Genomic DNA, 72,089 nt, shown 5'->3' on the forward strand with positions numbered 1-72,089 from the left:
AATTTTTGTTCGATAAGTGCTTAGAATGAATGCATACACTCAGTAATCAATCTTTACTGGAAATGCAAATATGTGGTACTAACACATCTTGGTAACCTTAACCGTTGGTGTTTGAGGGCAAGTCAGCTTGTCTCCAGTTTTAAGGTACAATCAAAAATTAGTTCAAGCACAAAAATGGAATATGGTCTTAGTGATCAGGATCCATTTGCTAAAATTAGCACACCCCTTGCCCATCTGATCCTGCTGATGCCAGTTCACTGCATACTGAGTCCTATGACTTAAGAGCTATAAAGGGTCTGGCAGGAGCTTTTCCCTGCTTTATATCATGGCTGGAATTAGGTGATAACCCAATCCTGGGCTTTGGTTTGGCTCTAAGTACTATTAAATTAAGTCATATTACTGCTAGAAGATATGCCGCATTTTTTTTTTTTTCAGTTTTTCTCAGTCTCTGGAAATCACATGATCAGGCAGAATATCATTGAGGCAAATGTTTTATTTGAGTTAAAAGAAAGAACATCTACATGAGTCAAAACCTACAAAAACTGTCCAAACTTGAGCTGAGCTAATTGTTTAAAGTTAACATTACAAAGTAAGTAAAGTGACTTTGACACATGTTTAATGATACACATTATTGTGCTACATGGTAATTAGGCATAAATGGTAAGCAATTAATATATATGGCTGAAATTACTAGATGTTTTGCATAGCCAAGTTCAAATCGATCTTTTTTCTTCTTTGTTAATTTCCTATTTTCTATAAACGTGATTGACAGCTTCTCTTGACACCTTGCCTTAGGAACCTTAGAATATAATAGTGCCGTTTTCAAAATGCAATGTAAATCAATCATCCATCAAGAGTTTGCACTGCTCAACCAACATACACAGAGTGGCATAGATGCCAATGATAAAATTTTAAAGAGGTGCTGAAGAGCATCGCCTCTGCATTTATGCTCCATCCTCTGCGGCTCTGTGGCCTGGGTGGCTGAAGTGTGTGTATGCCAATAAATTAGGCCCTTCACTCTGACTTTTGCTCAAGCATAAGAGGGAGTGCTGGAGAGTGGGGGGCTTTGGATCTCTCAAGGCCCCAGTCCCATGGATTTCAAAGATTTCAGATCTGTCCAGCTGCTTCTTCACAAGCAACTTTTCTGTCTCCAAATTCCGATAACTCCTCGTTCTCCACTGCCTCTGCAAGCCTAAGGCTTGTGCAGGCCCTGCTCTCACACTGGTGTACCACACTGCCCATCGTTTCCTTCCACCCAGTTCATAAAAGGGACAACATGCTGTTCTCAAACTTTCCTAATTTGAATGTGCTGTTTCCTGTTTGGACTCTGACTGATTCAAAAGGTAGGATTTTACCTGTAAGCATTAATTTTGTCGTGCCTAACACAAAACAAGATTCTCATAACAGCCCAGTATTTGACTTAACTTCTGTTGTATTTTATCAGTCTTGGCATGTGGAATATAGTAGGTACTGAATATCTACTTGTTGATGGATTAAATGAATCTATGTAATGTAGACTATTTCCTAAATTACAGTTTCTAACCTCAGTATTATTCCATTAAGACAATTAATGATCAAACTGAATACTGTATACAGAGTCATGTAATGAAAAATTATTTTGCCATGGTTGCTGAAAGAGCAAAGAACAAGCAACAAGCTCTAGTTAGCAGTCATCTTTGTGAATTTAGAAACAATGCATACATTGTACTAAAACCTTGTTTTCTAAGTTGAGGTTCTTATACTTTTTAAATTGACAAAGTTTTCCCTTTTCCCTTACAGCCTTAGATTGATGTAATTGTTTGGATCACCGAGGTAACTTTTTCCTTGGACAAAACATATGCTTAGTGAATTCTGTTAAACAACTGATTATTGGGTGCCCAGCATAAGATCATTTGAGGAGTTGTGTGGAGAACAGATTGGACAGGGGAGATTGGAGGCAAGAAGATTAGTTAGGAATCTATTGCGGTAGTCTAAGACAAGCTAAATATTTACTGAGCTTTGTTATGGCTTTGCTTTGGCCATTTCAGTCCTGCTTAGTTTTGGGGTGGGGCTTATGGAGCAAAGCTGGTATTTGAGTTGTTCTGGCAAATTCCTCTGAGTTACAGTGTTTACTTTTCTTTTTTTGTATTACCTTTCCTTTTCTTTCCTTGGTCAACCAATTGAAAAAGACAAAGCTACCTTCCAGAAACTTCAAGTTCCTTACAACCTAGTTGGGAAACAAAACATTAGCCCAGGAAAAGTAAGAATACAATTATTAAAGCAGCAGAAGAGCTCTCAGAGTGTGGCTTGGAATTAATATCCAAATGAATGGAACAACAACAAATGCCAGAACTTCATGAAACTAAGAGGTGACTGTGGGCTGGGTATCTTGGGAAATTTTCATGAAGATTTTGGCCTTGACTGATAGGCAGAGAGCTAGAAAGAGAAAGGAAGATATTCACAAAAAGAGAAATTCTAAAAAAAGGCAGAGTTGCAAGAAAAGTCTTACTTTTCTTATTTTTTTATCCCTCTCCTCTTCAAAGTACAGATCTGTCTGAGTTATGAGTAGCATGGGGAAGTACTATCTCTGAATGGGGGAGGCTTTCCACTTCCTTTTTTCCCATTCCTCAAGGCTTAGCCAGGCCTGAAATGCTTGTTCAACATGTTGAGTTACTACAGGTTTTCAAGTCTGGCCTAAGTTCATGCTAAAGACCACTTAAACTTCTAACAAGAACTAAAACATATTTTAATTCTAAACCTCATAGGGATGCTATTTCTTTCTGGAATGTTGTATAAATGGGAGAGATCTCAATATTCTTTAAATTAGTCTAAAATCACGAGGAAAAATGAAAATGCCTCACACTGAAGGAGAGTTGAAGAAGTTATCCTTTATTGAGTGCATATCAGTTACAAGTATGGGTTTGAAAGGTTTAAACATATGAGTAGATTCATTTATTCCTTGTGATAACTTTATGAGGTAGTACTACAAAATCATCCCAATTCTGTAGACAGACAACTATGGCAAAGAGAGCTAAAGTAACGTGTTTCATGCCCCACAACTGGAAAATGCTGGAACTAGTAATCAAACTGAAGTCATCTGACTCCCCAGCTTTTGCCACGAAATGCCTTGAAAAGTTATGTAACTGAGCTGGTTCTTTGTCTATAAAATCTGAGAGGCTGAATTAGATAATCTTGACATTTGCCTTCATGTTAAAAATTAAGTATTGGATTCACATCCTCAATTCCTACTCTTCTCACATGACTCAAGTTTGAAACTCTCTGTCCTCACTTCCAAAGGAATTAATTCTCCCTTCATAGAAATTGTGACATTAATTGTTCTGAATGACTTAAAGATCAGATTCCATGTCAATGATGAGCAACTCCTAATTCAGTTTTATAATCTTCCTGACTTTTCCATGTAATAGAGGACCTATTTTCAAGATGCAGTTAGAAAATTGTCCTGTGTTATGAAAAATCTCAACATGTTAAGTAATTAAGAAGTGGCTCCAGTTTTTTTCTACTGACATTAAATAGGTAATCTAAGTGGAGTGAGTATACTTCTCACAAAAGACCAAATGAAGCTATACTGAATGTTGAATTTTTTTAAATGGCTTATAAATTTTTCCTGAATTGCTCTAAATGAAAAAGAAAATCATTCTCCCTTGAGAAACTCATGACCAATGCTTGTAGGACACATGCATATTCCACATGTTCCCAGCTGCTTTTGTATCTGAAGGACACTGGGCACCATGACAAGAAAAGAAGAGAGGGAAGCCATGATTTAGCAGCAGAAGGAGACCCTGCTTATTCACCAGGAGTTCTTGGTCTCAATTTTGACTAGAAGAATATCAAACCACCTCTAAGTCCCATTATTATCTACAACCTCCTGGAAAAGAGTGTGCTGCAGCTGCCATTGGAGCAGCCTCTTGACTATCCCCAGTGCAAAAAAAAGAGCATGGTGATGAGCACAAAATTCCTACCACTTCCTCCATCACAAATTTAATGAAGTTTACTTTCAGAGCCTGTCTCTTAAGAAAAACATAGTATTAATAACCGAAATGTCACAGGGACAAAGCTTTACATTCCCGGGTCAGAAGGATGTGTTTAATTGCAAACCCCCTGAAGAAAGTAGCACAGGGATAGTAGCACAGCTCACAGAAAAGTATAAAGGAGAGAGGGAGGGACAGAAAGTTTTTTAGTTGAGATCCCAGAAGAGGATAGAATTGAGGATGAGATCTAAAGACAAATTTTGTGTACTTAGTTGTTTTTGTTTACTGAACTAAAAAGATTCAATGCATTTAGTATTTTCAGTCTTAAATAACAAAAGGAACCACTGATTAAATCTGCAAGAAGCCTAGGGATTATTCTTCACTGCATTGTCCAAGTTCCCCACAATAAATATGAAGCATCTAAATTTAGAAAAAGGTCCCAATATGCTGTCTCTTATGATACACAATAAATCATAGGAAAATAGTCTATCGGAAAGAAAACTTGAGATGGGGGTGAGTATTTGGGGGATAGGAGGTCTAATTCCGGGATTCAGCCCCTCATTTCGTCCTAGCAACCATGTTGACAACATAATCTGGCAACACAAGCAAGCAACCTACAAAAATTCTAAACTATTTCCATCACCTTTATACTTCTACGTGTATGGCTTAGCCTTTAGTATTTAAAGGCAGTTCTTTTACATTGTATTAGTTGTATTAGTTTTACATTGTATTAGTTCTGAAACACATATTTTTGCCCTCCTCCCCCACCTCCAGTTTAGTTAAATATCAGTCTGGGCATAAGCTCTTTAACACCGGATGATGCCTGTGGTCCTGCAGGGAGAAATGCTGCTTGCAGTTGTATTTTGGAAAATGGCAGGGTATTTCTGCCAGTGTGAAAAACTGAGTCATTCAATAGTTTGTGCGGGAGGCTTCTAGGTGGTGCACGAGCATTTGGCAACAAGTTTTGACTTTGCTAAAAGGCCAAGAAGCAAGGTACGAATACATTGGTGAAATGTAAATTCGTGCTAAATGTTCACACAAGGATAGTAGTCACTTTTTTAATTTTTTTTTTCTTTTTTTTTTGAGAGAGAGACGGAGCATGTGAGCATGAGCGGGGGGAGGGGCAGAGAGGGAGACACAGGATCTGAAGCAGTCTCCAGGCTCTGAACTGTCAGCACAGGGCCTGATGCAGGGCTCAAACCCACGTACTATAAGATCATGACCTGAGCTGAAGTCGGACACTTAACTGCACCCAGGCACCCCAATCACATCTTTAATAAAGAAACGGGAAAGGAGCAAAGAAACACGTAAGTTGATTTTATTAAATGTAGGCACTGGAGGAGAGAATTCAAGTTCCAAAACAATTCATTAAAGAGGCTGGATTTAGTTCTCATTTATTTGTGTTCTAAGTATTTTAAATTGCAGCCAGAAGAACAGCAACCTTTAAGGAGTTAAATCCAAAATAAAAATATATCTGCGCCCATCATGCACATTTGGTCTTTTAGCTAATGTTACATGATGACTATCTTCCTGTTCATGCATTAGCATACACTACGATTCCACTGTGGTCTTTTCTCCAGAAGTTTACTTTCTAGGGATAAATATAAATAGATGTCATATTTGCTTATTTGGCATTTTGTGTTCTCTTTCCAAAGACATGACATGTATTTCTAGTTTTCTAAATTGCTAATAGTTTCATCTTGGCTAAATTTCTGCATTTTAATCCCAAATCAGACCCAAATGGATAATTGAAGAAGAATTTCCAGTTCAGTGGTAGCAACTTGTTTGGAGTAAATCACTGGAAAGTCCATTATGTTTCCTCAGCTAAGATTGGAAAGAGTCAGAATCTAACATACCACTTGTCTCAGTAGGAACACAAAGAAATTCAGTTAAGCGTCCCATGGATTCAGACAAATACATGTCAAAGGAGTCTAAGGGCAATTCCAGATTGTTCTACAGAGAAGATAGGTCTACCCTAATCTTGAAGTTAGTTTTAGTCAATGTACATGATGTGGGACTGACATGAATCAACCTTTTCTAAATCTTGAATGATGAGGAAAATGAACAAGTTGGGTAGAGCGCAAACAGAAAATGAACAGAAAATACAAAGCATGTACAAGCATGTTTTAGACTGGTATCAGTTAATAAATATGAGCTTTAAGGGATGAGGGGACATATTTGCAGACAATCTGTGAACCAAGTGGAACAAGAGGTATGTTATAAGCGTACAATAAGCTGCACAGAATTAGCATTTTTGTGTTAACAGAAAAAAAAAGCAGAATTGCTTGATTTCCTGCGACTTTTCAGTTCTCTCTCATCTCTAGAGTGATTATCTATCCACCCCAGAATTCTGTATACTAAGGGTGTAGTGTGGGCTTTCTGCTCTGCAGAGTCCCGTACTGGGCTTTCTTCTTGACATGATATTTTGACTCACTATGTGAATTCTGACTAATTGCTAGTACCTCCAGGCCACTGGTTTCCCCCAGCAGCATCATAAAAGCTTACTTGCAAAAATGTTCATGTATGAAAATTTGTGTGAAAGACCCACTGAAAGATAGTTCTAAAGTGTAAGAATTCTCTATGTTAAGAAATGCATTTAGAGGTTTCAGTTTTCACATGGACTTAAAGTGTCTTCGTGCCCGGGCCCGCCCCCCCCTCTTCCAGCCTTTGTTCCCTCCTCTTCTTCCTGGGGGTTAAATTTATGATAATTATATGTAGCGTTGCATTCAGAATTTGAATAGATTTCTGCAGACTCTCCACTGGTTCCTACAGGATCAGCTCACTCTCACATTAACACTATGATGTTTTCACTGATCTGTTTGGTGATTCCAGATTTATTACCCTAATTATGAGCTAATGAGCGCTGAATTTTACAAGGAAATTTGCATTTACTTGCTTAAGTAGGACAAATTATCAGCTTATCCAAGATAAAACATCTCTTGTATTTTGAGACCCTTTAACTCACCAAAAGAGATGCTTATCCTCTAGCCAAGTTAAATCAGTTTCAGAGAAAGGCACTGACTGCTATCTTGAAAACAATTAACTCTACTGCAATTTTAAGGTTTGCTTGGCAAGGCCCAAAAGTCTTTGGAATCCTTTTCAATTAGTGTTCTTTTTTAGTCACTTCTTTTTCTTTTCTTTTTTTTTTTTTTTTTTTTTTTAACGCTTATTTATTTTTGAGAGACAGAGAGACAGAGCACAAACAGGGGAGGGGCCGGGAGAGAAAGGGAGACAGAATCTGAAGCAGGCTCCAGGCTCTGAGCTGTCAGCACAGAGCCTGATGCGGGGCTCAAACTCACAAACCAGGACATCATGAGCTGAGCTGAAGTCCACTGAGCCACCCAGGCGCCCTCTCTTTTAGTCACCTCTACACCTGCACCCACTATTTCCAAAACAGAAGAAAGCAAAGGAAGCTATTGACAAGTCTCCTTCCAACCAAAACAGGAGTCTGGGAATGGTTTAACATAAAGAGAAGACAGCACAAATGCAGACCTTTCACATTAGATAAGATGCTTTCTTCTCTTAACAGAGTACAAATTACCACATTTCAATTAGTTCTTTTGGAGCCAGAAAAGGTACAGGTGCACATTTTACTTTCATTTCTCTGTCCTGTGTATTCTCTCCAACAGAAAAGCAACTTCGGGAATTCTTTTGGAGTTAGAGGATTATCACATTAATAAGGAACTTAAAGGCCTTATTTTAACATTTACTTCTTTTTTTTCAAGGGTAACCTTTCTAATATTAATCATCATGTTGAGGATTCTGTGAGAAATGATACAAAATATAATAGAAGAGGACCATCATGGTGTTCCTTAGAGATTAACTAGAAAAGGTGAGTAAGCAAATTAGTCAACTAAATTAACTAGTTGTTTTAGAAGACATGAGATCTTTAGTGCCATCGCGTTGTGCCTCATTAGATCCATTAGTTGCTTGACATTGTCATTATTCTACCCACTTCTTTCTGTGCAGTTTCACCGTGTCAGCTTTGATTTCCCCTGTACTTTTTTTTTTTTTTTCCAGCTCAAAGCTATTATATCACCTTCCAGGAGCATTGATTTTTAGTCAGGTGTCACAAATTTCCCACTCATCATTTCCTCACAAGCGTAAAACTGACTGTTGCTGTTCCTGCTGCACCCTTTCATTATTTCAGAATTATCACTTATTCTTATTGGCCAGTTCTGGCATCTTCCTTTCCTCTGAAACTCAATGTTTAATTTTTAAATGTTTTAATTGACAAACACTGAAATAATTTCCCATCAGAGTGCTTTGGCAAAATAAACCATTTAAGAAGACAAGGACGAGGTAAATGATACAAGCATGTGTTTTTAAAACAGTCAGACATTGGTAGAACATCTATTATTTTGTCTGGTATTGTAATAAATGATATTGGAGGACTGACGAAAATATAAGGTATCACACTACCCCTTACACTTCAAGTACTTAAAATCTTGCTGTGGATAATAATTTTGAAAGGTGGTTTAGAACTCAACTGTAAGGTTCACTGTCTTTATGCTTAGCTTAGTTTTAACTCACCTGGGTTACTTTAAAAATTGAGGAAAATTCAGTAACTCAGTAACTGGTTAAGGGGGGTTTGTTTGTTTAACATCTTAAGTAACAATAATTTTTTGATCTTAAACAATGAATTGATGCTTTAGTAACAGAAATAACAAGTTTTGCCATTGAAATTTTACTATAACTCTCACTAGGGGGGCTTATATACCTATATGCAAAATATAGCATATCTCTTAAAAATTGGTAAGATACACTATGCCTCACCAGTTTTTTTAAGGTTTATTTATTTATTTTTAGTCATCTCACTCAACATGGGGCTCAAACTCATGGCCCCAACATCAAGAGTCACATGCTCTTCCCACTGAGCCAGCCAGGGGACTCAGCCTCACCAATTTTTGAGGTTAAAACATATATATATATTTTTTAATGAACAAGCCATTTTTTTTCCTCTACAGAAATAAAGACTGAGAGGAGCTATAGCAAAAATTCCTACGAAAGAACTCTTTTACAATAGCATCCATCTTAACTGGCATAATGATCATTGCTTTATAAAAGATAGTATAAAATCACAGGACACAGCCATTTAGAAGTTGTGGCATACACAGGCAATATTTCTAAGGACAGAGGAGATATTACAAATATAGCCACCTTATTTTGTCAAATGCTATACACCTCCAGATTGGAAGTGATAAAAATGGTGATTTTAGGGAAGAAGAGCAGGGTAGGAGTCAGGAGCAATTTGTATTATAATCCATTGCAATTCAAATTATTTTAAAGCTTCTTTTTGATATAGTATGGTAAAGAATACTTTTGAAAGCAGATAATATGTACAAAAATACCATAAGAGAAAATGTTATTTCTCCAAAACATCAGTGAGGGGTTAGATTACAAATGCTGGCCAAACCAACCCAAAGGATTATGAAACTGCACTATCTTCACTTGCCAAGCCACCTATCTCTCTTTTTAAGATAATTTCTTCTTTTCAGGGTCATCTCCAACTTTTGGTTGAAGTCCATCCTGCTTCTACTTCTGAAAGGCAGCAAGTTTTCCTGGAAAGAACATCAAGGTGATAGGGTTGTAGTCTGAATACAAATTCTATATTACTCTCCTTGGGCGGGTAGTAAGCTCATTTTCTACAGTAAAATGTGAATAATGCTAAAGGCCAAATTACCCATATTCTAGGAATGTTGTTAAAATAAAACAGGGTAATGGATTTGAAAGTACACTGAGGGAAAACATTTCATCTAAATGCCAAGTGATATTCTATTCTCTCCATAATTTGTGAACTTCTGCTTCTCTGCATTTCTAAATCGTGAATTATATGCTTACATATGGTATATTTAAGCTCAATTAAACTTGAAAGCACTATGAGAAATATCACTGAAAAGATAATAAGATGCATTATAGTAAGGAAAAACTTAAAGGACTTTCCATCCAACTGCTAAGCATTAATAATGCTTGATCAGGTTTTTCAGAAATTTTCTACAGAGCCATTTTCCTGTTTCAGATGCCATTTGTAGTTTTGAGTATTCTCAGTTTAGGGTTTTATTTTTGACAGAATTATATTGGTTGCATAAATATGCCTTGAGATTCTCAACACAATATATCATTTGATGTTACTAGAAATATAATAACTACAGAGTTTCCTTACATTTTTTCCCACTGATTCTAACACAGAATGTAGAATACTTTGGTAAACACCTATTCCTCTGCAGCCTTCCTTTCAGGGAATTTCCTGCTTACACACTCATTACCGTAGTATTTATTCTGTTATAAAAAAAATGGGCAATATATAAAAACTGCTCCACAAAGAGTAAAACACCATCACATACTTAATTTTTTCTCTTTTCCTTTTTTTTGTAACTTTACTTAGCAATCTAAGAAATTCTAATTCAGTTTATTACTGAAGACAAAATAAAATGTAATATTAGGTAGAAATTGATTTTTTTTCAGGTGCAATACCTGACAATGTTGGGCTCACGTTTAATTTGAAAAACAGCAAACATTTCTTACTCACTTAACACAACTTGAAATTGCTGTCTTATCTAATCGCAGGTGCTCCATAAACAGACCCCACAAAAAGGGCTAAAAAAGAGTGGAATTAACACACTAGCATTTCTCATCTGCGGTAACTATCTTCAATCTTAATGCAAAAACATCTCAGAGAAAATGCATTTTCGCGTTTTCAACTTGAGGCACCTTTGGGAATGTGCATAGTGACCTACACACCTATGCACTTAATATTTGTGGACTGAAAATTCCTTTATAATTAGTGAGTCTTCCAATCAAGATGTCTTAAGATAAAGACCTAGCTTTTCCAGTTATTACAGAAATATGGGTCTTGCTTAAGATTATCTTGCATCTATACTAATATTGCTCAAGATTCCTAATCGTCTACAAAACTTGCTCATCACCCCATGGAAATAGGATTAGATTAAAATTGCAGTAATGTTTCAGAACTGTAGCAAATGATTCAAAATCCTAGCTTTTCAGGAATTTATCCAAGGGATACAGGAGTACTGATGCATAGGGGCACTTGTACCCCAATGTTTATAGCAGCACTCTCAACAATCGCCAAATTATGGAAAGAGCCTAAATGTCCATCAACTGATGAATGGATAAAGAAATTGTGGTTTATATACACAATGGAATACTACGTGGCAATGAGAAAGAATGAAATATGGCCTTTTGTAGCAACGTGGATGGAACTGGAGAGTGTGATGCTAAGTGAAATAAGCCATACAGAGAAAGACAGATACCATATGGTTTCACTCTTATGTGGATCCTGAGAAACGTAACAGAAACCCATGGGGGAGGGGAAGGGAAAAAAAAAAAAAAAAGAGGTTAGAGTGGGAGAGAGCCAAAGCATAAGAGACTGTTAAAAACTGAGAACAAACTGAGGGTTGATGGGGGGGTGGGAGGGAGGGCAGGGTGGGTGATGGGTATTGAGGAGGGCACCTTTTGGGATGAGCACTGGGTGTTGTAAGGAAACCAATTTGACAGTAAATTTCATATATTAAAATAAATAAATAAATAAATAAATAAATAAATAAATTTAAAAAAAAAAAAAAATCCTAGCTTTTCTGTCCGAATCTTTCTTCTAAAATCTAACCATGTATGTCTGGAACTTTCTAGTTATAACAGTATAAGATTCTTCCTTTGCTAGATCCTTTTTTTTCTTTTTTGTTGTAAAATCACTATCTAGATATCCACCTATATAGCTTAGTGTTAAACTTGTCCAAAAAAAAACCCCAAATTCCTAATTTTTTCTTAAAACTGCCATTCCCATGCAGCCGCCATTTCACACTGGGTTTTGTCCTGAATCATTCCTTCCTTCAATAAGTGGATGAATATTATATATAATACGCAGTATTTCTTTAAAAAAAAAAGAAGATATAAACTGGAATATCTACACGGAATTAAATATACAGGAAGACATATATAAAGCCCCTTGCATGGTTCCCAACACTGAAGATGCTGTATAATTGTTAATCATTCTTCTGCACTCTCCCTGCTCATCCCTATTAACATTTTTAATAATAATAGACATTTCAAGAAATTGAAGTTCTTCTGGCATCAGAAAAAAATAGGACATATTCCATATAATTATTTTGCATGTCATATTTTACTTATTTAAAATCAGAATAAAATCCATTTCCAAATATGTAGGGGAGAAAAGGAAAAAGAGGGGAAGAACACTTCATTTAGTTAACTGTAGACAAAGCCAGCCTTTGACCCTTAGCAGCTGTCTTTCCTAGTCCTAGAATATTCAGAGATGTCAGGCTCCAGCAAATTCCATTCCCTAATAATGTCAGAGTTATTGTATTTACCCTATTTTGTTATTTTATGCTGATTGTGGTTTTAGTTACTGTTTATTGGTTCACCATTAATATTCAAGATCCTCTTCTCTGGAGGTATGTTCATCTCAATGCTACTTACTGGTTTCCATTGCCAGAATCATATAATTCTTCTCTGAAAATCCCTCAAGTGCCTGAATTGGGTTTTTGAGGTCATCTATGAATATTCCCATTGTCATACTTAGCTATTGTTCCATTTCTCCCTGTTTTTCCTACTTGCTTCTCCATGACTTGGCTATAAACCTTTAACCATGTTCTCATCTACATGCATTTCTAAACTTTCTTCAATACTCAGATAAAAATCTACTTTATTCATAGAGCCTTTCTCATTTTAGTAAAGGCAAATGGATCCCTCGGGCCATTTTCAAAGATAACATTGTACATTTGGTTCCAACTTAACCAATGCACTCTTTTCCCTAGCTTAAAAGGAGTTGAGATATGTTACATACAAACGTGTGAATATGACCATGTTTTGAGTTTTATCAGACTATCTCAGACTTCCCTATAACACATACCGTAGGCTTCTCCCCATAGCTCAAATGCATGAATATGAGCAACATTTCAACCTATTTTATGTGAGTCATAAATATAACCTATGTTGACCTATGACCAGGTGCATAGGTCCACAGTTGAGATGGCCAACACTAACCTTCTATTTGTCGCAGCTCTCTCGTCACCACCTCCACTAATTTGGTCTCCTATCTTTCTAACAGAGGGGTACAGATTACCAAATGTATAGGAATAGGATACTCGGCATTATTGTATGTACTCTATTTTGTTATCCTGTGTTGTTTTAGGTGCATTTCTCTTCTGGGTTCTGATTATCTTTGGCAAGTAGGGCAGTGAAAATACAATCTTTGGGAGAATTGTGTTTTACGTTTTTTGTTTTTTGTTTTTTTGTATCCTTTTAGCCTCTTAGTTGTTATTTCTGTACTAGGCAGTAGCGTTATATCTTGTAGTGTTTGGTTTGCTTTTTTCATAGCCTTCTTAATCTTCAGTAATAAAATCAGATCTGCTTGATCACCAGTTTATTAGTTTAGCCAAAGGCATCTTGGCACCAGAGCCCAACTTAGGATAAAATCACACGTCTAAAGTCTTATTAGAAGATATCACTTGATTCACAGAGAGTCATGCTAGTCACGAGCTACTAATAGAGATGACATCTTGTTACCAGTTTGTCTTTGCACTCAAGGCACTTTCTCTATATCCTTGCACACCACAAGATGAGTGCTTTGAATTCCCAGTTAATTTGTTGAGGTGAGAACTTGAAATACAGTGACTTCACGTGTTTAAATAAACCAACCAAGATGGCTGTAGAATTGTGAAACAGAATGCCAAAATGGAGTAACTTAAAATGGCATGAAGTCCCTGGATAAGATCAAAGAAAGTTCCCTTTTCAGTTGATACCACTTCTGGGATGGGAAATGGCACCTTGCTGTGGTCAGTATTTATTGTCTGTGCAAGCTCAAGACAATTCTTATCTCTGGTTCCACAGTGTGAAAGGCTTTGAAACAGACTTGGGTTACTCAAGAGAGTGCTGGAACAGAGCAGATGGCAGAGAACAGTGGCATCTCTGGCAGTTGGATAGCTCCATTTAGGGGTATTTCAAGATTATGTAGAGATGGCATTACTCTATAGTAAGAAAGGTGGTTGCAGTTCATGCTTCAGAATTGGAAAATTATTTCTAATATTCTCTAATTATAAACTCAGAGAAAGATTATTCTTTGATGTAAAACCGGGATCCAAGGAGTTAGCAGAAGTCAAAAGTCTCCTCACCAAATACAGTTCAGAGCTTCATGTTCACAAACTCATTCATTCATCCAATTGCAGTTGCTAAAAATGTAATTCTCTTACTTTGGAGATTTTATATACAATGCCCTAACTAAAAAACCCATCCATCCTCCTCCTTGTCTCCACCATAGGTCCATTTTGTGCTTTGCAAAATTTCCATATAACTCACTCCATAATTTTCTTTCCTATTCTCATGTCTTTATTCCTTAAAAATAGACACTGAGCAAACAAATACACACTGAAGGCAAGTAAGTACCTTTCACCCGTGAAGATAAAGAGCTATATGCAAGAAATAGGAGACACAGAGCTTGAATATTCACAGAGAGGAGGTAATGGCCTCCTTAAAAGACATTCACTGTGATGTTCATCAAAAATCCACAGAACAGTATCAACAACAGATATGGGTGATGGCTATGTCATGGGCTTAGCTTTCATAAAAACCCAGTGTCCCTTAGATTTCAGAGCTAGAAGGGACCTTGGATATCAAGTAGACCCATTTCTTCACTTTCCAAATCAGAGAACTGAGGCTCAGAAATGCCCCAGGATTGCCCCTAGGCTACGCAGCTAGTGAGTTCTGCCTCTTCATCCTGCTCTTTAGTTTTCTTTCTAAACAATCATGATGTCTTACACAGAAGAGGGAAAGAATGCAAAGAAATAGTTGTGCTGCAAAGGTATACATAGAAGCTGGTTATTTAGGAATGAAAAAGGACAAAAAATGGTAAGATAAAAATTTAGAGGATATAGATCGGTTTGATAATTTGACCTACATTCTAGTTACCCCAATCATATCACCTTTTAAAAGATCATTGTAGACTGTTTAAATATATATATATATATATATATATATATATATATATATTTTTTTTTTTAATAGACCCATTGTTCTGATTGACCACAATCACATACAATCAGTTAAAAACCCCTAGGAATGCATTAGAAATTAGAAACTAGACAGTTTTCCAGTATACACTTTTTTTTCCACATAGGATTGTTCCCAAATGATCATTTTTCAGTGCTCATAATCTAATTTTAGGCCATTTGAAATTTAGGGCTTCATTCTTTTCTTTGTAAACACAATTCCAATGTAATCTGTTTTGGGAATCAAGATAGGATACTTAGGAAACGGATGTGCCTCACAGAAACCTTTTTCATGGGATCTGATAAGGTGGCCACCAATCACAATCTTATGGTGTGATATCACCTGGAATCTCTCAACATCACTTAACAAGTGACATATAACCAGGGTAAGGAACACTGCTGCATTCCTTATTAACCAATCAGGGCCATTTGGTAATTTGGATATCATCTGGAAGGGATTGGCATCCAGGATGCCTGAAATGGAAAGTACACTCAGGCTTGCTTGTCTGAACAAATCCCCAGTAGAAGAAAATGTGTAGTGCAGCTAGTTGGATGCCATGTAAGAAATTATTAGCCAGCTGAGCAGAGTGAGTGACACTTGGTTGAGGCGTGGTATGGGCACAGTACCCCGGGCAATCTGGCTTTCATCTCCTCTAGTATTTATCTGATAAATTCAGCCATCGTTCCTCACTACTCCCTCTCATATCTGAAGCAGTCATCTTGGGGTAAGATGATTTATTATAAATTTCACATAGTATTACTTAAAGAGCTTTCCAAGGGAAACAGATCCTCCAGGAAAACCTGGCTAGGTCAAAGAGGAATGGGGGATTGAAGCACCAACTCTGTCTTGGCCTGATTAACCCCCAGAAGTTCTGGCTTCCTTGTGTTCCTGAGACCTTTCTGCTTTCAGATGTGCCCTAGTCAAGCTGCAACCTCTTTAGAAAGGGGAGAGAGAACACACCGGGAGGCAGAGCTCCATTTTCTTTACTAAGATGAGCAAGCTATGAGGGCTCAAAGGAAGAAAGTCATTCAGTCACCTTGTTTGTTCCCTGCTTCTACTTACAGGAAGGTCAGGGTTTCCTCATCCCAAGGAATGGTGGTAAGGAGAGTGCCCATTCCCAAATAACTCTGGTTTTTAACTTGCTTTGTTTCTCCCATGTCTGACTGCTTACTCAGGTCCAAGTAGGGAATCGTGTATAAGGAATTCTGCAGTGCAACAGAGTTCAGAGGGGGAAAGATGCATGCATGCACACACACGTACATACGTACATACACACACAGGAGGAGGCTGTTTTGTTCCCCCAGTGTCAGTCAGCCTTTTGATTTCCTTTGTGCTTTACTCAGGACCATAAGTAGGGCATGTGACTAGGACAAGGAGGTTACGCTTTGAAGGTGGGAAGGGAATGAGTTACATTTGTTCCATTTCCTATGCTCTTTACATTCATGAGATGATTATCATGCAAACGGATTTGTGCTGTGCCATTTCCTGTTCTTGTTACAATCTTTATCATGACAAAAAGGTACCAGGTTTTAACGCCTGGTGTTATATTTAACTGTTTTCAATAACTGCTGTGTAGTGTGACTTTTCTTCCCATATCATGTTGTTTTCACAGAAAGTAAAGGTAGTGCTGTTAGGGTATTTGAATGATGTATACCAGGTTGTCTTGAGGCTCTAAAATATCAGGGTAGGAACACACATCATCTTCTTTCTATATCCCCAAACTAACCAATGGGAGAACTTTCCCAAGAGGCTCTGACTTACTTGCTACAGTACCCTCCACATGGACTTCAGAAGCCCACTTTTCTTATCCCTAGCTCTTTGTAGCCCAAATGACATTCCTAGTGACAGATTGTATAACTTACGGGGTAAGGCAGTGCAGTTTCCAATTATCATCAAAGAATTTCCCCAGCATTACCATGCTGAGACTTCAGGCTGTTGATAGGGATTAGATCAAAAATAGAACATGGTATAATAAGAACCTTTGCTTCCTGGCATGGACTAGAATCAGAATAGCTAATGGTACATAACACTTTCAAGCTCTTCTCTCTCTCTCTCTCTCTCTCTCTCTCTCTTTAAAGCAGGTTTAGTTCTTGTGAAAGCTGCTGAATTGACAGCCCAGGATACTATGGATAGAAAAATGATAAACTTTCCTTTTCTGCTTTTCCCAGTACACCTTCGGCCTGCCCTGGAGGGAATGTCTCAAGAAGGAAGAAGTTAGTTCTTTCTCCAGATAATTTTAATCTTTGAATTCAGGAGTAGGAGTATTATCTAAGCTGCTTATTATGGAGAATGTATCAAGATGTGGCTATGTTTTCCCTAAGATCGAAACTAAAATTGACAGAACATTTCATAGAGGCAACTGCAAAACCACCCAGCTAGGGACAGTTTTGAAATCATGTGTGTCTTCTCATAAGTGAACTCCTGAGTGCTCTATGTGAGTTTTGCAACGCATTGTTTGTGGTTGAAGTTTTAAGAATTCAACATTTAGAAAAAGATAGGGTAAAACATTTGCTTTATAACCAGTACATATGAAGAATGAAGTCATTGCTAGTAACCACCCAGCTATATTTCTTGATGGCAGAGCTCAGAGCAATGGAGCTAAGTAGGAAGACCCAAAGACTTCAGCCATAGGTTGAGGTATGGTGGAGTATCCAAAGTCTTCCAAAACTTGATAAAGACCTTCCACCCATTCATTATGCAGGGCTTATATTTATAAACTTTGTGGTGAGGGTCCATTGATGCATATCAAAGGGGTCCTGAAATTCCCAAGATTCTATGTAAGTTTTTATGAGCATATAAAGTTTTTTTCTCCCAAGAGTGTACCTTTCTAGTTGTTATCTAATTTTCAAGGAGATCTGTGACATCTCACATTTATTTTTTTAATAAGAAAATTTTTTTAATGTTTATTTTTGAGAGAGAACGAGGGAGACAAGTGGGGGAGGGGCACAGAGAGAGGGGGGAGACACCGAATCTGAAGCAGGCTCCAGGCGCTGAGATGTCAGCACACACCCTAACGTGGGGCTTGAACTCATGGACCCCGAAAGTATGACCTGAGCCAAAGTTGGAGCTTAACAGTCTGAGCCACCCAGGCACCCACCCCTGTGACATCTCATTTAAAGAGCCACTACTTTGGATGGTCAATTTCTCACTTTTTTCCAGTTCTGGAGACAATTGTCACCAGTCCCACTCAGAAAGCACTTAGAAAATGCAATAGATCACTAACAAATTAACATCTTCTTAAAAGTAAACTATTAGGGTACATCTACAATAATGTACATGTTCACCTACAAGCACCACTCATTTTAAGCGAAGAAAGGATTTCCTTAATGCATACCATCATTTTAAAAAAGGGAAATGAAAAATATCATCCAACTTGTAAAGAATGAAAGTCTATTATCAAATATAATGATTCCCTCTGAGAAATAATCTGTGAGTGCCAATACAAACATAACCACATTGCCTGCTCTAATTAAGAGAGAGAGAAGCTAAAGAGAACAGCTCCTCCTTTTTCCACCTAATATTGTTCTGAGGAGTTCATAAGGTCAGGAACTTGACACTGGTTTCGAGTGGAAGCCAGTCAAGCAGGATTTCTTTGCCCTCTGGTCAAATGGTTGGCCTACTTCAGGAATTTTGAATAATTATTGCTGTTCTCTTCAGCCAGGAGAAGTTTACCTTTCACAAAAAGACCTTATGGCATTAACTTAATCCTGTTGCCTGAATACACAAAATCAGTTTTGCTCTGCAGAGTTATTGTCCCTAATTTACTAGTCTGAGACTTATTTTATCTTGCTTCACACTCATGGTGTTGCTTAGAGCTTGACAGAATGCCTAGCTCCCTGCACTTCCTGGAAGGAAATCCCCTCACAAATACAAAGTAGTAAAAGGAGAATATTGCTTTTCCAAGTGTGTGCAATGTCAATTTTCTCTAAGGGGCACAGAGGCAGAAATTTTGTGTCTGCAACCATGATACCCAAGAATTTTTCCTCCTTGTTTCCCCATTAAAACTACTAATAATAATTCCAATACATGGTAGCAGCTAAACAATCTGTAGCAACACAGAGAGTCAGGAGTCAGTCATCTGTACTGGGATCATTATTGTGTTGTTAAGAAACAAGCAGTTGAATCAACTTAAACTCCTCCATCGTCAGGTTCTTAAACAAAAGTAGCATCTGAATTGGTTTGATGAGGACTTGGAATTGGCAACCATTGATCAAGATTGCCAACATCTCTATTTTCACCAGAAAAGCAAGGTTCTCTTCATTTTTAACTCCCTCTTAATATTCCTTGGTGATTTCTATTGTTTTGGAATCATCCTCTACCGTACATAACAAGTACTATTAATCATATGGGATTAGCCATCTAAATTCCCAGGGAACAGAGAGTAGCTGTGAATATTTTTGTATACCTGCCATATTATTGCCTTAATGCTGCCTCAGATTACTAGAGTAATTTTCACCAACAATTCCCAAGCAACTGGTACATCAAACATTATTCTACTTCAATAGCTCTGAGAGAGAACAGATTATTGTTTCACAAGCACTGTATGGACTTAAAAATGTATAGATACTTTGATCTACTATAGAAAAATCTTGTCTGCTTTGTGGTAATCTGTGAAGGTCTTTAAATTTTGCAGTGTGTATGTGTGTGTTTCATAACATCAATCTAAGTCACTTGGTTTTTCAGCCCAGTGAAAAAATACACAGTACGAATCCCTAACTTGTTTTTTTTTTTTTTTTTTTTTTTTGCAGCCCATGCAATTGACCTTATATCCAATAAGCCAGGCAACAAGATTAGTGCTTTGCACAGAATTAAAGCCTCAATTTGTTTTGACTTGTATTTGTTGCTTGCTTTATCATTTCACTATGAAAAAGTATTTCTAGATTTTTTTAATGTTTATTTTTCTTTTTTTTTTTTTTAGAGGGATGGGGGAGGGGCAGAGAGAGAGAGAGAGAATCCCAAGCAGGCCCTGTACTGCCAGCACAGAGGCCAATGCAGGGCTCCATCTCACCAACTGTGAGATCATGACTTGAGCGGAAATCAAGAGTCAGACACTTAACTGACTGAGCCACCCAGATGCCCCAAGGGTTTCTAGATTTTTAAGAACCGTTTAATTGAGTAACCTCTTAAACAATTTGCCTTGGTGTCTTGTCACTGAAGCTTTTCAGTGTATCATCATTTCATGGGCACAGTAAGAAAAATCTTTTGATGATAGTTACTTATTTACAACTTGTTTTTGCGCTTAGATAAAATTAAATCCTCATAAGGAACATCAAGTTAGTGTTTGATTATGTGATGAGGCCAAACATTTGAGATGTGAGAATTAAGGTTGTGAGCATGCTCTACTTCAGAACTTTGTTTCTCATAGCCTGTGTCTTAGGCCACGTGGATTCAGGTGGTCCCAAACTGAGGAACCCTGATTTATAAACCTTCACTCTGCTTGTTCAAGAGTATCCAGATTTTTGGGGCGCCTGGGTGGCGCAGTCGGTTAAGCGTCCGACTTCAGCCAGGTCACGATCTCGCGGTCCGTGAGTTCGAGCCCCGCGTCAGGCTCTGGGCTGATGGCTCGGAGCCTGGAGCCTGTTTCCGATTCTGTGTCTCCCTCTCTCTCTCTGCCCCTCCCCCGTTCATGCTCTGTCTCTCTCTGTCCCAAAAATAAAATTAAAAAAAAAAAAAACAAAAAACAAAAAAAAACGTTGAAAAAAAAAATTAAAAAAAAAAAAAAAGAGTATCCAGATTTTTAAAAATACTTTAAACCTGTAGTTTAAAGTAAGTAAGAACACTTAACATGAGATCTACCCTCTTAAATTTTTAAATACAATATGGTTTTGTTGAATATAGATTCTATACTGTACAGGTCTTTAAATGTTTTATACAACGGACACTTTATACCCATTAAAAAGCAACTCCTTATTTTCCCCCTCTCTTGCCTTAGCAGCCACCATTCTACTCCCTGTTTCTATAAATTTGACTATTTAGGATTTCTCATATGAATGGAACCATAAAGTATTTGTCTTTCTATGACTGGATTATTTCACTTAGCGTAAGGTCCTTCCCTCAAAATTTACCTGTACTGTCCCATATAGCAGGATTTAAGACTGAGTAATATTCCAACGTATATACTGCATTTTATCCACTCATCTGTTGATGGTCATTTAGATTGATTCCACATCTTAACTATAATGAATAATGCTGCAGTGAATATAGAAATACAAGTATCTCTTTAAGATTTTTATTTTTATTATTTTGAATAACTAAGTTTTAATTTTTTGAGAAAATTCCATACTGTTTCCCATAGTGATTGCACAAGTTTTACATTCCTACCAATAGCATATAAGGGTTCTGATTTCTCCACATCTTTGCCAACATTTTTATTTTTGATAATAGCCATTCTAACAGGTATAAAGTGATAGTTCATCATGGCTTTCCTTTGCATATCTCATATTCATGTTCTCAAACATATTAAACATATTTTTACATAGTTGGACATTTATGTCTTTTTGGAGGACTATGTTCAGGTCCTTTGCCTTTTTTTTTTTTTTTTTTGCTATTGAGTTGTAGGAGTTGAATGACCAGATTTGATATTCATTGAGATGGTTCCTAGGATAATGATTTTTATATGCTTAAAAATACTTTTATCAGTACCATTTAATGAATACTGGGATAAACTTTTCTTTTATCCAGAATGTTGGTGTTAGAGGCATCAATATGCAAAGTTAAGTCCCATTCTACTTTTTATAAATTTTAAGTAGTTATCTGTTATACTTGGATTTCCACCAGTACAAAAATATCATAAAGCCCATACACAAAACAACCTAATGTGATGGCCATGGAGGTTTGCCACTAAGGTTTGTCTTTAAGAAAGGTCTTACTGATCATCTATAAGAAGCTCAATTAGCTGACCACCTACAGCTGTAGCACTTTTTTGGGACTCACCACATATAGGCCAAGGCAAGCCTCTTCTCAGATAATGCTACCCAATGACTGAGCACCACAGGTTTCCTAAATCCTTGCCATTCTGCTTCATGACTCTATGGGTAATCTTTCTGACTGAGCCCTCCAACTAGGCTAACTGAGGCTCCTCAGAGCTGCACCTACAGTCTCTTCCCACTTAATCCCTCTTTCCTTTCCCCTCTCCTTTCACATGAGTGAGACCCATGTCATTATCTAGATAGAGGCTTTCCTCACTTACCTGCTCCCTCCTCATTATCCTTCAGAGGGCTTATCCCCATAAATCTCTAGTGTTTTTATCTCCACCTTGTAGTCTGCTTTCTAGACCACCTAGCCAGCACACCTCCCTTGAGTTCCAAATCCCTTTCTATCTGCAGCCCCAATTTTTGTTCTGCTTTGCAACAGAACTTTGCATAAGAGACATCTAACACTGTGGTTTCCACTTCCTACTTTCTGGGAAAGCCCCATCTATCCATCTTCCATTACCAATGTTCCACTGAAAAAGCTATCTCCACTGAAACAACTTATCTCTGTGTTACAAATCCAACTTTCCTGTAGTCTTGCATCCCAGTGACATTTGACATATACATAATTTTAAAGAAGACAGGAAAGCGAGTTTTCGTGTGCAAGTCAAAGAGCCAATATCAGGTCCTAGTTAAGAATATGGCCTTTGGAATTAGATAGCTTTGAGTCCTAGATCTAGGCCTTATGAGCCGTGTGAATTTGGGTAAAATGATAACCCCACTGTGCCTTGGTTTCTCTGCCTCTAAATAGGTAATAACAGCATCTACCTCTTGAAATTGAGGATTAAATTAGATTAAGGAAATTTAAAAAGTATTTGGCACAGGAATTGCTAGCAATCATTTTTATTATACAAAGACATTTCTTTGGTTTTTCTCCTACTTCTTAGTGCTCCCTCCCCATTCTTTGCTAGTTCTCTCTTTCAAGAGAGACCTCTAAATATTGCAGTGCTCCAGAGGTTGATCAGACATCCACTCTTAGCTATACTTTCTCCTAGCCCAGGAAATTCACATTCCACCTAGATGCCAATAGCTCCTAAATGGGTCTTTATCCTTGACCCATATTCAACAATGTAGTTTACATTTCTACTTGTATATTATAAACAAACGTAACAGAAAGAGAACTCCTGGTAACTTCCCATCTTGTTAAAACATGTTCTTACCTTCCCACCTCCACCAATTTCTCATTTGCTCAAGTTGAAAATCTAGGTAGGAGTCTGTGCTTTCTCCCTTTATCTCTACTATTATTACTATGGTGAAACTATCATCACCTCTAGCCTGGATTATGGAAATAGTCACCAACGTGGGCTCCTAGCTTTCACTTTTGTTCTCTGCAGCAGATTAAGCACAAAATTACCAAACTTATCATTTTAATGTGTAGTAAAATATGTCACTTCTCTCCTTCTTAAAAATCTTTTTTGGCTTCTGGTTGAAGTTTAACAAAATCTAGATTATATAACCCTATTTTATCTGGTTCCTGCATACTCACCCATCTTTCCCACCCAAATTACTCATTATGCTCCCAACTCCTCTGGTCTACTCATCGGCCTTTGAACATGCTAAACTCTTCTTATCTACTGTCCAAGATCTTAGGTTTGCTCTACCCCTCAATGCGGTCCTCTTCTTTGGCTTTTTACCTGACTTGTTACTTCAGTTCAAATTTTGGCTCAGACGACACCACCTTCTGGGAAGCTTCCCCTGACCAGCTATCTAAAGGATTATAGGGCCACCTGGGTGGCTCAATCAGTTAAGTGTCCAACTCCTGATTTTGTCTCAGGTCATGATCTCATGGTTCAGGAGTTTGAGCCCTGAGTAGGGCTCTGTGCTGACAGGTTGGAGCCTGCTTGAGATTCTCTCTCTGCCCCTCCATCTCTCTAAACAAACACACACACAAACATTACAAACAAAGGAATGTATACTACCCTTTTTTATTATTCTTTAGTCTTGGTTTCTAACACTCTTGAAAATCTGAAGTTGTCTTGGTTGTTTGTGTGCTTACTATCTGTCATTCCACACTAGAGTTTAATTTGCTTTCGGGGAAGAGACCTCATCTGTCTTATTTCTATATGTCCACCACCTAGAGCAGTGCCTGGTACACAGCAGTTGCTTAATAATATTGCCCTAATTAATAAATGACTGAATCATGGCAGACAGTGAACATTTATTTTGGCAAAAGAGTGACAGAACATTGATTAACAATTTAAAGGGACCATTGTGGGTAACAACGTACATAATCATAGTTCTTACTGTCTGACTTAGAAATTGTAGAAGTCAGGCAAATGAACAAAGTGATAATATTAATGTTAAAACTAGAAACTAATATTAAAAAAATTAAAATGCTAACTTGTTTGTTATGGACTTTATGTTGAAGTTTACATAGATACTGGGGGGAGATAAAGTCAACATTTCTTAATCCTCTACCATATGCCTAGAACCTAGCTAGGCTCTTCACATAAGAGAAAAAAATATATTTGTCAGAACATACTCTCTACTTTCATGTTAGAGTGATAAAAATAAACTATAGTATTTAAGTGTAAAGTAGAATTTTTACACTAATATTTCTTTTTATAAGATAATACTTGCTAAATTTCCTATGTAATATGAAAATTAGCACTTTAAAAGAAGAACTTAGAAACCGATAAAGCCATTTTCCTTTGGGAGATGATGTATTTTACATTTTAATACATTATAAATCAGAAATAAAAACTATGGGTTATTTCACTGTAAGCAAAATACTTTCCTGAATATTTTCAGTGATTACAGAAGGTAAAGGGAGGTATTTAAAAGTTAAAAATGATAACTACCATCTGAACTTTTACTCTATAGAGACAATTTGCTAAGTACTATACCAATACGACTTCACTGAAGTAGTTGACTATCCATTTTACAGATTAAAAAACAAAAAAACAAAACAAAACAGAAACAACTATGGCTTAGAAAAGTTGAATTACTGATCTAAATACAATTTGTTAGTAATTATGTCAACAAGATTTGAATCCAGATTACTGGCTTTAAAGCTCTTAGCCATGGGTATGAACTAAATGTTCATAACCACCTCCCCTTCATTCATGTATTGAAGCCCTAACCCCAAATGTGATGGTATTTGGAGGTAAGACCTTTGGGAAGTAATTAGAGTTAGATTTGGTCATGAATGTGGGGACCCTCATGATGAGATTAGTGCTTTTTCAAGATGACAGATCTCTTCTCCTCTCTTTCAACTGGCATGCAGTGAGGAAAAGCCCTATGAACACACGGTCAGAAGGTGGCTATCTGCAAGCCAGGAAGCAGGGTCTCACCAGGAACCAAATCTATGGGGACCTAGATCTTGGACTACCTAGGCTTTAGAATAATGAGAAATAAATTCTCTTCCTTAAGCCACCCAATCTATGGTATGTGTTACAGTAGCCTGAGCAGGCTAAGACCACCACATTGCTAGGTAATCATTATATTGGTTCTAAAGCATGAATAATCACATTAATGAGAGGAAAAAAAAAAAAAAAAGGAGTTCTTTACTGCTCCAGCGTGAACAGTAAAACTCACAAGGGATTTTTCTCTTGGTTCAAATAATATTTTATTAGAAATTAAGTTGTAAAAGTCTACGATGAGGTTCGTCACCAGAGAGACCAAGTTCTCTCTCTGCAGAGTTGCGGTTGAAGCTCTGTGGGAATCCTTCAGTGTATTTGATGCAAACCCTCTGGGGTGTGTTGCTTTCATGAGCACTAAAAAAATCCATGTGAGTATTGAAGGGAAGACTTGAAAGGCCCTCTGAGCTGACCCAGAGTCAGAATGTTCCTTGCCTATGCTCCCTTATAGGGGATTCTGGCTTGATCAATCTCAGATTTTCACTCATAGCCAGCAGCAACTGTACATGCTGCATAGGCAGTATCTTAAGCTCCCAGAGGGATGAAATGCCTCATCACTCAGCAACCACTTTGGCAGACTAAAGGGTGACATTGATTGGCTCTGAACAAGTGAGTAAGAGAAACAGTGTCCAAATCTCCAAAGGAAGCTGGGGGAAAGAAGAAAAAAAAAAAAGCAAACCCCTTTTTAACACAATCTTAAAATCTTCCAGACTCATAAAATAAATGCAAATCCATCTGCAGTGGGAAATCCAGCCACTCAAATGAGGGTCCCAACAAAGTCATCCTTAAAAAGTGACACATTATTTTATTCATTTATTCAATGTTTACTGAGCCCCTGTTATGTGCCAAATACTGTTCTAGGCTCTGGGGATACAGCCTGCACAAAAAGTCCCAGGTCTTAAGGAGAAAGACAAATAGATAATTTATCAGGTGTTGATAAGTGCAAGGGAGAAAAGGAAAGTGAAGTAAGCAAGAATGTACAGGGAGGCAGGAAATGAATGCTGTTTCCACACTGGGGTCAGGGAAGGCAAGTCTATTTGATAAGAGACCTGAAGGAAATAAAGGGGCCAGCCATCCTGATATTCGTCAGAAGAGAGACTAGCAAGAGTAGGATGATGCTTGAGCCACTTACTTGAAGAAGTCAAAGTGGCTGAAGCAGAGTGAAAAGGGGAAGGAAGAGAAGCAAGCTGGAGTGTCGGGCCAGATCAGGTGCCAATGATAAGCTGTGCTAGGACTGAAGCATAACGTGGAGTAGACGGGAAATGATTGGGGGTCTTTGGCAAAGGAGAAACATGATAATAGGTCACAATTTAAAGGGACCGCTCTGGATAAAGAGTATAGGAAATAAGAAGGAAGGTGAGAAGTCAGCAGAAAGTTAATCCAGTTGTTCAAGAAAGCATTTATGATAGTTTGAACCAGAGTAAGTGCAGTGGAGGTCATGAGAAATGGTCATGTTTGAACATATTTGGAAGGCAGAACTGACAGGTTTTACCAACAGCTTGCATATAGATGTGACAGACCGAGAGAGTGATTAAAAAGATAATCTAGGACCATTTATGGAGACTGGGAAAATCAGAGGAGGAACAATTTTGACTAAGGTTAAGAAATATTGTGAGTGCTTTTGTAGACCTCTTAATTTTTAGATACCTTTAGATATCCTAGTGGAGTAAACAGTTGGATATAGACATCTGGAGTTTAGAGGAAAGGCTCACACTTAACATATAATTTTGGGAGTTGTCCAAATAAGGGGCATAGTTAAACACATGGACCTGGAGAGAAAGAAGACACAGGAAAGTAAGGAAGTAAAATACAATGGTAACAGCTAATAATTGAGAGGTTAGTGAGTGCCAGGCATTATTTTAAGTGCTTTACTTACATTAAACTCTCTTAACCCTCAGAATGCTATGAAGTAGATACCATTATTCACCACTTGAGGAAACTGAGTCACAGAGAAGTTGAAGTACTATATCCCAAATCACACATCTAGACAGGGTGAAGAGGCAAGGTTCAAACACAGGCAGATAAGTTCCAGAATCTTCCACAGAGAAGGCTCAGGTACAAATTACTATTTTCAGACCTTTTTTCTGCTTCAGTGCCTACACCCCCCAATGATGGTCAGAACAAAGAATAAAAATAAAGGTCAGAGTTTTGCACCATTTAAATTCTAGGCTCATACAATCATTAAGCACTAGCAAATGGAAGACTTATAAACAAGTTCTTAGAAACATAGCACCAATAAACCAAACAAAAAACATCAAACAAAACTTCCCTTAAAAGAAAGGTAAACTACCACAGGAAATAAGAATAATTTATTCTATTTACCCAATTTCATCTATAGGTGATAAGGTACCTTTTGATTTTAGAGCTCTAAAAGGAGAAAAAAGTATAGGTCTTACAACTGAGGAAATACTCTAACTTTTTACAGCAGCCTGGCTTTTGTGTTGACTGGGTTCTAAGCACAGTTTAGCCAGAAATATATTGTTCTTAATATACTCTCAACTATATTAAACCACAATGCTTCCTCTTTAATAAAAATGACTCTCTTCTCTAGGAACAGTATTCATGGAGAACACCAGTAAAACCTTTATTTTTTACTCTTCAGTTATCTTTTTGCATATATCACCTCAGAATGAGCTTCATAATGATGGCTGATGATAGGTATAAGAGCACAAATTTTCACATTGCTCTTACTGATGACAGGATCTTTACCTCCTTCTCTTGATATCTCTAATATAGTAGGAGCTTGGTAAATCTTTGCTAAACAAATAAATACGTTTTAAGTTTAATGCTTGTTCCTCATGTCAAAATATTGCCATGTACATCTGCAGAAGGGATCTACAAAACTCTGTCCCTTTGGATTTTGCTGATCTACTCAAGTGCCAAGGTTTATGAAAACAGACTATTTTGCTTGGTTAATCTGCATATTTATCACATTCATCCAACTCAAGTACCCCTGGACAGGACCAAACTGAGCATTTCACCCTAGAGAAGTTGCTGCCATTATCCACTGGCAGCAAAGAGGAGCTAAACAGTAAGGCAGACCTTGAAGACATTGTGCTAAGCAAAACAAGCCCAACACACATGGACAAACACTGTATGATTTCAGTTATATGAAACAGAACGTGGAATAGGGGTGACCGGGGGCTGAAAGGTGGGGGGAATGAAGAGTTACTTTTGTAAGTACAGAATTTCAGTCTGGGAGGATGAAAAAGTCCTCGATGGCTAGTGGTGATGGTTGTACAGCAATGTGTATACACTTAATGCCACTGAATTGTACATTTAAAGATGTACAGCTTCCCTAAAGATGGTTAATAGGGTAAGTTTTAGGTTATGTATATTTCACCACAAAATACTTATACACAAACAGTTGGGCAGCTATAATGGTACATTCTTCCATTCTTAAGTGGTTTTCTGAAGTCATGGCAGGAAGAGTGGATTTGTCTGTATCTACTTATAGATGCATGTGTATGTACACATTTACCACCAGACCATGCCCCTTGTCTCCAAATAAGTTATACTTTCATCTGCTCCAAACTTATCAATCCAAAAATTTAATTTTCAGTTTATTTCAAATATGTAATTTTCCAATTGACTTTAGGATCTTTTCTTAACTGCGTACTAACTTACTGACTCCTGAAATGGATGCCTGAATTTGCCTCAGGTTGGGACCTGGATAGAATCCTTTGGACTCAGGCTATTTGCCCCTGGGCAATTTACAATGAGATCTTATAACTTGCTGGGAGAATCTGAGAGGCTGAGAAAGACTCTGGAACAAAGTTCTCCAGAGCGGAGGGGTCAAATACTTTGGAAACTACAGTTTAACATCTTTTTTCTCCTAGTACTAGGATATAACAGGAGGGCACACATTTTTGCTGGCCAGAAGATCTGGGCCTCATCACTGGCCTTGCCCCCAGTGCCCATGTGATCTTGTACAACTTATTTTTTTGATATTAGTCTCCTTATCTATAAAATTAGAAACACCAGTACCTATTTTGCTCAGTTTTTGTGAATCTATCATGTTGGGCATAGAGCGGATGCTTAAGAAATTCTATTTCTTTCCCATCCCTAATTAGAGTATCTTGGCATGATCAGTAAGAGTTTGGATCTTGAAATTATAATTATGGGCAACCCATAACTGGTCCACAAGCCAATCTGTATGAAGAAGGCTTTGTCTGTGATCCTATGACATAAAAAAATGAAATCTCTAAAACTAAAGACCATCTAATATAACGGAGAAAACAAAAACAAAAACAAAAACAAATGGTTACTTAAAACCCAAACTATAACTACTTTGGCTCAAATGGGGAATGACAAATCTCCTATCAGTAGAAATTAATTAACACTGTTCCCTTCCTCGAAGGGTCTATTGTGGGTGGAAGGAGAAAGCAGAATAAAGCAAAGTCTAAAACTTCAATGAAATTCTGTAGTACTGACTGAAGGAAAGAATAGGAATAGATAGCCCATTGCTTAGGCTGGCATATTGATGGGCTCTTGGTTATGCAAGGGTAGAGAGTGTAATAAAGTGAGGGGAATAAAAATTTGGTGAAAGTTTAGTAAAAGAGACACAACAAGGCTATTACATCAATGTCCTTGTTATCCCCAAACCTTTAATGAAAAGTTCTACATACTCCTTTGACTTGTGAGAATGCTATTTTAAGGGAGAAATCAAGGAGGAAGTTCTGTATTTTGCTTCAGGGATGATGTGGGAGGGTACAGATACAACTTGGGGATCCCAATCTAACAAATTTATGATGAGCAGTTCAGAGCCAGAGTTGACCAGGAAAAGCATACACCATCCTTTCCCTCTCTTCATTTCTCCTTCCTTTCTTCTCTTCCTTTCTGGAAGAATTGTGAGGAATGTGAAGTTCTCACTGTATATGGGATAAGGTTCAAATGCATTCCATTTGAATCTAAAAACATACCTTAACTATGCCTGGGATACTCTAGCCGTAACAGGCTGGAATAGAAGTAGGAAGGCTGCCCATGCAAGCTCAGATATGGTCAGAGTTCCCTGAGCAAAACTCAGGGATGGCAAATCAGAGATGTCACCCTCCAGTCCATTTCTCATAAAGGAAATATCAAGTCATCTCTGGAGAACATATTCTGTAGAACTTGTCATGTACTTACACATAAAACACAATTTTGGTTTCTTAAAGGGAACTGGCTTTACTAGAGAAAATTCATCAAAACTTCCTCTCAAAGTATCTGTCAACTGCCAAGATATGTATTTGAGACTCCAAGCTCCCAGTTTGGATAAGAGTGATACAGAACTTCATTAGAGACCCTGTCTTATTTCTTGGAAACAAAGAAAAGGTATGTGAAGAGACAGGCTTTCTTTTAGGTAGAGTTTCAAAGTAAAGGTAGTAGATACAGTATACTTATTCATTGTATTCTCTTCCACAGTTTGCTTTTTTTTAACCTGCCTAGAAGCTTGGTCCTATGCTACAATTTCATCACTAACAATGCTAAGAGACCTCCAGATGGATATCTAGTTTAGACAGTATTTTTTCCAGTATTCATTTTATTTTTTTTAAAAAGTTAATATTTTGATATTAGTGAAACTCAAGTATATTTGAGTTATTTCCTCTATAGATTATAGGAACTAATTTTCTGTCTTGCTAGTTAGTATTTGAAAGGAGACTAGCTGGGGGCACCTGGGTGGCTCAGTCAGTTGAGCATCCGACTTCAGCTCAGGTCACGATCTCACAGTTCTCAAATTCGAGCCCCACATCTGGCTCTGTGCTGACAGCTCAGAGCCTGGAGCCTGCTTCTGTTTCTGTGTCTCCCCCTCTCTCTGCCCCTAACACACTTGCATTCTGTCTCTCTCTCAAAAATAAATAAACATTAAAAAAAATTTTTTTTAAATAAAAGGAGACTAGCTGTACTAAAGGCAATGCTTGAAACATAGTAGGTTCTCAGTAAATACTTCAAAGAAAATAAAGATTGAATAAAATCAAATGAACCAATGAATTAATGAACTAGTGACTATATCAAGAGTTGGCCATATTTCAAAGGAACTGGCCAAATACTCTCAACTTACATAGGTAACAATTTCACTCTCTGCTTACCTTTTGTACCATCTCTCCATCAACAGCATCCCCAATAACAGGATGCAGTCATACACACAAAGGCAACAATGTGTTTATATGTTTGTCTAGGGGAGTGGGCACCTAAATTTTTTTTTTTTTAAGGTGTTTAGTCTTAGATTTACAGGTTGAAATCTGAGGAAGAAAAAGGAAATGCTCTTACCCTTCCGGTGCCTCCCCCTTTAGGGAGTATTTATTAATTAAATGAAAGAATAAATAAGTGACTACTCCACTCGGGCTATTTGTCTCCTCCATCTGAACTCTCTTGACTTTTGTAAATGAGTGTAAAATAGAGATTTTGATTTTTTAATAAGACCTGTGCTTTTAATGAGGTTTTTTTTTTTTTTCCCCAAAAGTCATGGTAAAAGATTCTGTGAAACTTTTATTAGACATCAAATGGAATTTCTTTCCTTCCTCCCTTTTTCAACAATTTTCTCCATCGGTTTGTGTTTGTGATTAGATAATTACAGCACTCCATCCAGACCTTGAATTTATATTGCATTGTGAATGTGTAATAGTTATTCATTCTTATGGTTAGAAAAATTAATTATTATTAATTATAATTATAGTATGCACTAACAGAATTATAATTAATCTTCATTGTATTACCTGAATAAAATATTAAGGTTATCAACACCTGGAAATTATGGAGATTTCTGGCAAGGTGTATACTTTCAACTCTGAGCAGCTTAATCCTTTTTCTTTCAATCTCTTGGTGCAATAGAAATATATGCAGTTAGATGGGGTTGCCATCAAGGTACAAAATAGCAGAGGAAGGCAGAAGCTTCAGCTACACAGACAGGCACAGGAGAAGACTCAAAGAAGCCCATATTCTGTGGGACCACAACGAATACCAGATATAAGCCAGAAATTGAGAATTTCAGGAACTGATTTAAACAAAAATCCTACATATGTGTTAGCTTAAAAAGACTCAACCTATTTATGATCAAATGATTAGTATAGATTAATAGAAAGGAGAAGAGAGAAAAGGGATTGACAATTGTAGATTGGCTCCAATAAGTTCCAAAGGCCAGCAGCAGAATGTGAACCCTGATTCTTTCCTGGCTTGTCTGTATTATATGGAGTTAGAATTGTCTAAATACTATGAGTAATATGGAACTTCTCTGAAGGGTAAGTTAGTGCCCTGATTAACACTTTCTGATAATTCAACTGGAAACATAATTGAGAAGCTTTGTCCTGACAGTTTCTCAGTGATGGGAGTGATATGCACAGTCACTCTGCTTGGAACTTTATCAGTTTATTCCTAAATCCTGGCAGAACAAATTCAACACTTGCTTGGTCATTGCTGTTGCCTTTTTCATGCTTAAGAAAAAGGGCCTGGTCCTTAACACCACAATACACCTTCTTTCTCCCTCTCTTTTCAAACTCTACAAGTAGAGTTTGAAGTATTTCCACAATATTCTATCCACAATATTTCTAAAAGATAAGTGATATAGTATGCTTGCTATTCTCTGAAAATACTCTTGCAGTGTTTAGTTTCTAGCTTATAAAGTTTCCATTGATATTTCTGTACATCCTATCTCTTACGAAGTTTGTGTTTGGATTAGGTTTTATCCTTTTGTGATTAACACTAATATAAATTATATTGATGTAACCCTTGCTATTTATCATATTCCTCTCAGAGGAGTTTAAAATGCTTTAGACATTCCATGTCAAAATGCTTTCATGTTCTACGCTGGCTTATATCCAATTAGTTTATTTCATTATTCAAATACCTAGATACTCATGTAAAATTAATTTATCTTATAAAAAGAAATTTAAGAAAATGAAAAGGACAGGGTTCACTTCTGTCATACGTTCTCTTCAGAGTCATTTAATAGAATGTTTAAGCTCCAGGTAATTCTATTGTGGCCATACATCACCACATTGGATGGTCAGGTGGATATTGTGTTTTAATCTAAGGCTAAGATAAACAACATAAACTGTAGATAAACAACAATTGAAGAGACAACAGTTAAAAAGGACACCAAATTGTCACCAGGTATTAAAACTAATTTTATAGTTCTTCAGTTTCTTGAGTTAGTATTCACATTTTTTAAAAGTACATGCTAATCATTCTTGTGTCCAGAGCACCAAAAACAGTAGTTATAGCAAAAGCATCTTATTATAAATTTCAAGAAAACAACATCTGGGATAATGATTTAAAGTGAATTTTGAATGTAGAGAAGAGAGACCTTTTAGATACTCCAGAAAGTTCCATTTTTCCTGATCTATAATAAATTCCAATAAACAGAGTTCCTTAATAAACTGCAGAAAACTTCCTAGAAATCTCTTCCCTACTTTTGCATGATAGGATATTAAAAAGCCTTGGAAAAGGTTCTGCTTGAGTTAAAAAAAAAAAAAAAAATTAAAACAATAAAGTCCAGGTGTCCTTCCTTTTTTACTCCAGGTTCTTAGACCTTCAGTTCCTTAGATAAAGTTCATGTGGATATTAGAATCTAATAATCTGCCTAAGTTAAAATTTGTTCTCAATTTATTGCCAGAAATAATTAGAAGTCCTCATTTTAAAATCAGTCAAGATAGGGACAAATTGTTGAATGACATTTCTAAGAACTGTCTATTAAATAAGAGGAACAGTATAGATCATTTTCTTGACATTTGTAGTGGTAAAACCCCTGCACTATATTGCTTTTGGTTTCCTGTAGGCATGGTTGCAGAAAGAATGAAAAGAATGTGCTTTTTAAAAATAAGGATTCTAGGGGTATCTGGGTGGCTCCTTTGGTTAAGCATCCGATTTTGGCTCAGGTCATGATCTCATGGTTTGTGAGTTCAAGCCCTCCATAGGGCTCTGTGCTGGCAGTGGGGAGCCTGCTTGGGATTCTCTCTTTCTCTGCCCCTCCCCTGCTCCATACCTGCTCTCTAAATAAATAAATAGGTAAATAAATAAACAAACATACATTAAAACAAAAATAAGGATTCTAACCCAAGAAAAGTTAAAAAGAACCCTAAAAAGTCACAAAAATTCATTTTAAATCTGCTAATACCTGGTTATAATGTGGCAACTTCTCACTAATTTGTAACTTCAAGTGTTGTTACTTTACAATTGGCTTTCCATTGCAGTACCCCTTACATCCATTTCTCTATTTCCAGGGTCCCTGAATAGCCCTCAGGGACTCCGGAGCCTCTGAGGTTTGCCACTAGCCACAGGTAAGTCATACTGTGACAAGAAGCTCTGTGAACCCCCTCAAATATATGAATGTAATGGGGGAATTCAATTATGTATAACATATATTATGTTCCTAAAAACTTCATTATACAGTGCCAACTCTGGGTCCTTTTACCTTGTACCAGAGCAGGTCCTAGATGATCCACCTACCTTCAATCTGAGCTCTGGCATTTAGGTTTGTTTCTAGCAATTTAATTACTTCTGACTTTGGGAAATATTTTGTTGTTTTTATTTGCTGTTTAAAGTAAAAACTGTCACCTGACTTCTCCCCCCCCCCCCCCCCCCAAATATTCCCACTTTTTTGCAAACTTGAGTAAAACCACTGTGAATGCTGGAACTGTTCTCAAACTTCTTGGCATATTACTATACAGGCAACTGGTCTTGTTGGCCCTAGGTTTCTTAGTCACAGCCGCTGGTAATCCATTTCCTTCTTGGCTGTTAGGGAAGGGCCTGATTAACCAATCCAACAAATTCCATGCCCCTCCCCCTGCTTCCTTTGGTTAGTTCTCTGCTTTAGCCTCAGGCTTCTTGCCAGGTTGGACTGAGAGTGATCAAATTGCCTTTGCATTGGAGCCAGCAACCAGCAAGGGCACAATGCTGTTTATCTGCCCTCCACTCCACACTTGTCTTTTCTACATCAAAAGTCCTGCTTCCTTTTAACTGTTGGTCATTCTTTTTCTTCCTAAGGAAACCCACCACTTCTCCTATTTGTTTTATATAATCAATCAATGATTTTGTTACAATTTTACCTCCTTGTTCACGTAACACATGACTGAATTTCACTTAACTTGGTGAGAGACTTCACTTTAGAAGTAAATGAAGTAAGCAAAAACAAAATCTTTTCACCTCTCCAGAAGGTCATGAGCTAAACCTATTAGAGCAATACAAACTGGAATCATTCAGAAATGTTAGATATTTACAATTTTCACAAATATGAAAATGTTTTAGTCATAGAGTTTCACTTAAAGCAGATTCCTTCTTGGAATCGTCTTTGCCAAGATTAGTACATGAAAAGATCTCAAGAAGAAGTAAAATTTTTAACATGTCAAGGTACATTTGGCAAAGAGAATGACTCATCTTCATGAATTCTGTGTGCATTAAAGGTTCAGTTGGGCAGCCAGGTGATCGGTAGGAGTGGGTTATTTACCTGGGAGGACCTGGAAAGCTTTTTACACAGAGTCAACAGGATTGTTGTTAAGCAGCAAGTCGGCAAACATGGGAAGGTTGTCATTAAACAATGTTGGGATTCAGAACTGTTGACGTTTATTTGCTTTTCAACTCAACTGCTCATGGAGAGATCCAAGCTATCTAAAAAGAAAAGCCACATGCATCATTGCTCTCCTTCTCTCCCTTTTTAAAGCCCTTGGCAACCTTAAGACAGGGTGAAACAATTCTTTACCACCAGGACTTTTTCACATGGGCTTCCATAACGGGCTTTGGAGGGGTTCATGAACTCCTGCAAATATAGGTGGCATTTGATGTATAATTATGTGCATATGGAGAGTCTGTTTGGGTGTGGTAAGAGAGTTACGTTTTTTTTTTTTTTAATTAGATTTTTAAAGGGATCTGTGAAACAAAGAGTTTTCAAACTACTACTCTGGGGTGTAAATTGAGTGTTTTTACTAATGTGGGTGGGAAGGGGAAAAAGAACATGGGTGTGATGCATACTGTTCCCTTACACGAGTTTTAAAAGTCTGGCCAGCTAGGTAGACGTGGAAGTAAGACAGAGAACCCTGGTTACTGCTGCAAAATAAGAATAGTATGTCGGGAGCAACTGAGTGGAAAGAGAGAAAATTAATGTAGCCCCTCCAGGAAAGGGCATCAGGACACCTTCATCTTATTCAATCAGATAGGGGTTTCAGGCTTTTGTACTTATTGGAAAACTGACAGCTTTTCTAAGGGTCTCACATACCGATTCCACCCCAGGTATAAATGCGTCCAGGACATACTTGCTATTGCACTTGGCTTACCATACAGTTCTGAGACTTATATCCAGAGACCTCTACACAGCCCTCTATTTGCTAAATAAAGAGAAACTGACAGATCAGGATTTGTGCTGCTCCATCCCCAAATCTGGGTAGTTTCCCCAAATCCCATCAAGGTAGATTTCAGAAACGGTAATCTAACTTCTAAGATTCTGGTATCTTATTTCTGCTTATTTCACAGCTAGTCAACATCAGAGATGCCCCCCCCACCCCCACCGAAGGGATCACCACCTTTGACTATTCCTTCCTCATTTACTCAAGGGATCCAGATCCATATCCACCATATGAAAACAATAAAAACAACAAATTTTGCTCCAGTTTGCTGGCCCCTGCTTCCAAGGTAGGCCTCCTGCCCATAGAAGATCTGTTTGTTTTGTCATCGTTTTTCAGAGAAAATTCAGTTAAAAACCTATATTCTTTTTTGGGGTTTATGGTTCATTTGAAGTATTGTGCCTCATTTGCCTGGTCTCTTCAAGAAATTGCTCTGCTGGTGCCTTATCAGCTTCACTCCTCACAGCATGTAAACCAATGACTGTTGGGCTATTACCACCTGCAAGGCATCTCCCCCCACCAACTTTTTTCTTTTCTTTTGGAAGGGGATCAGGGGGAGTGGTGGTGGAAATCAAATTTAGACTCCCCTTGAAGTTTTAGAGAACACTCTTAAAATGGACTCTTTTGCTTCCTACAATCCTTCCAGGTAACTGCATGCACACAAACTCCATTTCCACAGAATGTGAGATTTTACTCATCAAAAAGTCTTCATAATCAACTGACAACCTATCTGCTTCAACAGTGTTGAATCTCTTTCAGTATTTCAAATATGTCTGTGTCTACTGATGCTATGTTAGTTCTTAAGTCTCAAAATTATCCTTTAGCATTAAAATAAAACCTGCATTGTTGAAACCTAAGTACCTTGGGTATAAAAATCTGAATAGTTATTTGCATATGATGGTGACAAGTGATAGTGTGGGGTGAAGCATAAACATATGGTTTCTAATTTCGTGGACTTCAAATACAATTTACCCCCTAAAAGCTAAAGAGATGTTTAACTAAAAGTTAACGAGATTAGTTTCCTATAATTGCTAATTGCAAGTTAGTGGTTTAAAACAACGCAAGCGTATTCTCTTACAGTTCTGGAGACCCAAAGTCTGAAATGGCTTCCACCAATGCTGCATTCCTCCTGGAGACTGGAGGGAAGAATCCATTTCCTTGTCTTTTCCAGCTTGCAGAGGCTAACTATAGTCCTTGGCACTTGACCCCTTGCTCTATCTTCAAAGACAACAACACAGCATACAAATCTCTCTGACCTTCCCCCCACCACCACTCTCCCTCTTATATGGACCCTGTGATTACAGTGGACCCATGTGAATTACCCAGAATGCTCTTCCCAATTTAAGAGCCTGAACTTAGTCACACCTGCAAAGTCCCTTTAACCATGGCACATCACATATTCACAGGTTCTGAACATTAGCATGTGGACATCCGGGGTGTGGGGGTTGGGGGAGGCATTATTAAGCCTAACAACAGTAAACTGTCTACAATATAATGCTTACTCTAAAGAAGATAGTTATTCTTTAAAATTTCATTAGAAATCAAGGTATTTACTTTTCATTAGACAAGTTAATCACAGTCAGGTCAGAACTGTTAAAGTAAATTCGAATGAGAAACTTTCCAATTCCACTCCACAAATGTGTTTTTAGAGCAAGTATAGACTAGAACATTGAGAAAATACTACACAGCTCTTTGGGTGAAAGTTGTCAAGGTAATTTCTTTCTGGTCTGTGGTTTTCTCCACAGATGTTGCAAATAAATCAGAACAAGGATGGAGGAATGGCATGGGAGTTTAATATTCTCTAAACTGCTGACAAACCATAAAAACTGTCTTCAGTCCTTATTCCCAGTAAAGGAATTACGTAGCTGGTGTGTCCTGTAGTTCTGACTTTCCCAAATTTTGTAACTTTTTGCCTTCGGACACAGAACAGCCGAGCGCCGCCAGGTTCTTCAGGTGGCTGATGATCATGAGGCTCATTCTTTCGCTGTTCCCTCTCAGTGCCTTTCGTCCCCACTGATGCTGAGTGACAGGCGGTGAAGGTGGAGCAGGTGTGCAGTGTCGGCCTTTGGCGTGTTGACACAGGACTTGAAGGAGACTTGAATTTTTAAAAATTTCTTTCAGGAGAGGGGAACCAAAGGCATGACAGACTCCCAGAGGAAATCACACACACCTGTTTTTTGTTTTGTTTTGTTTTTGCTTTTTGGTTTGTTTGTTTGTTTTTGGATTTGCCGCTCTAGGCAGTTTCAGAAAACAAATCCTAGGATAAGACCATCAATATGAGCACACCTTTGTGCTGTTCAACATTATTCCAATAAGGTAAGTAGCACTTTCTGACCAGGCTCAGGGTATTCCTCCCCGCCCCCTTCTTTTTATTCTAAACACAGAACTAATTTACCTTTCTGGGGAACAAGTCGTTCCTTTTTTTTTTTTTTTTTTTTTTAAATTTTCTTTTTTTCAACGTTTTTTATTTATTTTTGGGACAGAGAGAGACAGACAGAGCATGAACGGGGGAGGGGCAGAGAGAGGGAGACACAGAATCGGAAACAGGCTCCAGGCTCGGAGCCATCAGCCCAGAGCCCGACGCGGGGCTCGAACTCACGGACCGCGAGATCGTGACCTGGCTGAAGTCGGACGCCCAACCGACTGCGCCACCCAGGCGCCCCACAAGTCATTCTTTTAAGATCACATTTGGATAAAGTAATCTGGGAGATAACACTGACAATGTTTAATTACTGATAGTTCTCATTTTTAATCCTTGAAGACAAAAATCTAAAGTATCTTTGCACAAAAATATATTGGAATAAGATTTAAATACAAGAATATAATTTATAGTTGTGTGTGTAATAAACATGTACCCTACTCAGAAATTAGCATTATTAAGTTAGATATTTTTACGATCTGATATTTTTGCCCACTTTGGGCCTAGGTACAATTGTATACTGGTAAATTCATAACAAAAGGTTCTCTAGGGAAAGACAAACCCTGATTTGCAGCGTTTGCTGATTTCTCTGGTGTTAAAATATACTCCCACTAACACCAATTTCAAGCAACCATCCTGAAGTCACTGAAGTAGGGATGGGGAATGATGGCCATAGTTGGTTCTCCTGAGCTGGTATAGGAGAGGGTTTCCTGGGCTGGTGTAAGTATCTACAGATAATATGCCTGAGAGGATTCAGGTAGTTAACAACAGGATACATTCAGAATGATTGAACCCTGGTTCTGAAATGGAGAACTACGTACATTTTGCTATCAGTAAACTATAAGGGTATATAAGAGGATCTGTAACCAAGAACATAATTTCTGACTTCAGATGGTCTGGATTCTTCTTCTAAATTCTGGAAATTCTCTTCTCTGTGTCCTATCCTGCTTGTTCTGGAAAACTGAGTCTTGCTTCAGGGCTTTAGTAAAAATCACAGGAAGGCCTGACGTCTTACATATACATTTGACACCAAGCATACTTTATATATGGAGTTTTCCCCAATCGCTCTGTGTGAAGAATTTGAGTTCTTCCTGATATCAGCTGAAAATATCAGATGCCTATTCCTTTGTCTGGAAATTTCCTGAAACTAAAGCTTTAGACTCCCTGACCTGATAGAGTGTGTGAGTTTTCCACCAGGCTGTCTTCTCTGTATCGTCTCTGCTGTGCAGTGGCAAAAGTTCTGAACTAATGTACAAGAGACACTTGTCTGCCTCCCACTCCTAGCCTCAGTACTGCCTTAGAGAACACTGTTCTGGGCCACTGCATTAGAGATTTGACTCTAGCTGTCTGTTAACTGTGTCCCTTTCCATTGAATCTATGGCCCCAATTCTAGGACCACTGTCTGGATTCCAGAGTCCCCAGAATTCCCTGCCCAACACGGACACTGAGCACATTGGGCCTGCACTGGGCTCTTTGTCTTGAGGGTTGATGGTGTCATCTGCCAAGATTTTGCTTAAGGTCAACTGTTCTTATTGAAGACAGAACTGTGCCTGAAGGGCTACGATGCATCTTAAATTTGAACCTGGATTTCTAGGTCGAGGACATAGATAGGAACATATTTCATTCAAGCGTTGGCTTAAACTTTTAAGTATTTAGATATAGTATACGGGCCCTCGTTTGTACTCTCTATCGTACTCCCTTTTCTCCTTTAAGTATGACAATGGAGCTAAGTAAGGATAAGTTTTGCAAGAAGGAAAAGTTCCAGGAAAAGAGGCATGAGCATGGGAATCAGTTTATCAAAGAATGAAAAGCCAATGCCCAGGTGTCATCGCCAGAGAGAATGTGATTAACCTAGCCCTGGGAGCTGCTGTGAGGACATACGTCAATGCCTAGGCTAGCAGCAAGACCAGTCGACAGCAACAGTCTGATATTGGACAGAGACCCACTTGCTCCGCCTCACTGACCTCCTGACTCTCCCTCTACAGGCCACCACTCTCCTCTAGGTGTGCCAAGGAGAACTAATGATTGATTGACCTGGGATAAAAGGACACAGGAGTTATCAGCTCAGAGTTGTGGACTCTCATGCCACCCTTGTCTCATTTCTTCTACCATGGTCAGACTGTGACTTGCTGGAGTGATCCAACCAGTGGACGTTTTAAACTCCTTTGGGAGGGAAGAGTTCATTTCTGCATGGACTCTGGGCTGAAAAAATAAACTTTCTCACTATGCAGTACATGGTCTTTCCTGTACCATGTCACTAACCGCTTTTCCAAACTTCTGAGCTGCAGTACCTCTAGGACATTACTATAAAACTGCTGCCTGCTCAATATTATTTAGGCTACATGTATGAACACACTATTTCCCAAGGCTCATTCAGCAAAACCTATGTCAGTTAGGAATCCAAGTTAAGACAACATCTAAATTGATGTCATTTTATGGACTCAAAAAATGATACTGTACAAATTCCACAACATGGTTATTTCCAAGAAGGTCCCAGTTAGTGCACATGTAATAATAATGCTTATTTCAGGAGTAAGTACTTCTTGTAGAAAGGATATTCAAGTAATCTTCTAAAACACTTAGATTAACACTTTTATGAACTGAACTGGGAAAATAAATAAAAAATCAATTACCTAGGATTTGGGGATAATCTAAGTACTGTGAAGTCTGCAGCAGAAGTATGACAATGTTCCTACCTTTATGATGCTACCAGTTTGGTAGAGACAAATCTAATACACCAAAACAAGAGTAGAAAATGAAAGATAGTAAATTGCCCTGAACTGGCAAGTGGTATTAACTCCTTAAGTGCTATAGGCAATTGAGAGCAGGAGGAAATTCACAAAGAAAAGTTAAGGAAAGCTTCTCAGAAAACATTGGCTTTGAGCTGTACACAACAGACGTGTGGTAGAAGGGGGAGAATCCCAGGGTATAGAAATGTGTTAAGTGCGATGGATAATTTTATGTGTCATCTTGACTGAGCCATGGCGTGCCCAGATATTTGGTCAAACATTATTCTGGGTATTTCTGTGAGACTGTTTTTTTGGATGAGATTAACATTTAAATCAATAGACTGAGTAAAGAAGTTGTCCTCTCAAATGTGAATGGGCCTCATCCAACCCCTTGAATGCCTGAATAAAACAAAAAAGACTGACCCTCCCCTAGAGTAATAAAGAGTTCTTCCTGCCTGACTGCTTTCAAACTGAGACACAGGGTTTTGTTTTGGTTTGGTTTTTGTTTTTTTCCCTGATTGTGAACTCAGACTGCAACTTTGGTTCTTTCTGGGTCTTGAGCCTGCCAGCATTTGGACTAGAACTTACACCATCAGCTCTCCTGATTCTCAGGCCTTCAGACTCAGACTGGAACTAAACCATCAGCTCTCTAGGGTCTCTAGCATATTAACTCACCCTGCAGATCTTGGGAGATTTGCCAGCCTCCATGATTTCGCAATCCACTTCCTTATTATCTATCTATCTATCTATCTATCTCCATCCTTTTGGTTCTGTTTCCCTAGAGAACTCTGACTGAGACAATAAGTAAAGACACACAACATTTGCAGGATAATGTAAATGCCAAGTTTGACCTGACCAAATTAGAAAATATGTGTGGTGAGGAAATTCAAGATAAAGTTGTTTTGATAGAGTAGAAAATGATGGAAAGCTAAGAAGAAGGGTGTAGACTGGCAATGTAGTCAAGGTATCCCACTTCTAAGGAAATCACATTCTCACTTGTCACTTCTGTTACTCTTTTCCACTCAGCCCAAATTTGAGGATTTAATCTCAATATTGCATCCCCAAGTACTCACTGCCAATCATGTAGCATTAAGTGTGCTAGATTAAACCTTTTAAAAATCACCTGCAGATCTGGATAGAATGTACTCAGATTCTGGTTCAGTGGGCTCAGGTAGAACCTGAGTTTTGCATTCCCAAGAGATGCAGATGTTGCTTTGAGGACCATACTTTGAGTAGGGGACATCCCTTGTTTAGTTAATGCTGCTTGAATCAAGGAGCCCCTGAAGAAATACTCCCTGGCCTCTGGACAAATAAAGCTTGGCCTGGGAAAAAGACGGAACCTGGCTGCAGGTAACCTCCTACATATTGTCCTGGGAACAGACTGGTAAAAATTTGCGAAATCATAGAACAAAATTTAAGAGGAAATAAAAATTCATCTGGAATATGTCATTTGAGGTAAGCCTCATGATTCTGTGAGAAACAATGTGAACATCCATTTTACTAACAGTAAAGGACATGGCATTCTAAAATCTGAATTCTGAGAAGCATTTGATGTAATTGTTTATCAATGCTAATATTAGTCGTAGTTGGCCTTGGTAAAAGCTTGATAGGAAGAAGTCAGGGATTTAGGCAATTCAACTGGAAGCTTTTGACTCGGTTTTCTCCAAGGAAAGGTAGCACAAATAACAACAACAAAATAAATTTAGGTATTGTGGTAAAAAAAAAAATAAAGCCAAGAAGAAATTAAATGATTAATAGGAGTTTCTGGTAAACAACACACACACACATACCCAGGCATGTGCTTTTATCACCCCCTCTATACATTGATGTATTTTGTTGTTGTTGTCAATGTTGAGCTAGGTTAAAGAAGCAATGATGAAGTGCAGTTGTATGTGTGCTTGTGCTGCTGGTTGTTTGGAGTGATGGGTTTCATGGAAAGTACAAATAGGAAGTTAACTTGAATTTCAGTGTTAACATTTAATAAATCGAAGGCATTCTGTCTTGATTTAGTTAAAATGCACTCAACGACAAACTTATGAACATCCAAAATATACCAAACACTGTGCTAGTTGCTTCAGAACAACATGAAGAAAAAGACTGGGTCCTGGTCCCCATGGAGATTAATTATTTAAGAGCCCTATGTTGCATTTGCCTGCAGGATCATATCACCTACTTGCTCTATGACTGTGAGGAATTTATGTCATCTTCCTAAATTTGGGTAAGATGAGATTAATAACAGTATCTACCTAATAAAATTACTGAGAAGATTAAATGAGAAATCTGGCAAATGCTAGACTACAGTGCCCAGAACTTACTAAATGCTCAATACATGCTACTTTGTCCGATACTCTTGAGCTTAAAGGGGGGGCTTTTAAGTCTTTTCCTGGAAGCAACACCAAGTCTATGTATGTTAACATTATTCTATTCCAATACGTTACTTTTGGAAGGCAGCTATGCTCACCATCATACCACCAACACCCGCTACTCCAATACATTACTTTTGAAGTTTGTAGCCAGTTATACTGATAAACAGTCTCATACTCCTTCACAGACACATAATTTGGCTCCATATATAGAATAAAATGAGCTTTGTTAGAAGTTGTCTTTTATTTCCTGTACCATTCCATTGTTCACACGATATATAGAGGACATAGCAGACATTCTGTACTTCTTAAGTTTAAGCCAACCAACCCTACCACCTGAACACATCTTCCTTCTTTTATTCTCCTGTATATATATTCCACCTATTCTGAGGTCTTGTTTATGAAGATAAACATAGTAGATGTAAAACTTATTTGAAAAGAGGTCACATACAAATTGAATATAATTTATTACAGTGATAATTATGATTTTCTTTTCATAAGCTTACTTTCAAATATATATGTATCATCTCCTAAAACTCAGTTATTTGGCCTTTCCCCCTTTGTAGTTCGTACAGGAGTAACTTGGTTCAAAACTCTTAAACTGTATCCTGGTATAATGAAATCAGTAGTTAGCAAGTGTGTGCCTTGCTTAGTTAGTTAGGTGCAGACAGACCTGTCTCAGAACAATGTTTTTAAATGTTTAAATGCATAAAATAAAATACATATAATTACAAAGGAAGTGGATTATAGAGAAATAGGCATCTAAACATTAAAAAACAAATTTGTAAATATGTATATTAATGTGTATTTATTAAAACATTAAAGATCTCTTACTGCCATATCAAATGAAAAATGAGTGAAAACTGTATTTCAAGATATCTACAACAACTCTGCTATGATATGAAGTTCTGTTATTTGTCTCTCTGACAAAGTCACAGGTGATCACTACTACTTAAGTTGTTTGTCATGTACATTCATATAATCAAAAGAAACACTAAATTTCCATTCGAAGTTAGTGAAATCAGATCTCTTTTCTCATCCAAGTACATGAACCTTCTATATTCTATCTAGGGACCTTTCAGGATCTGCAGAATCTAGATTACAAATCCCTGATTTAGACTGCGTCTTAGTGTCTTTACAGCGTTTCAAGCTACTAAGTCCCTTGCTCCTCCTGCATTTTACTCCTCTGTTGCCTTCTCAACTGCTGACACCCACTCTTCCACTAAGGCTCAGCACACCATTTCCAAGAAGCTGTGGTTGAGATGGGTGCCAATTTCCTGAGTCTCACTGCCTCCTTATCAAAGCACTTAGAAAATTGTATTTAATCGTTATTTTACTAGTTTCTCTCCTCCAGCTGACTTTGGAACTGCTTGAAGACAGTGATGAGTCATTTACTTATTTTCATTCATTTATTATCAGGGATGTACTAAGTGACCAACTCCATGCCTGTCTGTGAGGATACAGTGGTAACAATGTATAATCCAATGTATAGTCCTTAATGAGCTTTATGAGTAAACACTGGTAGGGGTGAGGTCTGGAAAGAGATGAAAAAGCAGGTTAAGTGCTCCGGTAGGGGTAAGGACAAGGACTAGGGGTCATCACATGAGGGGCATGGAACCTGGGCCTCTGGAGTCTTGGAAGCTTTCTTTCGGTGCACAGATATACTAAATATACTGAATGTAAAAACAGTTCTGAATGTGTTCCTTTTATAATTGCTCTTAAAATGTACTTACAAGTTTTGGGGCGCCTGGGTGGCTCAGTCGGTTGAGCAGCCGACTTGGGCTTAGGTCATGATCTCGCGGTCCATGAGTTCGAGCCCCGCGTCGGGCTCTGTGCTGACAGGTCGGAGCCTGGAGCCTGTTTCAGATTCTGTGTCTCCTTCTCTCTCTGACCCTCCCCCATTCATGCTCTGTCTCTCTCTGTCCCAAAAATAAATAAAACTTAAAAAAAAATTTAATAAAAAAAAATGTACTTACAAGTTTTATGCACTTGTCTGTGTGTACACTTTAGAATTAAAACAAAAACAAAAACAAAAACTTCAGATATGATGGGTGTTGGTTTGGAATATAATAAGAGATCTAGGGTGATCTCAGCCTGGTTAGCACGTTTGCTAGTGGCTGGGGGAGGGGGAGAGGCAGTCCCTGTGCCCAGCCTGGTAACTGTAACTCTTCAGTCAGTGGCTGGATCTATGTTCAACTCAACTAATCAATTTAAACCTTACGCCGCTAATTCTTTCAACTCCAAGTGGCCAGATAATAGAGATCTAGGGTGAACTTTACCCAAATTGTCTAAAAAAATGCTTTCCTTCTTTATAGTATCTCTTTAGGACATACAATTAGCCTGACAAAAGGTGGTTTCTTACCTGTTTCAATATCTGAAAAGAGGGCCTTCTACAACCTCTTGTTGGCTCCATCAACCTTCTAGAAGGCAGAATTGGAAAAGGCTCACATACAAGAGTTAAACTTTCTGTTATTTTCCAGTGAAGAGACTTCAAAATAATAACGGTTAGAAAAAATGAATGAAGAATGAGAGAGAACTCTTGTTTTTACTATATGTAATTACTCATTATGACACCATTTAGATTCTGGTATGATTCTTTTAATCGAAAAGAGTTCATTGTAACAGAAAATGTCTTATTTGTTAAGACAAAAACACTTTCAGGAAAGGTTTGATCTCATTTAGGAGGTTAAAAAAGAGTAAAAATGTTTAAGATTTTCAGTAAAAGAAGAAAGGACATTGTATTATACCACTTAATGCAAGCAACAGAAATGGACTAACTTAAAGAAGAGTGGAAGTTAGTGCAAGAATGCAGAGTAGCTCCCAATTCCTGAGAAATGGAAGCACAACCAGACCTCCAGAGAGACAGAAGCAGGGCAGTAGCAGGGATCTGGGTGAAGAAATAGTGACAATCTCTTTGGGGAGTTGTACTCGAAAGACTCAGCTGCAACCATATTCTGTCCATGGGTCGAATTCCTAGGACTTCTGATTCGTCTTGGCAAGTGAGAATAGGGATGGTGAGAAGTGCCAACCCACTCTTTGTACATATTTTGAAGGTCTCACCAAGATAGTAATAAAGGGGATGGGCAGATCCCACGGAAAATCAGAGGGACATTATCAAGGGAAGGGAAAGGGATGCTAAACTTGCAGGAACAACAAATATTTACTACATGCACTTTTGTTTCATTGAGGGGTGGGGGAAAGGTTTCTCTCTAAATTAGTCTATCTGAACAAAGAATTCAATGAAAAAACAAATGGACAAAGGACCTGAATAGACATTTTCCCAAAGAAGACATATAGATAGCCAACAGACACATGAAAAGATGCTCAACATCACTCATCATCAAGGAAATGCAAATCAAAACCATAATGAGATATCACCTCACATCTGTTTGAAGTGGCTAAAATCAGGATGACAAGAAACAACAAGTGTTGGTGAGGATATGGAGAAAAAGGAACCCTCGCGCACCGTTGGTGGGGATGTGAACTGGTATAGCCACTGTGGAAAATAGTATGGAGGTTCCTCAAAAAATTCAAAATAGAAATATTATATGACCCAATAATCCCACTATTGGGTATTTACCCAGGAAAAATGAAAACACTAACTCAAAAAGATAAATGTAGCCCTATGTTTATTGCAGCATTATGTAAAATAGCCAAGGCATGGAAGCAACCTAATTGTCCATCAACAGACGAACGAATAAGGAAAATTTGGTATGTATGTACACACACACACACATGCACACACATATGTACCATACATACACAATGGAATACTACACAACCATAAAAAAGGGTGAGATCATGCCATTTGAGAAACATGGATGAGACTAGAGAGTATTACATTAAGTGAAAGAAGTCAGATTGAGAAAGACAAATACCATATTATTCTGCTCATAACTGAACAGAATCTTAAAAAAATGAATAAACAAAAGCCAGAATCAGAACTGTAAATACAGAGAACAACCTGATGGTTGCCAGAGTGGAAGGAGGGTGGGGAGGATGGGCAAACTGGGTGAAGGGGAGATGGAGATACAGGCCTCCAGTTATGGAATGAGTAAGTCATGGGAATAAAAAGCAGAGCATAAGGAATACAGTCAATGATACTATAATAGTGATGCAATGGGGCAGATGGTTGCTATACCTGTGGTGAACATAGCATAGTGTATAAACTTGTCAAATCACTAAGTTGTACATCTGAAACTAATGTACCATTGGGTGTCAGTCATACTAAAAAGAATGAGATCAGTCTGGGGAAGAAAGTAAATTAGTCTATTTGATCCAGTGTTGCTGACATCTTTCTATATACCTACATCAGGAGTTCAAATACTAACCACTTTTAATTAAAGACCAGAACATACTTTAAAATGCAAACATTACAATTTTAGAAGTCTCAGGTATTCATCATAAGTTATTTTTTTTTCACAAGGATTTAGAAAGACAGCTTATTTTATTTTATTTTATTTTACTTTTAATTTTATTTAAATCCAAGTTACTTAACATATAGTGTAATAATGGTTTCAGGAATAGAATTTAGTGATTCATCACTTACATATAATACCCAGTGCTCATCCCAACAAGTGCCCTCCTTAATGCCCATCACCCATTTAGCCCATCCCTCCATCCAAAAACACCCCTCAAGCAACCCTCATTTTGTTCTCTTATTTAAGAGTCTCTTATGGTTCACCTCCCTCTTGAAAGTCAGCTAATTTCAAGTAGATGCTTCCTCGCGGATCATTTCACTTCTTAGAATGATCACAGTAAAATATTTTTTAAACGTAAAAGTACATAATTTGTATCATGCAATTTGTGGACAAAACTAATATCAAACATTAAGGAAAAACACTTAATGTTCTTTTTTATCTTTTGAAATGTAAGAATTATTTTTTTATTTCATGAGATGTTGAAGTTATTAAATTCTCACCTTAAATCACTAATAATCAAAAAGATGGAGATTACACTTTAGGAAAAGAAATAAATCACTAATAGTCAATTATTATTTTAACCATAATCTGAGTTTGGCTGGTCTTATTTTCTCTCTAGTATTCAGTGATGTGAAGAAAGGGTAAAGAATGTGTCAGATGTTAAATATAATTAATGTTAAAAACAGATTGGATGAATCAGGGTGTTATTTCTGAAGAGAATGACTCAACAAAGGCTTGCCGGTCACAATTACTAAAAATTAGTCATTCTGTGAGATCCTTTTGCTGATACTAATAGATGAAACACCCTTGAGGGAAACCCTTTTGAAAGTGCTGCAACGTGACCTCAGAGAAACATGTCTTTCCAGACACAAAACTAGTTGTCAATTCATCCAAGAGGATGTGAGCAAAATTTTCTTAGAATTTAGGTACTGTTGAAAAATACATTAATGACAAGCAATCCTAAAATTCATATGGAACCACAAAAGGCCCCGAATAGCCAAAGTAATTTTGAAGAAGAAGACCAAAGCAGGAGGCATCACAATCCCAGACTTTAGTCTCTACTACAAAGCTGTCATCATCAAGACAGCATGGTATTGGCATAAAAACAGACACATAGACCAATGGAATCGAATAGAAACCCCAGAACTAGACCCACAAACGTATGGCCAACTCATCTTTGACAAAGCAGGAAAGAACATCCAATGGAAAAAAGACAGTCTCTTTAACAAATGGTGCTGGGAGAACTGGACAGCAACATGCAGAAGGTTGAAACTAGACCACTTTCTCACACCATTCACAAAAATAAACTCAAAATGGATAAAGGACCTGAATGTGAGACAGGAAACCATCAAAACCTTAGAGGAGAAAGCAGGAAAAGACCTCTCTGACCTCAGCCGTAGCAATCTCTTACTCGGCACATCCCCAAAGGCAAGGGAATTAAAAGCAAAAGTGAATTACTGGGACCTTATGAAGATAAAAAGCTTCTGCACAGCAAAGGAAACAACCAACAAAACTAAAAGGCAACCACCGGAATGGGAAAAGATATTTGCAAATGACACATCGGACAAAGGGCTAGTATCCAAAATCTATAAAGAGCTCATCAAACTCCACACCCGAAAAACAAATAACCCAGTGAAGAAATGGGCAGAAAACATGAATAGACACTTCTCTAAAGAAGACATCCGGATGGCCAAGAGGCACATGAAAAGATGTTCAACGTCGCTCCTCATCAGGGAAATACAAATCAAAACCACACTCAGATACCACCTCACGCCAGTCAGAGTGGCCAAAATGAACAAATCAGGAGACTATAGATGCTGGAGAGGATGTGGCGAAACGGGAACCCTCTTGCACTGTTGGTGAGAATGCAAATTGGTGCAGCCGCTCTGGAAAGCAGTGTGGAGGTTCCTCAGAAAATTAAAAATAGACCTACCCTATGACCCAGCAATAGCACTGCTAGGAATTTATCCAAGGGATACAGGAGTACTGACGCATAGGGGCACTTGTACCCCAATGTTTATAGCAGCACTCTCAACAATAGCCAAATGATGGAAAGAGCCTAAATGTCCATCCACTGATGAATGGATAAAGAAATTGTGGTTTATATACACAATGGAATACTACGTGGCAATGAGAAAAAATGAAATATGGCCTTTTGTAGCAACGTGGATGGAACTGGAGAGTGTGATGCTAAGTGAAATAAGCCATACAGAGAAAGACAGATACCATATGGTTTCACTCTTATGTGGATCCTGAGAAACGTAACAGAAACCCATGGGGGAGGGGAAGGGAAAAAAAAAAAAAAAAAGAGGTTAGAGTGGGAGAGAGCCAAAGCATAAGAGACTGTTAAAAACTGAGAACAAACTGAGGGTTGATGGGGGGTGGGAGGGAGGGCAGGGTGGGTGATGGGTATTGAGGAGGGCACCTTTTGGGATGAGCACTGGGTGTTGTATGGAAACCAATTTGACAGTAAATTTCATATATTAAAAAATAAATAAATAAATAAATAAATAAATAAATAAATAAATAAAAGAAAAATACATTAATGAACAACTTCTTTCCCTGGCTGCATTCTGAGTAGGTGATTTTTGCTCTGATGTATTCCATAAAGTCACTTAAGACTGAGGACTTAACCTTTGCAACCCTCAGCTTCCCAGTCTGTATAATGGAGACAGTATTGGTGCCTATCTCTTAGGGATACAGTATTACCTGAAGGAAAGCGTGTAAAGAACTTAAGCATGGTATTGGACACATACCAGATGGTTAATAAATATTAGTTACTATAATTATTATGAAATAGTTTTGTAATAATCTGAAGATTTCACTAATTTTCCCAGTTCATTTGGGAAGTCTCTTTAATCTTATCACTTCCCAATTTTATCTGAATTTTACCTGCCGCCCAATTTATGTTGCAACTCCTCTTTCCTAAAACTGTCAAGTTCCTTTTCCAAGCCATCTTTAGTGAGCAATCAGCAGAATCCTTCCCTCTCTACTCTTCTTGAGGCAATGACCTGGCACATTCCCCTCACCTTCAGGCCTCAGGATACTAAGAAGATAGACAAATTCCCTTGATATTTTTCCTTGTTCCTCAGGGGCAACTGCTTTCCCTTTCTGCTTCATCACCTTTAGAAAAATCTTCTTTTGTTCTCATGATTGCCAACAAATGCTGTTCTCACAGTCTTCCAGAAGATGTACTGGCATGCCCAGTGATAATGGGTTCCTAAGAAAGGACTAGAAGTCCTTGAAAATACAATTCATACTGATCTGGGCAGAGTAATGATGGGAAAGATGGCCTATTTTGGAAATATTACATAAATTGCAGAGAATCCTGAATTCTCAGCAATATGATACACCTCATACGACAGAATGCTGAGAAATATCCCTGTGGACAGTTTTTTCCACATTACTTGAATTATGTCATCTTTTCATTAGTATTTACTTCCTTAAGATCTTACAACTATACCTAGGTTTGCAGGGAACACTCAGGTCTGAAAGAGAATATTCTTAAATCAGCATATTACGTTGTTGCTTATGTCAGTTGTCATAACTTAACCCCACCCTCAACAGGGTCTAAGAGATTATGGAGAAGGGTTTAATTAATTAATTAATTAATATAAAGGGCAGTGTTTATACCTAGAAAGACAAAAATATTAAAATATTCTTCAAAATATTTTTAACTGGTATTTGTTGAGTTCATATACCTTATTAAGCACAGTTGAACATTCTTTCATTTAAATCTTGAAACACACACACACACACAGAAAACATGAGTTAGGTAGTATTTTTACTTCTATTTTTATAGACCAGGAGCTAAGGTTTAAAGAGTAGAGATCACTTGCCTAAGATAACAGGCTACTTAGTGACAAGGGCAGGAATTGAATCAAACTCTTTTTTTTTTTTTTTAATGTTTATTTATTTAGTTTGAGAGAGAGAGGGAGGGAAAGAGAATCCCAAGCAGGCCCTCTGCTGTCAGTGTGGGGCCCATCACCAGGCTCCATCTCATGAATCGTGAGATCATGACCTGAGCCAAAATCAAGAGTCAGTTGTCTAACCGACTGAGCCACCCAGGCACCCCGAAATCAAACTCTTTTTAATTCAGATTTACTATACTTGATTCTCAAGCCTTGCCATAACACCTTTTTTCTATGAAGCTAATTTCTCATAGTCCTACAGGTGGTTCTACTCGTTATGTTTGTAAAGTTTTGTTTTGTTTTAGTTTCCTTTCAAGATGGTGCTATGCACCAGCATTTTCATAATGTAAGTGGTTAAGCTTCAGATTGCTCTTCTCCAAATGAAGGGGGTGGACAAATCTCAAGCTGAAGGCAGGGTTGGAATGTCAAAGTCTCAGCTCCCTAAGGGTCCAGAGAAACTTCAATCCCAAGAATGCCATTGCTTCTGGGCTCCTTTCCAGGCTCAGCCTGCTTGCAAGGCTTGATTACTCCATCTTGCCGGTTCTCAAAGGAGAACTCTTTGTTTTGGACCCTGTTCTTGTATTCTGCTCAGTGGACTTGAAAATTGGAAATTTCCTTGCTTCCTGGTCCTTCCTGTGCCTGGGAAACAGACTTGGAATTCTTCTTTTCTTCTCTTCATTGGGGGAAAGGACAGCCCCACCAGTTACTACTCCTTGTTTCAGCTCTTGGAACCCAGCCTGGGCCAATAGTTAGGCCCCTTGAGAAAAGAAGTTTAACTTCCTTGGCCTATTTCCTTCCTCAATTGACTGAAGAACTGAGGAAAGAAAAGCTTCGCAACATATATTGTAGAATACTGAAATTCACTTAGAAAAAAGACTGAGCTACCATCATTTGAGACAATTTATATGAGCTAATACACAAGATAACTAAAAGAAAATAAACCATTTCTTTCCTTTTTCCCTTCCCTACTGAGATTAAGCATAAATAGTTGTTTGAGAAGAATAAATCCTTACTGTTCACAGGTGTGAATGCTTGTAATAACCTTAAAGGCCCATGATTACTACTTACATAAGTTATCTTTAATTTTGTTGAGGCAGAAATTTGTATGGTGCATGTGGCAAAGACTGTAAGCTGTTCACCAAAATCCCTTCCCCCATTCTTCTCAAGCACACAGCTAAACTCTATTTCCTACTCTTCCTTGCAGCTTGGTGTTGCCAGGAGCTCGAGTTCTTGTAATGGTGTGCTTTTGCATTTTTATCTTCTGGCTTCCTGGGAGGGAGGTGACCACAGCCACCTTGAAAGGATGATGGAAGGTTTGTCATCCTGGTCCCCTGAATGACTCTATAGAGCTGGGCTGTCCCTGACCTGGAACTCCCATCCTGATCTGCTAACTTGTTCCATGAGACACTGAATTTGGAGGTGTATATGTTATCACAGCATAGCCTTCCCTAACTGAAACATTGCACTTATGGTCTTGAGTCTCTTAGCTAGAGAGAATGCTTTAGTAGAAGCTATGTGCCTGCTTAAAAAAAAAAAAAAAAAGAGTAGAAAGAGTAAAATGACATTGAGTATATCTAAGAAGTCAATGGTTCTTAGCTGAAAGGTGAGTGTTTTTTATAATTTAATGATAAAATTCCAAATTCCTATCAGAGATATGAATAATTCCATCATATACTCTATATAAAGAACAAAAGACCCAATTCTTGAACTGTTTTAGCAAATGCTTCAACCAGGATTTTAATAATAGGTTTATAGATAACTTTGGTCCTGAATTTATAATGCTAATGATATATGTGGACATCATTTACATTTTTAAGTTTATACTCTACAACACTTCAGGAAGAAAATCACATGGTATGTATTTGAAAATCTGACAATTCATACACATGCACAGAAAACGTGATCACCTTATGATATATTTTTTTCTAAATATCATTTGGGTGGTGCAACTCTAGAATGAATTTACTGTTTTGATTCTCTAAGACCGTAATATTAAATTATGTATTTTAAAATCCTAAATTGTAAAATTTCAGAATATAGAGAAGGGGGAGAAAGAAATGATACTTATCTGTGACTATTGAATTTGTGTGGTAGATAAAAATTGTCCCCCAAAGATACCAGGTCCTAATTCTTAGAATCTACAAATGTTACCTTAGATAGAAAAATGACCTTTGTAAGTGATTAAATCAAGGATTTTGAGATGAAGAGATTTTCCAAGATTATCAGAGTGGGCCCTAAATGCAGTCACATTTATCCTTATAAAAGAGAGACAGAAGGAGATGTGACCCACAAAGAAGAGGAAGAGGCAATGTGATCACGGAGGCAAACTGGAGAGATGAAGCCATGAACAAGGAGAGCCAGCAATCACCAGAAGCTGGAAGAGGCAAGGACCAGATTCTCCCTTGGAGTCTTGCAACGGAGCATGGCCCTGCTGGCTCCCTGCTTTAGATCCAGTGAAACTGATTTTGAACTTCTGTCCTCTAGAGTAATGAGAGGATAAATTTCTGTTGCTTCAAGTCATTGAGTTTGTGGTTATTTGTTATAGTAGCCACAAGAAACTAACCCAATTCTATTTTCTAATGGCTGAGTTTAATTTTGCTGAGTTTATATCCACAATACTTTATTCCAAGCCTTTGGAGACCTAGGTTTGTCTTTCTTTCCTTTGACTTAGAAAAGGCAGATGTGTACCACCTCTTGTATTGTGAGTTTGGGGGGGATTTAGGAGACTCAAACAAGGGGTATTTCTCTTCCTCAGCTGAGTCTGAACCACTGAAAAACAATACAGTAAGATGGATGGAAAACAAATTATCAATTTTCTCACTGATAAAGCTGATTTTTTGAAAATGGACTCACTAATCCCAACTTCAGGTTTAGAAAGACTTACCTGCCCTATTACCAGCTTTGGACAACATAGTCCTCCTCTAAAACTTGGGGTCCAAAATAGCAGAGTGGACTGTATACTTTCACTAGGCACCCAGCTCCTAAGAGAATGGGAAGATAGAGGGGCTCAATAAAATTTGGTGACTCCTTCTTCCCCAAGGGCAGAGTTGTCAGGACCTGCTATGCTAGTGGAGATTCCTTTTATATAGAAGGAAATATCAGGGGTATGGATGAGACATTTCTTATGACTCCATCCCATGATTAATAACTATCCAAGAGCAGGAAAGGCAGCGGTCTAGCCTTTAGAAGCTGATTGGAAGGCAGTCTAAAGACAGATGTTATAAAGTCATAGGTTTTCTCAGTTCAAATTTATATATATATATATATATATATATATATATATATAATTGTAAAATATAAATATATATATTCATATACTTATATAAATGCAAACATATATATAATATATATTTAATATATCTTTATATATAGTCACATAAAATATAAGTATATATTTAATATAGTAAAACAGGATTTATATCATATACCAATGCAATTATATATCATATATTAATGATATATTAATTAATATGATATATAATATCTTAACATTAATACAATCTATATTAAATAGATTTAAATATTTTATACACACACACACACACACACACACACACACACACACACATATCTTTGGGCTTTGTCTAAGATCCTAAATGAATCTGCTCAAGTCTAAGTCGTGAGTATTTTCTGAGTTCATACATGCACCTTTCATTACATATACTTTTCAAAAATATGCTAGAGGAAACTTCTGTTTAATACAGCCTTGAAATGAAAACTTTGTTTATAAATGTATCTATTGGTATGCACCTACAAATGTCACTTTTTCATAAACAGGTACTAATACGTTACCTATTTTCTTCCCCCAAATGATTCTTCTTTGAAAATTAAAAGAACATCGTTTTTAGTGTTAAAAGCTTATAGCCTCGACATGAATTCTCAATAATCCAGTTGATAGCTATTTGTTTTTGGAGATTCATTTATTTTCCCTTTCCTAAGGTTATTATAACAACTTGTGTTATTTGTAACAGAAGTTGTTTTTGTTTCCATGTTGGGCCAGAACAGATTGAGTAATAACATTAACAAATACCTTGAACCCACATAGCACCTTTCACCCTAAATCCTTTTTAAATGCTAACTTATTATATACTCAATATTGTGATGGTTCAGTGACAAGAGGTCTTATTTCCATTTTTTTCAGAGAGAAAAGAAAAAGTGACAAAAAGTCAGGGCACATCTGTATCCAGATACCAGAGCCTTTGACATCACTCATACCTTTTTACTCTTCCTTATATGAGAGCATATTGTTTGTTAAGTAGCGCTCCTGGTTATTCTGAGTAAATTTGCTGAATGTGGCCTCAGGCTGCAGTGAGGTAAACATTAGCTAGATTCTCAAGGTTGGCTTTTCAATTAAAATATAACATTAAAAAAAAAAAAAAACATTGGGGGCGCCTGGGTGGCTCAGTCGGTTAAGTGTCCGACTTCAGCTCAGGTCACCATCTCACGGTCCGTGAGTTCGAGTCCCCCGTCGGGCTCTGGGCTGATGGCTCAGAGCCTGGAGCCTGCTTCCGGTTTTGTATCTCCCTCTCTCTCTGCCCCTCCCCTGTTCATGCTCTGTCTCTCTCTGTCTCAAAAATAAATAAACGTTAAAAAATATATATATATTAAAAAAAAAAAAAAAACATTGAACGGCCTACTATGTGTTCAGGGCACAGTGCATTTATACTCTGAATCATCGCCAATTCCCCAAACCTTGAGATTTAAATGAGGGTCAGAGTTTGGTGCCTGGGTGGCTCAGTTGGTTAAGTTCAACTTCAGCTCAGGTCATGATCTCATGGTTTGTGAGTTCCATCCCCACATCTGACTCTCTGCTGTCAGTGCAGAGCCAGCTTCAGATCCTCTGTCCCCTTCTCTCTCAGCTCCTCCTCTGCTCACTCTCTCCCTCTCTCAAAAGCAAACACTTAAAAACAGGCAAACAAACAAACAAACAAACAAGGGTCAGAGTGACGGCATTAATTTCTCCTATCTTTGCCAGTTTTCTCAGGTAAAGGAGCATTATAAGACTCAGAAAATATGACTGTGTCTTTTTCAGGTTAGTTCAAGACTTCAGGTCCGTATCAGAGAATGCTGGTCCTTTGATCATTTTCAAATTTCCATGAAAATGCTTTCTATCCTCCCCAAGAACTTCCTAAAACTGAGGCCTTCTCTAGATGTTTTTTTTCCAAGAGGTATGAACTAGAGGAATTGTCAGCAAGCAATACCAGTCAGCAAAACACATGGATTTGGTGGTGTATAATACTTGATGATGCACAAAATCTTAATATTCTAAACCTTAACCAGTGTTAAAAACAGTATTATTCTGACTATCTTAACTTCATATTTCTAACACACTGGAGTTTCTTAAGAGAAAAAAAAAAATCTTTACTGAGTTTCTCCCTTTCTCATCACATACTGAACAGGGTATTTGCTGTGATTAGTTCAAAGTTATTCAAGCATTCTTTTAAACTTTAGTGGGCTAGTAAGAACCCCACTGATGATCTAGTAACAGAGCATTATTATTATTATTATTATTATTATTAATGAATACATTATTACTGTATTTTTTCTTTGTCTTTAAAGGAAACACACTTTACAGAAGCAACTTTTCATAAAGATTGCCAAAGGTAAGTAATTTTGATTTTTTCAGAAGATAGGAAAACTTTGTTTTCCTAATTTAAAATGTGTCATTCACTGTAGTTGGTAAAATAACATACTTGAGTTCCAAATCCTTTAATGGACTAAAAAGTCAGGAACGATTACCTACTTCCTGGGAATGGGCAGACCTGTATTCTTACTTGCTTATTTCTTGTAGAAAGCATCTTCTTAAGCAATATTCATCAAATCAATAGTATTTTGGAAGAATCATTTGTATGTTCAGCTCCATCCTAGAAACCATGAAATCTGTGAAAAGCAAGCTTCTAATTTTAGGGAGAAATTAATACAATTGGGAAATTAGGAAACAGAAAACCCAAGAAAATGGTAAAGGAATAGAGAAAATATATCTCAGATTGTGTAAATGTTGAAGGGCTTCACTAGAAATGGAGGAAGGACCTTTCTCATTGGCCAAGTGTCTTATCTGGGAAGATTGTAAAAGAAGTAAGTCCTGAAGACACATTAAAAGTCAAAGAAAGATAAATACCATATGATATCACTCATGTGGAATTTAAGACACAAAATAAATTTTTTAAAAAAAGGAACAAATTAAAAAGCAGACTCAACTATAGAGGGAGGTGGGAGGGGGATGGGTGAAATAGGTGATGGAGATTAACAGTACACTTATGATAAGCAGTGAGTAATATACAGAATTGTTTAATCACTACATTGTACACTTGAAACTAATATAACACTGTACATTAATTATATGTGAATAAAAAATGTCATTAGTACATGAGCACTGTAGTACATTCTAGACAGAAAAGCAAAGGAGAAAATTAAAGAAAAAAAACTTAGAGATGCCAAATTCAAATTTTCTTTCCAGTATTTGTTTCCAGTATTTTTTCTCTGTATAAGGATGTATACACGTATTTATTAATTGAAATCATACCATAAATATACTACATATTTTTAAAAATTAAATTTATAAAAATGACCTTTCTATTGATCAAGCCTGTTTCTCCAAAATTGACTTCTTGAAAAAAGAGTATCTTAACCAGTTTTCTGCCAATTTGCAGAATTTCCTTTAATAATTAAGCATTCTGCTTTACCCATATGTTCCTTTCCTATTCAAACAGGGAATGGTAAGGAGGAAAGAAACAGGCTCATATCTTTCTCATGGCTGCCTGAAGTCATGTAACTGGCCACATGGGGAAATGGAAACTGGAGACTATCCATTCATTTGTCTACTGACTTATTTAGTGATTGCATAGTATGTGCCAGGCATGTTACTAGGCTACAGTGAAATAAAGGATAGACACAGTTCAGCTCTCAATGAACTCACAGTATGAGGGATATAAACACCTGACTAGGAAATCCTAGAACAGTGTGGTAAGTACTATGACAGAAGAAACGCAGGTTGTTGTGGTAACTCATAATCTAGGCTGGTTCAGAAAGTCTACTGACTAAATGAAGCTGAGAGGTGACCAGGAGTTAGCTATAGGCCAAGAAGGAAAAGCATGTTTCAGGCAGAGGGAATAGCATGAAAGAATTTTCTCTGAGCATGATAAAAGAACCACAACAAAGCCCTCAGTATGGTTGGAGCATAGAGCATAATGGAAGGTGTGGGACGGATTAACATGACTGGAGAGGTCAGTAATCAGAACAGGAGGGACACTGTAAGATCTATGAAGAAGATTAGAATTTTCAGAACAAGGGGGACTCTTTAAAATCTTAAAGTAGGAAGTGACATGATCAGACTATATATTAAAAATCCTATCAAAGATACTTTCTTAATTGTAGCTATAATTACTTTATGTATTGAATGCCATTATGATGCGAAATATTCCACTTACATTAAATTAGTTATTACTCACAATAACACTGCAAAGTAGATACTATGATGCCTATTATGTAGAGGGGAGACTGAACTCAAGGATGGTAATTTGCCTAAAGCCACATTCCTGGTAAATGGCAGATAATTCAAAGAAAGATCTATTTCGCTAAAAAGTCAATGTGCTTTCCAGTGAACCATATGCTCAGTACTAGCTGTTGGATGAGGATGCCAATATTTATTTGAAACCTAACTAGAACAGGAGGAGCTTCAAAAAAAATAATAAAAAAAAAGGTAAAAAGGTGCAGCACGTGTAGGAGGTGAACTGGGTGAGAGTGAAAGAGTTGAGTGTATTAATTCCTTTTAGCAATAGACTACTTAGATTTGCTTAAGTGGGTTCCTATACCCAAGAACTTGTCAGCCAGCTGATATAATCCTTTCAGAATATGCAAATTTTCTTCCATAAAGAGGAATTTGATTTCACTGGAACTCTAGTCCCCATTTCTTAGATTTAGTTTCTGGACTCATCTTAATAAGGAAAATAAAAGTGTTCCACTGGAAATAAATGATGATTGTAACCTTTTTATAGGTAATCCATAATTCACATATAACAATAGCCATTAAGATAACGATAATAGCCATTAAGAAAGTTCTAGTAAGGTAGGGGGCACCTGGCTGGCTCAGTTGGTGGAGTGTGCGACTTTTGATCTCAGAGTTGTAAGTTCCAGCCCCATGTTGGGTATAGAGATAAGTTTTTTTGAAAAAAGAAAGTTCTAGGGGCACCTGGGTGGTTCAGCCAGTTAAGTGTCCAACTTTGGCTCAGGTCACGACCTCACAGTCTGTAAGTTAGAGGCCCACATTGGGCTCTGTCCTGACAGCTCAGAGCCTGGAGCCTGCTTCAGATTCTCTATCTCCCTCTCTCTCTGCCCCTCCCCCACTCATGCTCTGTCTCCATCTCTTAGAAATGAATAAACATTAAAAAAAATTAAAAATAAAAAAGATAGTTCTAGTAAGGCAGGTAGGCAATGTAGGTGTCTATGTTTCATTGCCCATACCATTTGTGTTTGAGATCCCTTATTCCTATATTCTGTTTACAAGCCAAAAATAGATTCTTAAAGAAGTTTTAGTGAAAAATCAGGGTGCCTGGGTGGCTCAGTCGGTCAAGTGTCCGACTTCAGCTCAGGTCATGATCTCATGGCTTGTGGGTTTCAGCCCTGCATCGGGCTCTGTGCAGACAGCTCAGAGCCTGGAGCCTGCTGTAGATTCTGTGTCTCCCTCTCTCTCTGCCCCTCCCCTGCTCATACTCTGTCTCTCTCTCTCTCAAAAATAAGCAAATAAATAAAGAAAGAAGTTTTGGTGAAAAATAAATAATACTGCTCAACTGCTTTTGTTCATAGTAACTAAGTGCATAGTATATGTTTATGAATTAAGGGATATCCAGATACAGTCAAAGAGTTTTCAGGGCAAGAATTGTTCTTAGAGATAATTTAGTACAGTCCTCTATTTCATAGTTTAGGGAACTGAGACTCAGATTGGCTTAGAATCTATTTACCATTATTAGAGCACCTGGGTAGCTCAGTCAGTAAAGTGTCTGGCTTTAGCTCAGGTCATGATCTCCTGGTTCATGAGTTTGAGCCCCGCATCAGGTTCCACGTTGACAGCATGGAAGCCTGCTTAGGATTCTCTCTCTTGTCCAATCTCTCTGCTTCTCCCCCACTTGTGCTTTCTCTCTCTCAAAAATAAACAAATAAACTCAAAAACATTCTATTCAACATCAACACCTTATTTCCACAACAGTTGTTTTGCCCCCAAATATGTGGTAGTTGTCTCCACACCACTAATGGTTATTATACCCACCAGATTTTTAAATGGTAAAAGTTCATCCAAGTTATTTCTTTATTAGATCAGGTTACACATGTCTAACTCATTCGAGTCGTGATAGTGTAGTATGAGAGATCTCTTTTATAGAAAACAGAAAATAATATTCTATTTCTTTGCCAATTTCTTTTTTGGAGTTGTTTTTTTTTTTTAATGTTTACTTATTTTTGAGAGAGAGAGCACGAGTGAGGGAGGGTCAGAGAAAGGGAGACAGAGGACCCAAAGCAGGCGCAGAGCCCAATGCAAGGCTCAAACTCAGGAACTGTGAGATCATGACCTGAGCCAAAGTCGATCTGAAGTCAGATGTTTAACCAGGTGAGCCACCCAGGCATCCCTAAAGGTGTTTTGACTACCTCCATATTCCTGTAATTGGTAGTGGCAAAGAATGCTCAAGTCAGGGAATAAGAATTGTTGAGGAAGTGTTTGCTAAGAACACTAGCTCATGAAGAAGCATATCCAGTTATTTCAGCTCACCTGGCTTGACAGCAGTGTTCCTTCACAGTGAGGAAATGGAGCATTTAACATCTTGCTCACCTTCTACATGACCCCTTCATACCACACCTCTGTTGGGAGACAAAAACAAACACCGTGCAGCCAAGAATTCCCAAGAGCTGAGGGCCAGGTAATCCTTTCAGAACTACTCTGACCGGATACTCCCAGACTAAGGTGGGACTTTGTTAGTTTTTTAGAAAACTAAAATCTCCCTTTCTTTTCTTCCTTGTTTTTCCTATTCCTTTTGCTTACAAGTAACCATCACACAATCCCTAATATTTTATATGCTCTTGTAATAACTTCTTTACCTACTTTCTTTTGGAAATTACTCTTTTCAAAGAAAACAAGTAGCAGTCAAAGATTTTGTCATGGAACAGAGTTGCTGACCTGGGAACAATCAAATGGCTTTAAAATAAAATGACTGCCTTACATTCACAAAGAAGCATCCAACTGAGAATTTCAAAGCACCCAAAAACGATGGAGAGTTTTTCTAATTGCTCCACAAATGGGACATGGGAAATGAGACATGGAGTATGATGCCTTAAAATCTAGGGTGTAAATGAGGGCTCCTGATGGAGTATGAAATCAACCTGCACCTTCCTATCTGAAGAAAACCATATAGACTTTGCCTCACTTTTTTTGTACTGGGAACAAGAGGCCCTCCAGTCTTTAAGAGAATCCCCAACTTTCAGCACTTACATAGAAACACTTTATGGCTCTCTGGTTTTCTAGGATGCCCAGTCAGATGATAAGAAGATTTAACATACAGTTTTTCTGAATTTGTTTAACGAGTGGCCTTTTGAAGGTCTCTGTAATGGTCAGATATCTCCATGGTCCTTGGGGATAGAGGACTCCCTTGAATTACTCTCCTAAAATCCTAACCAAAAAAACTCATGCTCAGTCCACCCAACTAGGAAATGTTGCCTCAACTACAATGGCCATGAATACCATGGTGCCCTAGGGCCTGATAAATTAGGTAGTATTGTAGCACCTCAGTCTCTAGAACTGGCCAAATCCATCTGAACCCTAGCTCCACTACTTACTGCTTGCATAACCTTGCCCAAGTTTTCTTTTGGGGGTAGTGGGGGGGGGTGGGGATTGAGTTTCCTCATCTGTAAAATGGGCAAAAGAATACTTATCTAATGGAGTTTTTGTAAAAATAAAATGAGTTAATATGCACGACTGCTTAGACTATGCTGGACACATAGTAAGTACTAAAACATTTTGGTTCTTATCATTTTAAATGTGATTACTCTAGGTAAACAATGAGATACAGAAAAATGAATGAAGTGTCTGTGACCATAAAGTAAATCACTTAAAATTTGAGACACCAAAGGTATTCTTCCAGGCCACCTTTTGAACAATTTGAGGGGATATTTCATATGTTTTGTACAAAGGGTACTCCTGGTATGCTGACTCTCTGTGGTGCCCCAGTGTTGTATTTGTTTTATTTTGTTTTGTTTTGCCTCTTTCTCCTTCACAAATAATGAATATTTTTACTGTTATTGTCTGTATTGATTTTTTTCTGGCACCAATGAAGAGAATACAATTTATCCTAGGACACTTGAAAATGAGAACATGTATACTCTTTTCTCACTGGCTACTCCCAGATCTGGGGCTCCTGTGTGGTTAGAAGTGCAGCAAATTAACATACAAACCCAAGTGATTAAGTCTCTCCAGAATTGGATGGAAAACTTATCTAAATTGCTGTTGTTACTGCTGCTGCTGCTAAGCCTGTGTGGAAGTTGTCAGTCTTTTCAAACAGGTGTTTAAAACAGGTCTTCCAGTTTTGTTTTGTTTTTTAAAGATGAAAATCACAAACCATAAGAGACTCTTAAAAACTGAGAATAAACTGAAGGTTGATGGGGGGTAGGAGGGAGGGGAGGGTAGATGATGGGTATTGAGGAGGGCACCTGTTGGGATTAACACTAGGTGTTGTATGGAAACCAATTTGACAATAAATTTCATATTAAAAAAATAAAGATGAAAATCAAACCAACTGGTAATTACTGAGCATGTACTATATGCAAGGCAGTATAGATATGAGATCATAAGACTGGTGTTCTTCAGAGAGATAGTAAGGAAGACTTCTATTAAGCATATACATTCATGCGTTTTATTTTTTTCTCCAAAGATTTTTGGTTCACTTTGTTCAGAAAATAAAGGATTACTATATGAGAGGTAGGGTCTACCTTCACTCTTAAAGTAAAGCCTTGTTTATTAAAAAAAAAAAAAAAAAAAAAAAACCCAGATGTGAAACTCGGGCTGGGGAGACCCCTAGCTTTTCTTTAGGATTTCAACCTACAAAAGTTTATAGCCAAAGAACCTGCCAACAGGATTAATTCCTGAGTGGAGTTTTCCAAGCTCTTACAATAGTAACATCAACCATCTCTTTTACCTCCCAGGGGAAAACTTCTGCCAAAGGAGCTCTGTTGCTGCTGTCTGTGTTCTGCCCAGCCCTTCCTTAGCCTTTTGTCATTTGTCCAAGTCAAAACAAAATCCGCTCACACTTATAGGTGCCAAGTATTTTTCAAAATGTTCCATACATGTTAATTCATTTAGTCTGTACTACAAGGTGGGTTCTACTATTTTATAGATAGGGAAACTAAGGGACCCAGATATTAAGGAATTGCCCCAGGATGCATAGCTAGAGTGGGGCTGGAATTCATACTTGGACCATGTAGCTGCAGAGCTTCTGATCTCTTGCAACCCCCCTTGTGACATTGCTACAGGACAGTGAGTGCTCTCAGTGGGGATGATTGATTTACTTGTGGGGCAAGTTTTCTTATCCTAATTTTCTCATCTAATTCAACAGAACTTCAAAATTTTAGGAGAAGTCTCGCTCTAACTGAACACCTGAATTTGATGAATAACTTTTCATAAAACTAGTCTTTAAGTAGCATTGCCTCTGAGAGAGAAGAAACAGCAAGTGGCCCTGGGCAAAACTGTGATATGGGTGAAATTCCATCTGTAGAGAGGTGGCCCCAGAATCCTACTGTTCAGGGAAAACCCATCATCAGCTGCTTGGAATAGAAAGTGAGGCTGTGAGGGGGTGGGTGGGCTTCTAAGAGAAGGCTCTACCCCTCAGCTTGAGGAAGTGAAAAGTAGTTGTTATTGCTTATGAGAAGGGGGTGGGTAGTAGGGTGAGATTGGTGCAGAAAAGGGAAAGAGTGACACAGTGTCTGGGAACTACAAGGCTAAAAGGGCAAGTGAAAATGCCCTCCTGATTTCCGGGGTGGGGTGGGACTCAGGGGAGAAATATCAAAAGATATTTGAGTATTTAAGAATGGGGCTACTTAAAATTTTATTTGGAAGTATTTGTATTGCTTCATTGTAAACTCTATTAAACCCCTCCCCATCCGCATCCAGATGCTGGGTCCCATCCATACATACATCTCTTATGAGAGGAGGTGTTTGGTGGAAATCTGGGAAGGGTTGATAATCATCTCTGTACTCAGTAAGGGCCATAGTAGGGTCGCAGGAGCCCAGAAGTAAAGGACCTCTTGGTAGCATTTGCACCATGGAAATTACAGGAGCAGTCCTGGAAGTAGACAAGCCTTGAAATTGTGGGAGTTTGCACAAGCATCATCTAAATTTCAAGGGGAAGAGTTGTCCTAGCTGTCATGGAGATGCTGCCTCTTAATCTCAGTTACTCCCTCTTCCTAAGCACCCAGAATTCTCATGAAGCCACTTATTCAGTGCACCCCAAACTTAGCTTTACAACTTTCTTGACTTAATGGAGAATGAATTCATTGTCTATTTTTGATATTCCGTAATTCCACATTCCCTTTCCCCTTTATCATAGTTGCTTTTTTTCTTTCTCAGAGAGAGAGAGAGAGAGAGAGAGAGAGAGAGAGAGAGATGGAGAGAGAGAGAGAGACAGAGAGACAGAGGGCGGTCATTTTCATTGGTGAGACTGTCCTCGGAATCTTTCATTTTTTTCTAGAAATAACCTGGGGCTTCTTATGTGCAAACACCGAAACCAAGTAGTCATATTATCACTGTGTTCCTAACCTAGAGTATCTTAGTATGGGTGTGGGTTTGCATAACAGGGAAACTAGCATTGACCTGGTACAAATGCTAATTGAATGTTTAAAAAAATTCAAGGATAATGCTGCAATGTTGTAAATGTAGGTGTGTGTGTGTGTGTGTGTGTGTGTGTGTGCGCGTGTGTGTTTCTCTAACTCATCTAAACATATTTGACAACGGATACAAAGTTCACAGCAAAAACAGAAAAGAAAAAAAAAGTTTGGGTAATGGATAGAGAAAATGGTTCCTTCTTCCTGGGATGTTGATGACTCACTGTGTGACAATGCATAAGTCTCCTCATCTCCATGTTCTATCCTCCAGCTTTAAAATAGGGACTGAAATACTTGAGAATGTCAGTACTCGACTGAAGAGATCTCCAAAATACATGAGACTCATCTTCTTTTTTTCTTTTCTGTAATAAAGTACATGCATCCTTGGAAGGAAGGGTATGAGTTTGGACGAAGAAAATTTATGTGAAATTGGACTTTTGAGATTCTATGATTCTATGATCCTATCTGAAAAAGTGAAAGCAAAATCATTCTTAACAGCAAAACTAAAAGAGAAACTCCAGTTATTCTCAAAAGGGAGAGCCTGGAGTGGCGGAAGGGGTAGGGAGAAGAAAAACAACACATGCTAATGTATATGAACTTTATGTATTTTTCTTTTTATTTTTTTAAGAGAATTGCTAGACCACATTCCAGCTTCTGCTACCTAAATTCACTGTTAATTCACATCTCCAGAGACACCTGCCTGGTTGGGCCCATTCAGCATTCAAAGCACAGGGATTGGCAAATAAACATGATAAGCAGATAAAACACATCAACATGTCTTTTTGTCTTTGGCAGATAGTCTTTAAACAGAATATGTAAAAGTGAAGGAAAAGATAATTTAGCTCACTTTTTCTTTTTGCCCCTTATTTGGAGGAAATAGAAGTTTCTGATACTGGTATACCCTGATTCAATTAAACAAATACTTTGTGCTTGCTCACCGTCAAAACGAGGAAGCTGCTTGCCCACAAATTCTATAAAGGAAGATTCAGAAGAAAAAGGAATTGTAGTTAATCCTTTCCCAGGTCACACCTAAACTAGGTCTCTGCAAATAGGGAAGTTAGTTGTGTTTAAAATTTAAATATACAGTTTGGAATGTGTTGAAGGAATCACTGATGAACGTTCAATCCCACCTTAAGGGGATTGAAAACTCAAGTATAAAATATATTTGCCAAACTGTGTCAGAGGGTCTGAGAGATTCTATTAGACATTTCCAGAAAAATAAAAATATAAAAGATGGTCCTTGGTCAAGTGATTCTGAAGAGGGCTGAGTTAAACTTACTGCCTTTGACACAATTTTGGATTATTTAATAGGCTAATGTATATTATGAATTTCCAAGAGGTGTATATGTAGCAAGCAGCAATTCTCAAACATGAAACGTTTTAGCAGTACAAACAATATCTCACACATTTTAAGGAAAACAGGTTGGGAAATACTGGCATGGAACAACATTGCGCTTGAAGCTTGGTCTAGGTTTTTTGGGTAAGTTGTATCATGTTAACAACATCTAAACATATTGACAGTGTGCTCAATATACAATGACCATCCATTTTATGGATTTAGTACTTATGGTCAGATATCCATACTTCTGGACACATAAATGTGAACACTAATGACCCTGCTCTGATGTGCAGCGGAGGGCTGTGAAACCAAATTTTCAAAATCCAAATCTAGTTTTACAGAGGAGGCAAGTCACGGTGCACTGAAAGAAACAGCGTTAAATCACAGCTCGATACAAAATCAGAAAATCTTACTTTGTGCAATGGGCACATGATACTTGAGAAAGTCGCTTTTTTTTTTCCCCCTCTCAAAGTGTTTACATTTGGAAAAGTAGGTTTTTGTAATGTAAAATCTTAATTATTTTCTAAACAACAGCCTTCTCTCTCTCAACTACTTTTCTTTCATTTCTTTTTTTTTAAATTAATTTATTTATTTTGAGAGACAGAGATAGAACACAAACAGGGGAGGGGCAGAGAGAGAGAGGGAGAGAGAGAGAGAGAGAGAGAGAGAGAGAGAGAGAGAGAGAGAGAGAATGAATCCCAAGCAGGCTCCTCACTGTCAGTGCAGAGACCGATGCGGAGCTCAAAGTCATAAACCTGAGCCGAAATCGAGTCAGACACTTAACTAACTGAGCTACCCAGGTGTCCCTTCCACTACTTTTCAATTTGAAGCCCGGTTTTTATCAGTTGTGTTTGACAACCCCATTGGCTTTTTTTTTTTTCCCCCATCAATTCTATACCTATTCTATACACCTCTTTTTGGTGTCAATTCCATATCTCTATACAGGAGGACTTTTGTCAGAGTAGAAAGTTAATGAGGTTTGATACTGTCTGCTCATTATCTCTTTGTGGTGATCACTAACATTCTTTATCTAGTTAAGGTATATTGGAATTTCTCACTTAAAGGTAAAACTCCATATAAGCAATAGATGATTAAGAAGAAAAGTTTGAAGGGACACAGGGACTTTAACGAACTGTAGTTACTGCAGGCTGAGAGAATAATGGGCAAAGATATTGGTATGTCAAGCAACAGATACTGGAAGATCCTGAGCTAGCTATCATAAATATCTGTTCTGTAATTTTTTTTAAATTTTATTTTAGAAAGAGAGAGAGCACGAGCAAGGGATGGGGCAAAGGGAGAGAGAGAATCTCAGGCAGGCTCCACACTCAGTGCAGAGCCTGATGCAGGGCTCAATCCCAAGACCCTGGGATCATGACCTGAGCCTAAATCAAGAGTCAGATGCTCAACTGACGGAGCCACCCTGGTGCCCCAATAACTGTTCTTTAAAAACAAAAGGAAACCAAATTTATAAGCAGGGGAAGAAGAAAATAAGCAAAGCACAAGAGAGGACTTGCACATCTTATTCCTAAATTATGGAATCCAGAATCTGAGGGAAACAGAACAGTTGTATATTATGGCAGGAAGACTGCAAATGAAATTGGCTCATTCATAATTTTAGTTGGTTTTCCAGAATCAAAATTCAAAGAGAAAGTTTATTCCCACAGTATGGATCTTTCTCCTTCTGTTGAGTTTTGTCTTCCTTGACAACCATGCAGAAAGCACTCTGGCACAGGCCTGTGATACAGGCTGCGTGATGTGCCTCATCAGTCATGTTGAACACACCCCACGGCAATTACCATTCTGATTCAGGGCAGGATAAAAAGAGTTCAGTGCACAATGTGGTGTTTAGGGAGGTGATCAGGAAGCATTAACCATACAATTTTGGCAGAAACTGTTTTGTGAATGTGTCAGTGATATCTCAAGTACATGAAAAACCAGCTTTACTGTCCCTTGATATGAGATTAATTTTTTTTTTTTATTTCTAGAGCATTTACCATTGTAAGGTGGACAAATATTATCCCTGTTTTTCAGCTGTAGAAACTGGAATGCTAAAAGGTTAAGCAACGTTCACAAAGTTACATAGTGAGTCATTTTCTGAATCAGGAAATAAATTGGTGACTACAATTCCCTTTTCCCTGATTCCACCAGCCAGAAGGAGTCATTTAACACTATTTACAGAAGTATTTTTATTTATTGTCTTGCAATGAGTATAAACAGATTTCTCTGAGACTTAAAAATTATGAAATGTGACATATTTTAGGGAGCAGTAAAATTCAACCAACATTAATTCATGCAACAAGTTTCATTGAGCGTTGATTATGTATAGAAACTGAAAGTTTTCAGTCCTGATTTAAACTCTACCTATGATTTGGAAATATGCACATAATGTCTTTTTGCCTCGAGTAAAACAGGGATCATTATCCTTACCACAGACTTCATAAAAAAGTTATATGATTATATTACATTATATGTCTTGAACTGGATGGATGGAATTACTGAGTATAATTTTTAAATAATCATATTATTCTCCCTTTTTCTAGTAGAATTTGGTTTCTTAAAAAAGTTTTTAAAATATCTAATTTTATCATGTTTATACTTGTCAAAATGCTTCAAAAGGATGTGCCATGTTACAATACTGAACACTTTGATATCTATTGTTACATCCAGTCCCTGTAACAACCACCTTGGTACTCTTCCTAGTAGGAAATCACGCCTAACCAAATAATTCAACTCTGTTCCCTGAAGTTTCTTAGGCATCGTTCATTAACATTGCTGCCCTGAATACTATGTCTACCCTCTATCTCCAGCTCTATTCTTTACCTGGCCAGAAATCCCAAATTAGATCCATTAGCACAACTGAAACTTTGTTTTTTTTTTCTAGACTGCTGATTTTAATGGGACTTTACTAAATAACTTTACTAAATAAGGAAAAAAAGAAAAAGGACACAAATAAGGAAAAGACAACAGCACTGTAGAAGCCTAGTTTACACACTGTAGATTTCTGATTCAACTACTGCTAACTAGAACTCAGTTCTGAGAAGATCCCAAATGTTAGCAGTGGTAGTAAAATTGAGACAACCTCACAGAAAGACAGAACTGGGGGAAATGCCAAAGCAGTTTGGTGTCCCTACCCATCTCACCACCAAGCTTCTTTTTCCATGGATATGGGTTTCTAGATTTGCTTTTAGTAAAAGAAAACAATGTTTCCTTTTTAAGTTTATTATCTTCATTTTACAGAGGAAGAGAGAGGAACTCAGAAAGTAAAATACTCATTCTAGATTATATAAGCATGAACAGATAAAGCTCGGATTTAGACCCATTTATGTTGAATGGGAATGCTCTTCTTTCTGCTGCGTGTAGAAGTGCTCTTATCAAATAAGTGATGTGGCCAATCTGGAGGACTGCAAAGCACTCTTGCACAGTTAGTGTCATAACCACCAGCTGGCTTCCAGGGGACTCTGAATAAGTCACTCGTTGCTCAGTTTTAGATTAGGAAATAGCTTCAGGGACACCCTATCAACAGTAAGGTAATACAGTAACTAAGAACTGACTTTTTTGGGAAAAAAAAAGCAGTTAACACTCATAATTTTAAAACAAAAGGAGGTGGATAGGATGAGCAATGAGACATCTGGTGAAACATAGCATCTCATTTTCAAAAACTTACCTATAGTAGTATCTTCCTCTAAACTCTCATCTGGCCCTTCCTGGAGATGATGAAATGTCCTATATAAAGTAAATTCTCCTTATTTGTGGCAATTCTGTCCAGTAGAATCACCTAGGATACTAAATCATGGCTTCTAGGGAGCATACAGGGTCATCACAATTTCATCAGTTAATATATACCCTTGTTTTTGGTATGCTTCTGTTTAAAGACAGCTTGTTTAGTGTTATTGTTGATTCATTAACATTGAACTCACAGCCAACAGTACTATAACTCTTGCTTGAATGACGCTTATCTAACACATGTATTTTCTCCAGAAGTCACATCACAGCCATCTTGCGTTTAGGAATGGTAGATGGCACTTCATCACTATGCTTGGGGTTCATTTTAAACATGAAATCACAACAAAAAGCACAAAAATGCAAAAAATGTGAACTAAGTAGATTGCAAAAAGAATGCTTATTTATAATAAGACAGTTGATATAAGAGGGTACCTGGGTGGTTCAGTTGATTAAGCGGTTAAGCATCTGACTCTTGATTTGGGTTCACATCATGATCTCACAGTTCATGAGCTCAAGCCCCATGTCAGGCTCTGGGCTGTCAGCACAGAAACTGTTTAGGATTCTTTCTCTTCCTCTCTCTCTCTCTCTCTCTCTCTCTCCCCTTCCCCTGCTCTCATGCTCTCTCTCTCTCTCAAAAATAAATAAACTTTAAAAAGATAGCTGATAGAAGAAGGCAGAATATCACTTTGTTTCACATCAGCTGG

At 37.8% G+C, this 72,089-nt stretch overlaps 1 long non-coding RNA gene across 1 annotated transcript; it reads left to right on the forward strand.

Moving 5' to 3' along the window:
* The first annotated feature begins 7,180 nt into the window (after nt 1-7,180).
* LOC131498776 (uncharacterized) lies at nt 7,181-39,015 on the forward strand. The gene is made up of 3 exons (XR_009255588.1): nt 7,181-7,800; nt 9,467-9,546; nt 36,757-39,015. It is a non-coding gene; the product is annotated as an uncharacterized LOC131498776 (long non-coding RNA).
* The last annotated feature ends 33,074 nt before the right edge of the window (nt 39,016-72,089 follow it).

Source organism: Neofelis nebulosa, chromosome 2 (genome assembly GCF_028018385.1).
Source record: "Neofelis nebulosa isolate mNeoNeb1 chromosome 2, mNeoNeb1.pri, whole genome shotgun sequence".
Lineage (NCBI taxonomy): Eukaryota > Metazoa > Chordata > Mammalia > Carnivora > Felidae > Neofelis > Neofelis nebulosa.